Here is a 72,089-nt window from a genome sequence, read left to right as displayed (position 1 = left end):
AAACGATAAAAATGTATTGCTTTTTTCAGACGATTTAAAAATATTTTAAAAATTAAAAACCGTTGAAGATTGTATCGTTTATATATTGATGCACTCCTAATAAACTATATCTCAATATTAATTAGTGCCATTCAATACGGTTTTATAAAATAAGTCAACCAATTATTTATTCATATGAACTTAATAACTCAACCTTTATCTTTGTCGAAGAAATGAATGATCTGGAAATCATTTTCGACTCTAATTTAATCTTTATATCTCACATAACAATAAGGGAATGAAAATGCTTGGATTCATTCTCTGAAACTCCAGAGGCTTCAGAAATATTTCTACTTTGAAAATTTTGTACACATCTTTAGTTTGAAGTCAAGTCAAATATAACTCCTCGATCTGGTCCCCCCATTATAAAATACATTAAGATTCAATAGAAAAAATTCAACACAAATTCAAAAGACACATTTTTTTTTTTTTTTAATTATTTGGTACAATATTTTTTTACATTTCAAAGTTTTCCAATAATGTTGGCCTCACTGGGTTTCTTGCCCGTGCTGAGGCCTTCATTTTATAATATGAAAATATAATCTAAATACAATCTAAAATATAAGATAAAATAATACATTTAATATATAATCTTCTGTGTTTGTGAGTGATGTGTGTTTATATAGGTTTTGTGTGTTAAATGTAGGTTTTATTTTTATTTTATGCTATGAAATTTTGGTAATGTTGTCTTTTTTGTTCTTTAATCCATTTTGTAATTTTGTGTGTGAATTTAATTTTATTTTCCTCAATTTTAATTTCAAGTTTTACACTGTTGAAAGCTTTTATAACATGGTATTGGTAGTGTCTTTGTCCAAAGCTTGAATTTACTGTCGGAGTTTTTATGTTTTCTTTGTACGCTTGTGTAACTGGTCTGTTAGTGTTATTTTGTGTATGTTGAAATTTATTTTTTGTCAAAAATGTAGTTTAGTAGTGTTTTAACGTATAAATGGCGTATATCTAGTACATCACAGCTGTTGAATATTTGGTCTGTATCAGTCAGTATATGTTTTTTTAGTATTACCTTTAAGATCGTTTTCTGTGCGGTTTCTATGTTATTGATAGCCGAGTTTGTTGCTCCTCCCCAAGCAATAATTCCATATTCTATTATTGATTGGCAGAGTGCGAAATATATTTTTTGTTATTGGTGCCCTTTTTTACTCATTTAAAGTACGCTCTAGCCACTCTAGCGTGTTTAAATCGCACTTTATGGAACGCGCGTTTTTTAAAATTACCATGGCAACATCAACAAATCAACAAAATGTGAAGTCTAAATGTCAACTTTTAACTATAAATCCAACTATTAATCTTATGTGACAGATTGCAAATTAATGTTTGTGTTTTTCATTTCCATGACAACAAGATATTGTGATGTCACATCACGAATTCATTAAAAGTTCTTATTTCCAAATTTTTAATAATAATATCAATATTTATGTTTTCAAAGTGTACCAATAAAAAAAATAGCGTAAAGTATTCGTGGATAACTGGTCTTTAAAACACTTGCTTTATTTCGAGCACTCGGCTACGCCGTCGTGCACGAAAAATCGCGCGTGTTTTAAAGACCTGTTTATCCACTTATACTTTAATATACTAGTTTTCAATTGTTTTATTTTATATATGTTTCTTATGTTTAGGAAAATGTGTATTGTTTTGAGAAGTTTATTTGTGATTTCTTTGATGTGAGGTATCCATCTAAGGTTATGGTCAATTACGATTCCTAGATACTTTATTTGTTCTGTTTTTTCTAGAGGAGGGCAATCATTAAGACAATAATAATAATAATCATCAGACATTAACTTTAAACTCGGTATTCCCATTGAAAATATAAACTATAATTAATTAGTGAAAAAATTAAATTTATTAAAACTCTTAGATCGAAGAATTATATCCGACTTAATATTTATGTTCAAAATTTTAAATGGTAGTGTAGACAGTCTTTATTTAATTAACCTCATTGAATTTCATGTACCCTTAAGAGATACTCGTTCTAAAACCCTGTTTAATGGTAACAATTCTAAGACTGAGCATTTCAAACACTCTCTTGTACCTAGATAACATGAAGATAGTAATAGGTACGCAGATGTAGCGGATCTGTTTACCTGCAAAGAAGCTAGGTACAAAAAGACTTTAATATTATATCTTTTAAATCATTACCCATAAAATATAAGTCTACTCATACTTGTTGTAAAAAGTCAAATGAAAAATAAAATAAAATTACGTAGAAAGGTACTGCGAATACATTTTTAAGATTGAATTTTGTATTTTACACTATTATTTTGACTGGAATTACATTTCAAAGGGTAGGTATGGATATTATATTAGTATTTAGGGATATGAATTTGGAAGGCCTTTTTACTAATAAATTTTGAAAAAAGGTTTATATACATTTATAAAATTCTCATTAATAGATCTTTACTGACTGGTTTTCAACTATTTTATTGTTAATAATACTTCGCGCAGTATAAAAAACATGTCTACGATTGTCACTGAAAGCTATTTTCCATTGTCATATTTTTCTTCATCCGACACATCCGTGTCAAACGTATTCCCTCCTCAAAAGAGTTTTCCCTGATAATTTCAGTATAGCCAGTAAGCCACGGTTTTACTATAATAATCACATAGCCAGGTACCTGCGCACCGAATTAACAAGTTAAGTGCTTATCCGTTTCTTGTCTAATCTAGAACTTAAATGGCCTAATATATGGGACAATCAACACGCCTTTAATGGCACAAAAAGAGTGATAGAAAATGAAAATTTCACAACTGTAAACTTGATATTGAACTTTTTCAATGAATAGATAAATTTATCGAAGAATTTATTCTCCTGTTAATTATTTTCTTATTCATTGCTCATACTTAGCAGTACTCACTTTTTAAAACCTTTTTAAATAAATAATATTTTTTGTACATTTTATACTTTTAGATATTTTATTATTTTAACCTTTTATACTTGTATCTTTATACTTTTCTTTCAGTTGTTGTACTTTTACATTTTATATTTGTTACTTTATATCTTTCTTTGAGTTGTTGAACTTTTACATTTTATGCTTGTTACTTATTATTTTTGTTTGAGTTTTTGTACTTTCACTATTCTTACTTTTGTTGATGGCAACGTTGTGTCGTATATATGAAAAAAAATAAATATATATCACACAGCATAATAGGCAGAGTAAAGACAATATAAGCAGGTGAAATACTAATTAAATTAATATTTAAACAAATAAGTAATAACGGTAAGGTAGAATACTTATTATAATATTATATACCTATAAACTATACGCATATTAAAGGTAAATTTGTATGGTGCTATTTTGGTCATCCTTCACCTCGAGTGTGTCGCCTTACCACTTTATCAAAGGGCGTTCACCCTGATTAGTACTATTTCACAGTACCTTGTAAGTACCCACCCATCAACTTATTTCTAATTTTGATATATGTATAATATTATTATGATTACAACGATTATTCTCAAAACTTACAAGCTACCCATTTCAATCTGTCTGTGGAATTGTTCATCAATGAAAACTACGATAGCTCTGGAGCAAAGGGAGTTAAAACGGGGATCACGCGAGGGAAGAAAAACCAACACAAGAACTCCGTGTCACGCAGGTAATACATTAAATCTAAAGACATTGATATTCAAATCACAAGGATCTCCCTCCACTACTGAGAAGAATGAATGATAAAAAACTTACTTACGTAGGTCACCTGGGCGTCTAGCACGGTCTAATCCCGGAAAGTTGCGTTTTCGACAGCCAAATCGGTATTGGCACGAAACAAATAAGAAATCGTTTTACGATGAAAACACTGGCATGCATTATCTATGGTTAAACGTCAATCATCAAACGCTATGTCAGAATACGAATAAATTGCCGAATGAAAATATTAACTTTAATATGTATTGGTAGTCCGCAGATACTTTTACCATTAAAAAGGAAGTAAATTAGTTTCCAAGCCCGAAAGAATTCAATTGATCGCTTATACCACTTCTTTCAATTCTAAGAGCTTCGTTAGTTCACCCCCGTTCATCAATAAACCAATAATTTTGCAAAATGAACGATAATATTTAAAAAGGTGTGTATATTGACAGTGAATTTAAACATATTGGCCGTCGGAACTCGCAAATATGTTGACGGATGACGGATGACGGATTTAGTCAATGCAGTATTGATACAGATTTTCATTGATCGATATATGTCCCCTGGGTAGACCTTAGAAACTTTATGGTCTTAGGCCCGGTATATCGGTTTTTTAAAGCTAGGCTTAGTTGGAATGTCGAGCATAGCGCGGCCTGGTACATTATCCATAGGTCGTAAGCCTATGTATTAGCAATATAACACGTGGTATCTTTAATTTCAATAGAAAAATGTTCTTAACTACTGTTTACTTCTATACTACTGTTTACGTGAGTGGTACATCTGTGCTTTCCAATGTCATCATCCAATGCATCCAAAATGTAAAATATTTTAGACGGGATTAATTTGTCAGTTGATTGTTTGATAAAGTTCCCCACTGCAATTAGTACTGCTGATTGAATTTGAAGCAGTATTTGTTTGCTGAAGTTAATGTACTATTCATGAAAATATGACGAAAAAACCGCTGAAAACACCGCCAGAACGTTGAAAAATCCCACTTATAATACCTTACCAGAATATTTGTCTATTTTAGTTTGATTACCAATTAATAACATCAACTTCCTCGATTTGATGAATATAATAGTTTAATACTGAGAAAATTAAGCAAAGTATGTAGGTATATTTTGGTAAGATGGCAGTACGTTATTAATCACGATTGTCATTTTTGATATTTGCTACTTCTAGCACATCAGTGTCTAAAGTGGAAACTATTCTACGGCTTACTTGGGCTTAAGCGGATGATTTAGTCGACTGAAATTGGATCGAGGAATGTCGCACATAGCGAGGATACGGATTAACTGATATACTGGGCCTTAGATGGCGATGGTGGATTAAGATAGGGACTGGAAGATTTATTTTTATTTTTTTTAGTGGTTTATTTTAAATGGATGAAGACACATTACTGAAGGTGGCCTGTTCAACAAGCGAGTGGAAAAAACGACTTGTTCTCATAAAACGAGAACAAATTATGTTACGGTCTTTCCTCCAGAGAGTTTAAATTTTTTTGACGAAATGAGCATTCCGAATCAGGATCTCTCTTTTTAATATGTACCTAATATTAACGCAAGTATACATTTAACTGTATTACAGTTGTCCAATCCCAATTCAATGTATTAAGTCATAAATACTTTACATTACTAACATAATGAATTTAGGTGTGCCCTCTTATGATTTGAGATTTCCACCGAAAAAAATATTCACTTTCTCGTTCTTTGCCAACTTTTATTGTCTACTGTCTATTTTGCATACTTAGTATCTATCATCATGGCAAATGTGCATATTGCGTTGAATTAGTGTGTGTTTAAGTACACAGCGGTGATTTCAGTATAATAGATAAATTCGTATGGATTTTTTTAACTGTCAAGTACCTACCATATTCCAATAATTATCAAGCTTAGCCTCGTTGCGCGTAGCGCGTCGTCTTTATTAATGAAGACGTCCTTATTGAGTGTTTCTTCTGCAAATTAACATAAATAAACTTTATAAATGGTGCATCTTAAAAAAATATATATGCATAAATATAGACAAATGCTAAACGATCAGTTTCCGCAGATCGAAAACTTTAGAACAGTGTATAAAGTCAACGACCTTGGCGAATTTTTTCACTCCAAATTACGTTTCTTTAATTATATTACAACTGTTACCTGAAAGGTATAACAAATGTTTCGATTTATTCTCAGAATTACAAAAGACTTTAATAACCTAAAAACCATAAAATTATTATAAATATCTCTGTTAAAAAGTCAAGTTGAACATAATTCATGCATTTGGCCTCGTCATTTTAACTCTCTTTGGTTACTAATCGAAAAAATTCCAAATAAATTTATAGGCTTTGTTAATTTCAAAAATACCATATCCATATGGTATACCCAATTTATTTAAATTTTCTGGAAATCGAAACTTGATAATTCAAGATTTGACTGCCCTGACGCTATAAACATGCCTTTGTTTAACGCACGTTAAATTTTAATTTATTTATAACTCGTACATAAAATTCCAAGGTTCTTCAAGGTCTAAAAAGGGTTTTATTTAAAAAAAACCTTTTTTATTGACATTGCACTGTTGTTTTCAAATTAATTTATAATCGTTCGTATAAGTCCGAAAAGTTGGCTGGAGAAGGATAAAGCACAACACGGAGTAATAACCAAAAAATTAATCAAGATAAATTCTAACTTAAGTTTGATCAATCAATATGAATCATACCGTGCAATACAATACAAGAAACGTAGTTATATTACACAAAGAGGCCATAACAGATGAAAACCAAAAACTTTGAATCAAAATGTTGCATTTTGGCACATAATAAAAAAAAATGATAACAGGGAAGGCCACCCTTTTGTACCATATATCTGAGCCTATGAGTAAGGAAGGTCACAGCACAGAATCGGTACAAACGTGCGTATGTTGTTATATTATTTAAAAAATAATCCAACGAACCTTTGTTCTTACTCCACTGTAAATTCCCACGGGAAAGCCCAGAAAGTGAAATTAATGAAACATTATAAAGTTCTCCTTTTGACACTCGTTGTTTTTGGGTGAATATTGCGTCACACATTTATATTGTAACCACAAAACCAACCCTTACCTAACCTCAACCAAACATTATTGAAGTTATGTATGCATCGTACGGCTTTGTATTTGAAATGATGTAGGCACCTTATAAATGTTACAACATTTAGATGATCTCCATCGGTATCAGACGCGGCCCGTGACTGTAATTACCAGCAGTGCATTTCACTTTTAAAATGTACCTAGTCTGTAATTTAGGTGGAGCAAATTAATGAATGGGAACACCTACTGCAATTCATTCTATCTTCTAAGTTATATTTGTAAAATAACTGATTAAATAATACAAAATTATCTTGAAAATAAAAGACACTCAATTCATCGTTGAAAATATAGCGAAACCGTTTGATTTCACCGCGAACGAGTTCCAATGTGTTAATGTTGTTGCGTTAACATTGAACATTAGTATTTCTAAGCGAATCCATTCCAAACGCATTGGATTACGCATGATCAAAGTGATGCAAAATTCACTCGTCGTCAAAGCACTTCGATAATGCACGGATGGGTTATGTATCTGCACTGCTCTAACACGTAATTTGACGTTAAGAGTGTAATCTGTCTCGCTCATGTCACCGTTTCGGCTACTTCGGGCTGTCTCGATACCGCCCGACGCTGTTTTAGTAGTATGGTAAAAGTTGGTTCTGTGCATATCGGGGTATGCACGCCCGGTGCTCTTGCGTGGGATTTTTTACTAGAAGATAGCTCAAATAATGACCTGACGGGAATTACGAATTTTTTACATCGATCACTGGGGCACAGATGTCGTTGTAATTTGTTATGTGGAGATTGAAGACAAGCAGTGCAATGCACAAATGCACGTACCAAGGAACCGCCTCTGATCGGTATACTAATAGAACCTATTATATTAATGTTATCTTTTGAATATTTATTTGACATTATTGTCTTGGGTATAGTTTTAAATAATCATAATAATATATACGTTTTTGTATTCACTTCTACAATTTGTTATCTTTTTCTTCTTTCGTATGGTTGGGAGGTCAGCGATGAAAATATGAGTATGCGAGCCAGTCTAGAGCCTCAGGCTTCGCCCTGTGGACCACATTTCCATCATCCCTATATCCATTCCCGTGGGGAATGAATGTAGCGGGCCTTCGTTGACCACATCTTCGGTGGTCTGCACCGCACCGCATTCACACATCGCCGACTCTTTAAGGACCCGCCTACGTATCTTGGCACATTGGTAGGGGAGGACCTTATCCTATTGATGGCGGACCAGAGTTTACGAGGCAGTGATAAACAAGTCTGTCTCTCGGTTGGGCGTGCGCGAGATGAGCATTTCCCATGTCGGCTGATTGCCACCGAAGTTTCCACCTATCTTCTGGATAATGTATGAAAGGTAATCGTAAGAGCCTCTCTCCTTCGAACCAGAAGGGTTTTCGGGACTTTTTTTGTTATTAGATATTACTATTTATTTCCGTATATTTTTTAACCATTTCTCATTTACTGTGCGCCTTTCGTGCGTTCTCGGTTGTAATCTCTGTATTACACGGTATCCGGAAACACGCAGCACTTACAGTAGGATAAAAATAAAAAGTCCATATCAAACATAACACAATTATTATATTTGAATTTGTCCTCAAAATATTCTTTAAGATAATAATACTATCATAAAAACACATTAACACCTAAGTACAGGTTTTGTTAGTGAAGTATTCATGAAACACTATAGTAGTGTATGCATCATTTACAGTAGGTACATGTCATTCTTATTTGAAACAATACAAATAATAATTTACATCCCCATAGTTACACGGTGTCTGGAAGTTCGTAGTACAAGCGGGAAACTGGTCAATCAACATCACATTCGTTGTAAAACTTTTTTGATTCGTGCTTTCGTTTTCCAGTAAATGGAGTCCAAAGTTTAAATTTTTAAGACAAAAACATGTTTGTTAAAAATGTTGGTTACTAAGGGGTTAGCTTGTTATGTATTATATTATTTTAAACCTTTTCTTGCCGAAAAACGTAGAAAAAAATGTTAAAAAACATCACAAAAGCTTTGATCGAAAAAAACGTGTTCTTTTCCAAATAAATATTATGACGGAACTTGACAATATCAGTATTTATACAAACACGCTGTTCTCAGAAAGCATTTGCTTTTAACATATGCTTTGTTGTGAACTCAATTCAATGGCCTGCAGTCCTGATTTTAACAGGAAAACGAATGATTTGATATTTTTTATAGATTTTACATGTTTAATAAATAAAAAGATTTTACATCTGCGAGATTACGCACCCTATCAGAAAAGGAATTACATTCAGATTCACCCTGAACGACAACATCCAAATATAATCGAATTTTTGCTTGAAATTACTTCTCAGTGTTTTTGAATGGCTTTGTTTTGCCAGGTAGTATTCTTATTCTTTCTACCTCCTTCTTACCTTTCCATTTCCTTCCGTAAGATTCCCTAACGATCAAAAGGAATGGAAAAGAAAATCTAGTCTCCTTCAACGGATGTTATCTTACGAACACGCTTTCCGTTGACATACTCGGTGTAATCTAAGACCTCCAGACCTTGCCAGTAGGTACCTAGAAATTTAAAAAAACCTCTGCGTAGAAAGGAGCTCTCCGTTTCAGAGGACCGATCTAGCGGGCAGATCGTAATCGTTGAAAAACAGAAAGCTGGTGGATACCCTGTGTTTGGTCAACCGGTATATTAATTTAAGGTGCTCAGAACTTGTGGCAATGATTCATCTGGTAAATGCAAGCCCACATTCGTTCGTAGTTGTCATTTTTGTAAAGGGCTATTTTCTAGCATTTGTGCTCAAGAGATTGGCTTTTAAAATTCCTTTTGACTTTTATGTTTCCTCTTTCATTCAAAATGTAAGCAACTGAAAAAGTTCAGTCCTTCAACGACATCGAATAAAGAAGAACACAAGTAATGCCTTGTGGTCGTATTTGGTGATCCAAATTTTTTCCCAATCGGGTCTTTAATTTCCAATACAAAATTATGTTTTAAAAAATTCAAATGGGATGGAGATCTACGATGTCATGCGAGTGTAAGTGAGACAAAGCGCTAAGCTATTGAGATAAATTTAACATTTGTTTCCATTCAAATTTGTATGGACGGCACCTATAGCATCCTTCTTTATTATTATTGTGTTTAAACATCTAAAAATGTATTCCGAGCATTACCTTCAAAGATCACACTGGAGACAGATAGAACAAGAGACAATGGTTTGCTCTTTGGTTCTACAGTCTCCAAGCAGTGAGAATAATCTTTCCTGCAACAAGCGATTAGAAGAACTCCTTCAAATCCTCAAAAGATACCCCAAACAGTCCTCAAAGAATACTTTGCTTTCATTATATAGGGACAGTGGGAGGAACAACATTGAACACCTAAGCAAGAACTTGCTTTTTTCGTTAATGAAAGAAAAATTTTCTTAATAGAGTATAATGAAATGAGCAAAAACAAATAACAGGTCATTAAATATTAACTCAAAGATTTACAATATCTCACGTAGTTAACGGGAAATATAAGTAATAAATAATTATGAACATGGAAATATACAAAAATGAAATAATGTAATTGTATTTGAACCAATATATATTATTTATTTTATTTTTTGGAATAACTTAGTGAGTAAAACCTCAAATTGTAATGTTTCATTATTGAAGACAATATTAGCGATTCTTAAACGAAAATTTGAAACAGAAAAATCAGAAAAAGATACGGTGGTCACATCTATGACTCGAACCTAGGATCCTTGCCTTTCCGGGGCACTGATCTACCAACTGAGCTAATGGGACCCGGCAAGGCAAGGGTCCTGGGTTTATTTATAGGAACTATTGTTCCGAAACCGGTCGGCGTTTATTAAAAAATAAATATATAGTAGTTCAAACAAATTTATATTGATTAATTTATTTATAACGGAAAACTACAAAATTAAGTCTACTTTCAGAATATACAAATATACGCTTAATTAAAAGGCTTCTGCCTAAAATCAAAATAAAATATTAAAGAAAGTATTACAAGTGGGGGTTATAATGATTTTCCATTAACCGGTTCGAGGATTTGGATTAAGAACACAAAAAATAACCTACCTTGAAATACAATGTTGGCACTAGTAAAATGAAGAAAAAATCTTAAATGACTTGCTTACTGTAAAATATACACATTTAAGCTAGAAGAATTTCGTAATATACATGTATTTATGAATGTACGGTTGGGTGAATACATGGCATGTGGCATTCGTGTGATTGTTTGACTTAACACTCCATTCGAAGTTCCCCCAGTCTCCCCTAGTGATGGGTTGGGTATGCAATAGTCCCATTTTCTACGGCAGTAAAACTACTATTTACGCTTAAAACGACACGTACCGAGATTATAATCATTGTATCGGATACTGAAAAAATGTAATTATGTAGGGTGAAAATAATCGATTGCATATCGCGACGGGACGAATAAGATAGTCCGTGAAGTCCTGGCGATGATTTCATTGTTATTCCGGCGCCGTATCGATGGTGCGGGTCCGGCTGGAAAAGGTCGACCGACTAAGGTAGCAGGGTAATGGTAGCTAGGGCGATTGGATCTGGAATTATGCTAACACAGCCTTTTCGCTTCTGATCAAACTTAAACATTGGAAAACCAAAGGTAACAACGATTGAATAGCTGTTCGCTAATGTACAACTAATAATACTTCAAAATTTGCCCACAGAGAAAAAATAGACCAGAGTATCTTAATAACGGCCTCCGGGGTCGAGGAGTAAGGCTCTGGGGTAGCAATTCGGAGGTCGCAAGTTCAAATCCCGGCGTGCTCAAATAAATTTTATGTGATTAATTTTTGTTATTTCATTTTTAAATAAACCGGAGTGGAATTACGCCCTGGTGTAAGATGTATTCATCATTAAAACGTTGCAGTTGCTTCTAATGGCTTTCACCGTATTTGGGGACCAGATTTGAATAGCAGGTACTTTCTCACCTTCCTCTTCCCCACTACCTTCAGCCACATAACATACCTCCATTGAGGATGTCATAGTCTCACTGGCTTTAGGCCGTTGGGAGAATGTGCGGTATTCACATAAAACGCCAAAATTATTAGCCACATTTAAAGAAAATTAAATCAGTAAAAAAAAAGATTGGATGAAATCCACACAATAGGGATCAAGTCGATGTTCTCAAAGAAATACTCAACACTAATTAACGAGGAATAGCATTGTCTACATAACCATGCTGAAATAAATAAAAAAATACTTATTTTAATCAGTATGTATTGGGTGTGAAGGAAAAGGCTTTGCAAATTGAGCCCACTTGTGAGTGCCGCCGCGCCACCTCTAGCCCACGGGGAAATTCACTAATTAACGAACCCCACAGCGGTAGGTCTCCTCACTTAACTAAAACAGGCTTTAGTAATTGGACCGATTTGGCTCTGCACAAGCTGTCCAGAGATGTTTTGATAAGTTACTTGAAAACTGGATTAATGCATCTAGGATCTAGGCTTTGGTGCACAAACATGCAAAACTAAAAATAAATCATAATCCTCGGATAAAATGGTGGTTAAATTGAAGAAAAAATATGAAATACTATTTCTAAAGGTTTTTTACAATAAATTTTTTTAAGATGAATACAATATGACGATCAGTATAAATAGCATTGTTGTTCCGAGGCTTGAAGGGTTTAAGTGCATATGTCATTATACATAGAGAAAAATGAATAATGCTTATTTATTAGGAACCTCTTCATCTTATTGGTAATAATAATAATATTAAAAAATCTGTTAATGAAAAAATAAGAAAATACACAGATTTAAGAAATGAAATAAAAAGAATTTGGCATTCTCAGACTATAAAAATATTACCATTCGTTATTTCGGCTACTGGCATTATACCTAGCTCTCTCATTAAAAATTTAGGCGTATTAGATCTATCAAAAAATTTATATATAAAGATGCAAAAGTCGGTCATTTTAAATACATGTAGGATAACGAAAAATTTTTTGAATTTTTATGTTGAGGGATCAGTAGGATTTATAGGCCCTGTTAGAAGTTCTACCGAGCCGAACCCTCTGATATGAAAATATCTGGAATCGGTGAATTATTTTCCCATTTGATCTCTGGTGAGTTGACGTGTTGTTCTTGTATTGTTTTATATTTAGTTTGCTTATATAATGCACTTACATAATGTTGATTGACTAGATGATCATTTGTGGAAAAGTGTGTGGAAGGGTTTAGTTTTTCCTATATGGAAGATTTAACCCGGACAATAAAATCGGAAGTTTAAAAAAAAAATAATAATAAACCGGTTTCCCGATATTTTTTTGTAAATTTTGAACATGACTATTATCACGATGTCAGAGCACGTGTTCAAACCCCATTTTTAACTGGATTGCTGATAATTTTAAGAGATTCTTAATAAATTAGCAATACTCCTTTTTCTCCGTTTATGGGTATCATTGGGTATAGCTACTGTTAGTACAAAATGTCTAGAAAGTGACAATCGAGTATCGAGTAGATTATTTTTTGCATAATAAATTTCCCGTAAGGCGATGATTCACATTCCGAAATGTTGTATTTTCGAAAAAAAAATGTTAAAAAACTTGCAAAGTAAATACGTTATTTTCAACAAAATCTCTCACACAAAGTATTCTTTCTCCAATAATCTCTTTGAATTAACACAAAAAGCACAGCATTGATATTAACTACCTGAGATTCCCGTAGAACTATAGTTATATTTTTTATATCCAAAACATTTAGAAGAACTCGTATCAAACTGTTAAATTCTCTTTACAAAGTAAGGAATCCTAACTATTCAACTCCTCGCAAATACCCAGGCTAATGGATGAGTCGTCGTAAAATTCCGTAGCCCTGGAATAGTCATCCTTACGAACAATGGCTCTGCACTAAAAATTATTACTGTCCAGTCGTTACTACAAAAACAGTACAAAATTGCATCCGGGATCTTAATCAAAAGGTTGAATTGTGTCTATTAAAATTTCAACCATTATTTTTGATAATATAATTTTTCCAAGAATGTCTCGACGCAGATGAATCAATGGCTCTGAGGGCTTTACCCTAATGATCTGTTTTATATCTAAGTAGGTACAAATTTAGAAATTGAATTATATTTTTAACGCTTCTATCATTGTCATCATTTTAGAAAAAAATTGAGAAAACACAAAGGTTCTAAGAACAAGAGTGAAGTCTTTGAAATCAATTAATCGTTAGAAAAATTAAGAATAGAAGATGAAAAGGGATGAAAAAGGAAAATAAAAGAGAAAAACGAAATTTAAAAACAAACAAATAACCAAAAAAAGAGGAACATAAATTAAATTAGGGAAAGGAGAGGCAAGGAAGAAGTGAAATGAACAAGTGATTGCACATAATAAAACGTTTCAAAAGGAATAGAGAGGTACGAACTAAGAAAAAAGAAAAAGGAGGAAGAAGAATGAAAACAAAAATACACAAAAATATGTTTGATCTACCTACCGTTATGATTGATCATTTGATCGATCAATGCGTTTTATCCAATGATTCCTTTCCTACATCCCAATACTTTTTGAAGATAATTTGAAAATAAAGTGTTTTTAAAAGGCGATTACGTTATAACATCTTTTTTTAATCACCGTAGGAAATGGTTTATACTTCAGGGGATTAAAAATTACCTTATCGCATTTTTCTGTGCTGTAGGTAATTTAAACGCGTATAATTACAGTTGGCAAATAGTCGTGAGAATGAATTACCGCGGGCATAAACAATTTCTGAAAAGTGTTTTCATCATTTCAAATAGTTGTTTAAAGCTCGCCGAGTAATCCATTTATCTAATTAAATGAACACACCCCCTTTAAAGGTACGCAAATGAACTAATAAACTAGAGCGCTTTGGCGGCAAAACTTGCGTCTAAGTGAATAATAAACAAACCCTTTAATTCCTACAACTGAACCAACTATTGTTTATGAAGGTACTTGAAAAATGACGCTTTCGTTTTGTGAAATTTCTCGGTTTGTAATTATCACATGTACCGACAAGGAAAATAATTCCATCAAGTGCACTGAGTTTCTGGTACAATTCTTTCTGTAATGAATTCAAACATTTCATTATAGTAAGAAGTATTTATTGTTATCAAGTTTAGTTTGTAGAACTCCATTAAGATTAATAATTACATAGCAGGCCTTGTTTATAAATAAAGAAGTAAGTAGTTATTTTTTCATCAACTAGCTGAAGTCTCCGGCGTTTCCGGGCTTTACACAGAATGTATCGAAATCAGACGTGACCACTGTGACCTTCCTCTTGTTTTGAAGTTCAAGAGTGCAAAATTTCATCCATCTCGGAATAAAACTGTAGATTTGTATACAAATTTGATCGACGCCGCCCGCCCGTAGTCCCCTCTTGTGAGTGGGCGTCCGTCCATCCATCCATCCGTCCGTCCGTCACGTGGCCGCCCACCACATCTTCTTTATATAAATATATAAGATATTATGATGAGACAAAAGAACAATGTTTTTTCACAGATTGATTTTAGGCAATTTTAAATATTTTTTTCCCAGTACGGACTCGATGAGAAACCAACATTCTAAATCAAATTGCTATAAATGGCTTTTTATACGTATTCAACCATCGTATTTCTTTTTGTCTACCCCTCCCCCGCATCTTTCCACCTCGTAAAAGCTCTCAAATTATTTTGAACAGCTTAGTTCCGCTGACTCTGGGTAATAGGAATTTACAAATGGTAATGTTATCCAAATATTTACGCTTCGAATTTAATGAAAATAGTAACTTATTATTTATTTAATCTATTAAAGTTACTGTTCATCATTTATATGTGAAGGTTGTTTACGATTAGTATTCATCAAGTTTATGGCAAAGCATGTTACAAGGCGTAATTTTAGTAAACCTGGAAAAGATATCTAACTCTTTTCAATCTTAACCTCTGCAGAAAATTTGTTAGAGGAGCATATTGAGAAATAGATTCCGCTATCTCAATTATTCTTCTTATTTTTTTCCTTTAATTTAATACAAACTAACAATTTATACAGGTAGGCTTAACATAATTTGGCAAGCCTGTTTCTTGTTATAGGTGGCATTGAAGTTTACCAAAGTTATTATACGGTGGATAACATTCTGTAACAATGTTTAATTCAAAGTTTGAGAACTGTGAATAGAATTAAAATAGAAATACAAATATTATTGTGAATACCATAGCGTAGATAATTATTGAAGAAATTGAACATAATCTACGCATCGCACTTTAGATAGATATAAGTAACGAGAGTGGAGAGTGTGATATATACATGGGTGACCAGGTCAGACCCGGAGTTCCTTTGATTTCAGAATTATTATAGAACAGAGACGTACAGAGGGTGCTGCGTTTGTCCTACCAAGTAAATATATTATCATGGAAGGATGGCAGTTCCCGAAATGCAAAATTTGTTCTTGTACTCAATAACTCAACTGTGAAACGACTTGTTTTCTCCCTTTTACAACACAAGTCCTTGAAGACTCGAGTTCACTCATTCCTCTCCTTAAGGCTACCCAATCGATTGAATCGCCCATACAATATTGTATTTGTATGCCTTTCTAGGAAGAACTGATTTATATTTATATAATTGATATTTTCTCATGTTCATTTACCACACGGAGATAAATGATGTTAAAAAAATAATAATTTACAATATAAATTTTTACAATTTAACTTAATCTGATAGTATTATTGTCCCAGCGTCTGGACGGTGTAGGCCCTCTGATTGGTCAAATTTAAATTGTCTGTTTCGGGTAACTTGAATATTAAGACACAATTCCATACTAAAATAGGATCGCCTCATAATAATACGAGATTTCTTCATAAGCATCGTTTCTGCTCATATAATTTTTGGATAATATCGAAGAAAATATGTTTTAGAAAGTTCATAATCCATTGGATTAATTACATTACAATGAAAATTCTCCACAGTTACGTGATTATGTTTGACGTTTATAAAAATTTACGCGTTTCTTCAAGATGGCCGACAGAGCGCACCTCTGGCGGTTTAAAAACGAACCAAATGCCTGGCGCGAATATTTAAATATGCAGCTAACAATACTTGACTACTTACCATTAACAAGCGTTTTATAAGAAGATTTCTTCTGGAAGCTTATCACTTTGTAATGGCATTTATCATTATTTTTTATATTTTTTTTTCTTATTAATTATATCTGATTTTATATTGGCATGTTTTCTAATTTCTAAAATTGCAAAATTATTTATTTGCGATGCTTTATATCCTGAGTGAAGTGTTTTAAGACCTGAATTTTTATCGAAAGTGTGATCATTATTTAAAAGATTATTTGCAAACTCAGATTCACTATTTCCATTTATAGCCCTGCGATATTCTTTAGTTCTGACTTCAAAGTTTCTATTGGTTCTACCTTTGTAAAAGAAATTACAATCATCTCAATTGAGTTTTTAAACTCCTGTTTTTTTTGTTTGAATTTTGCTATCATTATTATTAAGAATATATTTCTTCATTGTTATTAGTGTAAAACGCCAGTTGAATGGTACCAGGATTGTTTATATATATATAATTTTAGAAGTATCGTTATCCACAAACAGAATTCTACGCCATTGTTTATTTCTATCTTTAGAAAGACCGTTTGAAGAGAATGTGTTTAATTTTTTTATTTAGTATTTCAACTATCAATTTATTAGAATAACCGTTATTAAATGCTATTTGTCTTATGAATATATTGTTTTATGGTTATATGCTATTTGTTTTTTTCAGGTCTTAAAATACTTCACTATAAATAATTTTGAAATTTTAGAAATGAGGAAACATATTAATATAAAAGCAGATATAATTAACAAGAATTTTTTTATAAACTCTCTTTTAAATATTTTCCCACTCAACTGGTCTTTCCCGTCTAACGATATTGTAATTCCTAATTATTATAAACCCAGCCTACTCTTACTCCTCCCCCCTCCTTCCACTTCTTCTTTCCCAATTGCAATCTATATTTAATTTTTGACTTCGGTGTATACACAATAAAATGTAAACATTATATTTATTTATTTATTGGACAATTTGCATAGCGCCGCTTTTGTGAGATATCACCTCAGGGGCGCTATATTGTAATAATCTACCTTTATATATAGATTTTTACTCTCCTGATGAAGGTGTATATATAATCTAGCTTTAAACTTTATTAGATACAGTAACAGTTGTAGGTAAAGAATTACCACCAGTTGGAGTAAAATTAACACCTTTTAATTAAACCGACTGCTAATGTCATCGCACAATTACCCTCTTTTTATTCATAAACACGGGTACAATTAATCAATATGTAATAATCTATTATTTAAGTCAACTTTGTTAAAACTATCTTTAATTGTGACAAACTAAACGATATTGATTCAACTTATAGACATTGACGGTTGTAACACATATTTAAGCACTGCAAGTCTCCTATGAGCTAATTATATTAGGTACCTAAGATAACAGTTAATATCAGTTATAGACATGTAGTCAATAATAGTGTTTCATTTGAAATAATCCATCACAAATACGTAAAATTTCATTTATTCAAACAACTGTCATTCTTATTATGCGTAAATTTAGAATGTTATTATTAATTAACTCCTTCCTGTTCCGTGTTTTAACAATATATATACTCACCCTCTCTCTGTGAATGTTCTAATATCTATCTATTAAATGTAACTGTTGTTAATATCACTTAAAATGGGCGAAGCCCAAGCAAGAGCCGCCCGCAGGGCCTAGCAGAAAAAAACCCGCGGAGCGGGTTTTTAACTGCTAGTTAATTAATTAATATCTTTGTGGAATCGGGTTTCTGGCCACCTCTGAAGGAACCATCCTTCAAAAAATTATGTACTATTTATTTGGAAATTACTAAATTCGCTTAAAACTATCGTATGGAACAATTATACGCTGGAAGTTACTGGCATTGTTTTATTACTTTTGTTAGAGGTACAATATATTTAAAAGCGCTTACTGCTGTGCACTGATGTGGGACGTTTGACGCTTAGTAATTAAATTACCACCATCTATGTAGGAGCTGTATACGAATTATTTTTAGTTTACCCATACGAGTAGAAACCACATTGGCCTACACTTTAAACAATCGTTTTGTTTTGTCTCATTCAATAATTATAAGCTGTAATATTAAATATGATATACAAATCCAGAAAAATCAATCCTATAATATTTGGAATTTTTAAATTTCATACTTTTCTTTCAAATATGGTTTTATTGTAAGTTTTTAATTTTTTTAAGCATTTATACCTGGTCTTCATAAAAATCGGTTTTGCGTTTTTAATTTTTTTGCATATATCAAAAAAGTCGGCCGGTGTTAAGTATTAATATGTATATTTTTTTAATTATACTGTTACAAGGGATTAGATCGATTACCATATATATATTTTGTATAGTAAATTTTGACCACGTAAATTGAATTTTCACGTAAAAAACATTAAGTTCGGAATATAAAGTGCTCCTGTTAATTCCAATCATAAAACTTACCCACATATATTGTGTAAGCCTACAAACAATGCATTTCCAAAAATCGAGTACCCATTCGATTATTTCCCGGAAATATTTTGTTTGTGCCAATTTGATCGCATTAAAATCGTCATCCAGAGCGTGCTCGGTGTTCTGTGGAGTTCTCTGGCGGGACATTAGCGCGGCCGATAAGGGTTCGGAGGCTTTTAGGAAAATGGCGGCATTTATCGCCCTCGTAAAATTAGTTATTATTTCCGGAAAACAATAGAGCCTTTCTTCCACTACCGGACCGGGGCCGTAAACCTGTTATCAGCACTAAAGCCGTGTTTGCAAAGATAGTGCCATCTCTGAGCAGGAAGCACTAGGGCTGGAAATTTGATTACTTGCATTTCGCATTTTCATTAAAACTTTGCGTAGTTTTCGTGTAGATTTTATGATATTATATCAGTCATAACACGGATATATATATATATTATATATGGTAATGGCCTCAAACGCCGAAATATATATATGGTTATGGCCTCAAACGCGGAAATATATATATATATATGGCAATGGCCTCAAACGCCGAAAGAGCTGTCACAACAATTCCTCCAGTTAATATGATGTATCATGATGACGAGCAAAGACGAGCTCTCAGCGTAAAAGAGAACATGCTCAGCAGAATGTTTCGTCTTAAATGTTATCGCTTTGAAGGGGACGTTCTTCCTTGCCTTCTGCGCAACGTTGCACATGTGCGAACTTTTGGAAAACTTCAAAACGACCAATATAAAAAGACTTCGTATCCAATACAATAATGCATTCAGCATAATTTTGTGTCTCCCCAGATACGCAGCGCTTCCAGCATGTTCACGCATGTTTTACAGTCCTTATAAGATTCATGTTGGCAGGAAAGAGTGAAAGGATAAACAGCTCCGGGAATATTCTCATTACAGAAGCCCGCCTTAGTCCAGCCTCCAGCATCGACGTATACTGGAGAAGGATAATCGCCTCTCACAATCTAAATGCCACAGCTCGCTAAAATTATCACTTTTCAAATTCAATAAATAACTTTGTAAGCTAAACTATCGATTTGAAAAAGGATGCCAAAGAGTGAATTATTAAAGAAGATTTTTACTCTTTGTTTTTTACATTGTTGTATTTTATTCAACTATACATTTTATAATTTAAAATACCGGTACCATATATGAAATGTGTGGCATTGCAAAAACCTCTCCACTTACCGGAATAAATACATATAATTATTACTATTAATTAAAATAGTTGCATAATTTTGTAGGTGACATTAATGTTCTTTCTTTCTGTTAAACATCTACCAAAAGTTTTGTAACCTTTGGTTTGATTTATTCTCAATCAGCTTTTGCTCGTAAATATTAAATATTTTTCTTGCTTCACAACTGATATTATTTCGTAGGTACTGTATGAAACATTAACAGTCTTACTAATAAAAAAAATACTTCCCAACCATCAAACGACGTTTTGGTTACACAATGAATAAAGACTAAATGAGATCAAATTAGATTTGTTAGTAACAAAAACATATTTTCAACTATGCTCCGAAAGAGCTGGCAACATTGCGTTTCAGCAGACTGACAGCTGAAATTCCGTCTTGAAAAAGTTGGGTTATTTTGAACATATTATTTTTGACTTCACTGTTAACGATTAAATTTAATGAGAATTACGTGAAAGTGATACTTTTTAATATTACAAATTTTTTATTAATGTTTGGTAAATATAAATCCTAAAAAATCAATTTTTATGTTGCGCAAACAACGAATCCAAAATGTAATTTTTTTGTTATTCTCTGGGAATTATTATAATCTTTTTTACTGCAAAAACTTAATAAAATAAGAAATGACAATTTTCTTGCAGATTCCCTAAATAAAATGAATATGTAATTTAAATTTTTGTTTTCCACAATTTTATTTATTTTTACGATATCTTCAAGAAGAAGAAATGTACTGTACATTTAAAATAATTGGAAATATTCCGAAATTCGATAAGAAATTTCAAGTTTGTAAAGCATATAAACTACACCCTTTGGCTTTAGAAACAATTGGTATGTCTTTCTATCAACTATTTTATGCCTGTCTCTATTTTACCTTTCTAAAAAAGGTTTTCAGATATATACTGTTGTTTATTAATTGTATAAAATCTTCACTTCGGTTAGTATGGCTGATAGTGATGGAATATATTTATTTATTGATATTTTTAATTCGTAGAATTCTATTTAATTTATTTATTTAACGTAAATCAAATTTAATAATTTTATTATCAGTTCTACGAGTATGTTTTTTTCATATTACGTCACCTATTTGTGGCCAAGGCCACTATCAACCTGTGGTTGTCCCACATTAGGGCGACTTAGTATTCTGATTTTATTTATTTTATTTATCCCATAGCTTAAAATAAATTAGAAAATCATTTGTGTGAGGCACTTACTTAACTTATTTATTTGCTTCAATTACTGAGGCATTTGCTTTATTGACTAAACTTCGCAAAAAATTAGTATATGTCTCATTCACGTCATAATATGGAACTCCGGTGAAAATGTTTATGCGTTAAAAATATATATTCAAATAGATCAATAAACGCTTATTTTGAATATGTTAGTTTTATTATACGTAGAATTTATAAATTGTCATTTAAAAATAAATAAAACCATCACATTAAAACACAGCGTTTGGGTGGTACGATCTGACATCACATCCAGTTTACTTCAGTCGTACGTATATGGTATACAATGACCTTTTCTTTCGTAGCAATATAGGTTTTTAAATACCGGGAAATTGGGGAAATTGTTTATCAATACAATAACATTAATGCCGAGATGCTAACAATTTACCAAGTGTTCTTTAACGTTAAAAGCGAGTAATCATAAGAGTAAAAAACGTCTCTATCCCATACGAAGTAGGTACAGTGCCAGTCGAAAAAAAAGTAGGCTTTTGAGAGTGAGGTCCATGGTTTTGGTGCATTTTCGGGAGATCCGAAGAATTTTAACTTTGAAAATTATTTTGACTATTAAACTATAACAATTAAAAAACATACTAGTGGTTAACATAGAAGGTCCGACGGAGGTCCTTATTGGAATAATGTTCAATAAAGGAAAGTTTATAGAAAATAAATGTTACATAATCGCACTGTCTCGTGAACAATTATTTAATCAATGTTATGGCAACGGTAGAGTATAAAATGTTCCAATGATTAAATTTTCCCTAGCCATCGATACTCATTGATTAAAGTTTCCATAGCCATCGATACTCAATGATTAAAGTTTCCCTAGCCATCGATACTCAATGATTAAAGTTTCCCTAGCCACCGATACTCATTGATTAAAGTTTCCATAGCTATCGATACTTTATTTTATTTATTTAATTCAAAAAACAGTTTTTACATAAAAAGCATACTCTGCACATCTCACTAGGGCATTCCTGTGTCAAGATGTGCAGCTCTACAATAATATCATTTAAAAAAATACATATATGTAAATTTAAAATAATAACAACATTAAATTAAATTTAAACAAAAAAAGAAAAGTTTATGACACGGACGTTTCGAGACCGGTAGACAAAAATAAACAAAATTTTAGTAACAAATGTATGAAAAAAATAAAAACAAAAAACAAAAAAGTCAACAAAAGAAGCATTATTAAGTAAGTTGGCAACAATAATATTCTTCTGTTAACTAAAGTACAAGGTACCTGTGCTGGCTTATCAGACACAAGCATAGGGAAACCATACTGACAATTACAACATGGATAGTATGAATAATAGATTATAAGAAAAAATAACTAAATAAAAAAAGGTAAATAATAACCGATAGGTAAGTAGATAATATTATAATAAAAAGTAAGTAAGTAAATATTTTAGCTAGACAATAATTAAAGTAAATATTAATACGATAATTAAGTAGATAATAATAATAATAATAAGTAACATAATAATAAATAACCAAAAGTTATTTTAGAAGTAAATAAGTGCATGCGCAGTAAGTAAATAAGGATTGTATCGAAACAGAGCTTCCACAAGGAATTATGATATAAGCGACAACATGGGTGATCCAAAATCATCATTCTCAGCTAGTACGGAGATTTTGACCATTTTCTTGAATGAATTTAACGTACCTATAGTTTTTATATTTTCTCCAAGCATATTATATAGCAACGGAGCTTTATATGAAAAACTCCTTTGTCCGAAGGATGTTCTGGTATACACCGGCTGATACATTAAAGAAGAACCCATTCTAGTGCTGCGCACTTGTTGAGATCTTTTGGCAGTAATAGTGTTGTTGAAAAATTTACAGAGAGCCTGTATTATGTACAACTGCCTTATTGTCATAATTTTGCTTTCTCTATATAATAACTTTGATGGATACATAAAATTTCTCTTATACATTATTTTTAAAATTAATTTTTGCGCAACATTCAAAGGCTCTAAGGTAGTCTTGTTACAAGAACCCCAACAGACAACATTATATGAAAGCATTGATTGAACTAGAGCATAAAATACAGTGTTTAATGTAACTTTGTCCAATATGTTTCTTAGATTTTTGAAAATGTAGGCTAGCCTTCTTATTTTGTTTCTTAATGTAGTAATGTGATTGTTCCATTTTAAATTTTTATCAATAATTAAACCCAGGTATTTGATGTTGTCTACTCTTTCCAAAGATTGACAGTTACACTCCTGCACACAACAATGTATTTTTAATGAACGTTCCAAAGATGGTTGATTTACAGAGAAAATGCTAAAAGTAATATATTTAGTTTTGTTCATGTTTAAGGTTAACAAGTTTTGATCAAGCCAATTTTTGACTGCCCTTAATCCTGCCTCGCACTTAGCATACGTTTCGTTCCACGTGTCAGCAGCAAACACCAAGACAGTGTCATCTGCAAATACAATTGAAGATCCAGAAAATTTCAGTTTACAGAGGTCGTTAATATATAACAAAAATAGAATTGGACCCAGAACACTACCTTGAGGAACACCATATACAATTGATTTATTTGAGCTAATGTGATCATTAATTATTACTCTCTGTGTTCTATTTTCAAGATATGATCTGAACCAATCTAAAGATTTATTAACAATACCCATTGAACTGAGTTTTTTTAAGAGTAAACCGTGGGATACGGTATCAAATGCCTTAGACAAGTCTAAAAAGACGGCCATTGCTTTATTGCCAGTATCAAGAGCTTCTACGACTGTGGTGATCATTTTTAATGCAGCATCACTTGTTCCCATGTTCTCTCGGAAGCCAAATTGATTATCTGAGAGAATTTCATATCTTTTTACATAAGACATCAACCTAATTTTAGCTAATTTCTCTATTATTTTTGATAACGTATTTAGCAAGGAGATAGGTCGATAGTTATTTACATCTTTGTTATCTCCTCCTTTAAATAAAGGAATAACTTTGGAATTTTTGCAATGATTAGGGAACAAGCCATTCTCAAAACTAACATTTACAATGTGTGTAATAGGTATTACTAGTTCAGAAGCATTTTGTTTGTAGACCATTGCACTTATATTGTCATTTCCACTCGAAAAACCTGATTTTAGCTCATTAATCACATTTAAAACTTCATTACAATTCGTTGGTTTGAATTCAAAGCAGGCATTTTGCATAGATTGTGTTGGATTATAATTTTTTACTAAAGATTCTTCACTGGTGTTATTTGCACTACACAAAAGATTAGCAAAATTTTGACCTATATCACTAAAAAAATTATTCACATGGTTAGTAATGACTGTTGGATTATCATTTATGGATACAATGTTATTATTTACTTTCAGTTTATTTATGGGCACTGATTCCTTTTGCAAATCCAATGCTTGTTTTATTATTTTCCATTCTTGCTTTATGTTTCCTTTTACCTCGTGAAGCTTCCCTTTATAATATGTCTGTTTGGTCGTTTTTATAATTTTAGAACACCAATTTCTGTATCTTTTATAATGTGCAAACAGTTCGATATTATTTGGTTCTTTACGACAACTCTTGTGTAATTTGTCACGTTTAATGAGGCAGTTAACAATTCCAGAAGTTATCCATGGTTTCAAGTGCTTTTTATTACAATGGATTCTCTTAGTATATGAGCAATTTCCAATATGTAATTTTAGACGTCTTATGAAATTATCAGCTGCAGTATTGACATCACTGGTGGATAAGACTGTATCCCATGTTTCCTCTTTCAGTGTCGAATTTAGTAGGTTATTATCCACAGTTAGTCTAAGCTTTACGTCTATTTTTTTTTTATTTTGTTACTCTGGATTTAGGATATTTCAATAATGTAGCAAAATGGTCTGTAATACTGGTCCTGAATACAGCACTCTGAGGATCGTCTTTTGACTTAACCATAATGTGATCAATACAACTCTCAGTACTTGATGTTACTCTAGTCGGTGAAATAATTAATGGTTTTAGACCGTGGTAAATCAAAAGTGAAAGATATTGTTCACTTTTTATGCTGTTCATATCCAGAATATTTATATTAATATCACCACATAAAATCACTTCATGGTTATGTGTTGATACAGAACGTAGTAAGTCATTTAGGTGGTCAAGAAAGGTATCAATGTGTGCTTGAGAAGGAGATTTATAAACTGCTAAAACACATACATTATAAGGTAGTTGTAATTTAAGACAGTTGGCATGTGGAATAGTTATTTCTTCAACAGAAACTATGACATCATTCCGAGTGTAAACGACAACTCCATCATTTTGTAAATAATTTTTTTTGGTGCTATGTGATGAATATCCAGTAATACTTGGGATATAGATTGAATCTTTCAACCAAGCCTCACTAAAAACGATAATGCCAAATCTATGTTGTATTGCGTCGAGAACAGCTATAGTATCATCGAAATTTTTTTTTATGCATCTTATATTCATACAATATATAGAGAGAGCAGAATGGTTAAGAAATTCATTACATACTGATGGGTCATCTATGTTGATATTGATTTCCTTGTCGTCATTTAGTTCTTCATCCAATATAGAATCCATATTAATACTTTTTTATACATGTTACTGTTGGTGGTGTGACTCATAAAACAAAAGCAAATAATATGCGATGTAATTAATAATAATAATAAGAATAATAATGTGTGTATATTAATTTGAGCCCGTGAAAACTTGTCGAAAATGTAGGTATATCCCGTGAAGGTACAAACGAAGGAAATTATGTTTACATAATTATCAATCTTAAAGTAAATATTTATAATAAAGTGAATAATAGCAATAAAAGTGGTTATAGAGTGGTAGTAGATCTTTTGGTGGTAATAGACTGGTAAGATAAATAAGTTAGCATCAAGAACGCAACTAAAATGACAAATACATTCAATAACATTAGAAATACACAGAATGTGACTAAAATAGTGCGCAGGTATTTGCAATGATTTTATGATATTAACAAAACAACAATTATTAAATGATATTAACAAAAAATATAGCTCAGAGCATGGAGCGTACTTAAGTTGTAAAGATGTTGCAAAGAATATGTTGACATAAAATAAATACATACAAAAACATTTGAAATACACAGCGATGTGGCCAAAATAGTGCGTAGGTATTTGCAATGAAATTTTTTTTTTCAGGTATATGCAGAGTTGTTATTTGTATGTTATTACCTAATGACGAATTATATGTGATAACAACAGCTAAGGGTGGTAGGTAAATATAGAATACATCACATTGCTTATTCATTATCCTATTGAAAATTATGAAATGAGTCTTAAATGAACAAGTAATGAATTTCATAATTACCGACTTATTATTCTTAATCAGAGCACGGTGAGTACTCAATCTGTAAATATGTAGGTGCGACGGGTGTGTTGCAATAGAAAAAGAAGTTACAATTACCTGCGAACTATTCCAGAATCTGACCATAAAAGGAATATAGATATATTCATTTATTTTTTTCCCAGATTTATATAGATTTACTAGAAGTATGAGGTTGCATGAGATCTTACTGATTGTGATAAAAATAAATGAGTATATAAATATTCTATAACAATATATTACAATATGAGAACATGAAATGATATCTTCATTAACAGCCATAATGACAGAGTGAAATAGAAGTCAGATAGATTGACTTTTTAAACGTTGCAGGTCATTGGCATTATTTATTGTTATGATTTTTGAGCTGTCAATTTTCTTCAGTAAGATACGTCCTGAAGATGTCCATGCATATTTAAAATTGTTTTCTCTGGCGAATCGTTTAGTTTGTCCTAGGAGGAATTTTGCTTTTTGTGTTAAGTGATCCGATATATATATTCGTTGGGCATCTTGCGATACTCCTAGATCGTATGTATTTAATTTATTTGTGCTGGGAGTTGTGGCCTTTGTGTATGTTTTTATTTTGCATAAGAAATTATCTCGATCTAGTGTGTTATTAAAGGTCGCAATGATTGATCTGGGATTTTTTTCAGCAATTTTAGGCCCCATTCTATAGATTTTTTTTATTACCGAGTTCACATTTCCTGAAGAGTCCTCAAAGTTGATAATTTTTGTTATTTTATTGAGAATTTCTAAATAGTTATTAGAGATGGATTCTGGAATGCCTCTTATTTCAATATTACATATTTGAGACATATATTCTAGTCTGTCGATTTTGACGTCTTGTTGTGAGATTGTATTAATTAAAATGTTGTTTTGGTTTTTTAATTCGATTAGATCAGCATTATCTTTAACCTGTAATTTTTCCATAGAAGTCACACGCTTTTTTAGATCTTCCTGTTGATCCGCCATGAATTGGAATGACTTTAGTAGATCATTGTTTTGTTTTAATATTTCTTCATATTTGTGATCATAGATGCTTAGTTTATTGTCTACAAAAGAAATCATTGTTGTTTTAAATTTTTCAAGTTCCTTCAAGAATATTTCCAATGTTAACGGCTGATTAGAGCCATCTGTGAATGATGAAGCTAGATTTTCACTGGTTATTGTAGGTGTGGTTGTAAGCTTCGCTGTTTGTGCAATTCGTTTTTGATTTTTGGCAACAGGTGTCAGGTCTTGATTGAGTTCATTCATGTTATTATCGATAAGTTTCTGTTTAGTTGATTTTGGAATTTTAATGCACTTCTTATTTTGTTTATATTTATTACTTTCCAATTCCATTGTTGCGATTGAGATTGATTTTTTGCACCTCGGCGAGAAGTTTCCACTATATCCGCACACAAAATGTGATATCCATCTTCACATACAGAACATGCTATAAAGTCGGCCGGAACTTCAGTGTTTTTTTCGCATGCAGTACATTGAGTATTCATTCTAAATTCGCTGAGCGTGAAATTCACACTAAAAGAGCACTATTGAATAATTGTTTCCTTTAAGGATGGATAACTTTGCTACACTTGAGATCTTCACTCTTTGATATTCAAGAACTATGGCACCGATTTTTGAGTTTATGACACAAGCTCTCGAGGAAAAACAAAAAACTCTTTTTGGTGCAAAAAACACACTTTTTGTGAAAAGAAATACACTGGACAGTGCACAATCTTCGATTTAGATGAATTGACCACTTTTTAGCTATTTTCTATTGTTGATTTTGTTAATTTTTTGATAATTTGAAGGAGATACAGAAAAACGTCAATACTAGACTTGACAGTGTTGCCATACTGTTGCCATACTCAATGATTAAAGTTTCCCTAGCCATCGATACTCAATGATTAAAGTTTCCCTAGCCATCGATACTCATTGATTAAAGTTTCCCTAGCCATCGATACTCAATGATTAAAGTTTCCCTAGCCATCGATACTCAATGATTAAAGTTTCCCTAGCCATCAATACTCATTGATAAAAACATCAATGTTCAATTCAGCTCACTCCTGAATCATATCAAAATTTTAAACACCTTTGATAAATTTTCTAAGAAAAAATTGCCTCACATCGATGTCATTTCTAATATTCAAAGCTCCTTCAACTGAACTACGTTTCATATTATTTAATATAATGCTCAGTACACGCTATAAGTTACAAGGTTTACTCAGTATTTGATTAGCGGTTTCCGCAGCCCTGTTACCTAAGCAAACTAATAAACGAAAACCCCAACGCCTTTAATGGTGTACAGGTACCGCCTAAGAATCTCGGCTCTACAAGATAGCAGTGAAACAAGTGTGTCATTTCAGATTGCCCGGATTAATTATATCTGGAGTAAATTGCGCTGGTTATGTAGTTGTGTTAGTAGATACTTATGGCGAATAAAACTGCTAAGGTGTGAGTTATTATATTTAAATGGGGTGCGGGAACAAAGCATGGTACGCTAAATATAAGACAAAATGTAATTTAGTTTCACATTTACTTTCCTAACTTTTTACAAAAGTATGTTCAATACTAGTTGAGATTAATACAGTGTGATTTTTTCCTGTCATGGACAATAATTTCGAAATAAAGTTTATGATTTTACTCGATATATACCGATTTGCGTACTTTAAAAAATATTTTTTTTATTAATGTTCAAAAACCGGTCTGCGGTTGGAGCCTCAAAAGATGGATTTTTAAATTAACTCTACACGGGAACCCTGAGATTTTTTTCATAACCTATGTCACCTCGCGGAGTTTGTTGTGTGGAGGTCATTTCGAAAAATAAGAAGTTATAATGGGGTTTCAAGATATCCGCTTTGTAAGGCTGAGGTATAAAAAATAATTCCACAGAAGAGTTGTTGAGCATAAAAACGAGTGGTAAAAGCGATATGTTCTCGGGAGACAATTGTGAGGGAACGACTGACATACAAAGACAATGATAATTATGAGAGAACGACTGACAAATAGAAAGACAAAGCCGAAAACCAAAATAATCCACAAAAATGACTAGGTCAATTATTGTAGACAAAATATAGATTAGCTATTTTATTTCACCTTGAAAGGGGTACGTTTACTATTTATTTACGTTAAGGACCCAAGTTAGCTCAAAGTCAGGCAGTTGAGATTATTTGAAACACGAAAACACCCTTTGCAAATCATTGCTTGCGGTTAATCTTTCTTTTAACAGAATGCGAATTATAATTGAGTTTTACTAATAATCCACAGTGTATTATAATTGTGTTTGCACCCCACGTGTCCTTAAAATTATATTCAAAAGTTTAATTTGAGTGATTTAAGGGTTTTAACGAATGGAATAAATTACCATAGTTTCTTGATATTTCATCTGGGAGTAGGTAGTTAACTGCGAAATATTCAGTCAAGTCAAATTTATCTTAGTAACTATTTATCTCCGGAGAGTTTTCATTAATCAGGTCTTTCGGGGAATATCATCTTCTAAGAGGTTACTGGAACCAGGAATAAAACAACCTCTCTAATATTATCTCAAGTCTTAGAAGCAAAAATAGCACAGCCTACCCACATAGTCGTACAAAGTTGATGTAACGGAAGCCAACCATATATAGTATACTCAGGTTAATATTTAATAAACGACATGCATAAGACGAACCTCCTTTGACATGAATATATAAAAGCCATAAAAATATGAAATTGGATCACGGAAAACAGTCTTGGGAAAACAGGCGAGAAGTGGAAATGCTCTGTTTGTAGTACTGCTACTACAAAAGAAGGTGCTTAGAAGATCGATAGTGCAAAAATGTATACCTTGTACAAGTACCCTACAGCAAAGTTGAGATGCCGATAAATTCCAATAAAATCCGATGTACCCATGGAACAGTGAACAGAGTGCAATTTTTAGAACACCGAAGGAGTATTTGTTTGTTACCGGGTACAACAGTCTGGAGAGAGGCGTAAACACGTGTGCAACAATAATAGACCGTTCATATTTTCCACTTGAGATCGGGTCATTTTTACGACTTGTTCTTGTGCTCAGTTATGGAACAGCTTACCGGCTATCGTGTTTTCCCCATTTCTTAGCTGATGTTCGCTTCACTCTCTCATTAAAAAGTTCTTCGTTTTGTTGCTAGGACCCTAGCATAAAAAAAGATTATCTGCTCTGTTTTAATAGTGAGCGGACAGTTTATTTTTCTGGTACTTTTGAGTTATTCAAATAATTATATTACGTTAATCTACTTTGGTCCTGAGGTTGAAAATCAAATGTCTGCTTTTAGAATTGCATGAAATGAAGTTGAGCATAAAATAAGGCAGTATTTCGGGATCGTCATAATATATTCTCGCGTGGGGACATAATGCGTGGTGTTCCGCAAGAGCCTTATAACTGCTTGAAAGCTCGTTCGAGGGTAGGTAAGGAGTATAGAAGGGATGTTTTAGGCGTGGAGCAGGTAAAATAAAGGATGCTTCGGAGAATCGAGGAGGGTTAAAGTTCAAGGGTGGAGATTAAATAGCCAGGTTTAGTGTAATTTCACGGTTTAATTGATGAATTAACTTGTAAGAATGGTTAATTTTATACCTACATATACCTACTGGTTCAATTCAAGGAATTGAATTCAACATTGTTTTAGGTTTATTTTCTTGCTGGAAAAATACACAAGCTACTAAATACCGTTTTATCCTATTTTTGACACGTGTTTTAAATGTATACTTCAGTATTATATCCACCAAGATATTCTAAACAGAAAAAGCTGGGCGTCATTTTTTACAGCGTCAGAGCTTTTCCGAATGTTTTGTATCTCCGAAATACAGAATTTCGCTTATTATTTGACCGAGCGACTCTTGGGCCCAGAGTTAAAAAACTCACTACTCTAGCATTGAGGTCATCGAATTAACCACAGATTATATACTTCTGTAGTAATTTAAAAACTTGTAACTCAATATTTTTTTTTTAATCACTGTTTTATGATGTGGTTTCCGTGTTTCCTCCCTCCTACATTTATTGAGTCTTCGAAACCCAAGTTCACTCCTTGATTTCCCCACAAAAACTCTTCACACAGCATTCCCAAAGATGACCCAGGAACCGAGGGAAATTATTTTCTTTACGGTCTCTTGTGTAAAGTTTATGTAAAAAAAATATTATCTAATTATTATTGTTAGGTCACAAACGCCCGTTTTCAGTCTTTCAAGGTAAAAGCAATATTGCTGCTTTAGCGGATAAAACTCAGATAGTATGTCTGGTTTTGAGCCTCGTCTATGGTTTTTGAATTGAAACCAATGGGATTTCCCTAAAATTCTATCTGCGCCCTATTTACTCACGTATAGAGAATGCGGGGCGCAACACTATGGAAATTTTAATCTTTTTAATCATAAATCCACAAACGTCGGCCGCCAGCGAGCAAGATGAAAATAGCATCTGCTCATTAACCTTTGTGTACCTAAAGGTAAAATATATGTATCAACCGAAGGGGAGTCACTAGGGAATATTATTATTAATATTCCTATTAGTATTAACATTCATAAATTATTATAGGCTGTCGGCGGCATTTATTTTTACTCGCTAGATAAGCACAAGCTTCGGGCAAAAATAAAGTGGAAATCTTAACGACATAAGTGATGAAGGCGTGTAAAACAATATTCGGCACGCGGGCAGGCGTAATGGACGGACCTACGGTCGACTATGCTCTAGCAGGGCAAAGTCTACCTTAATCATTATTCATATTGTATTGTTGCCCCTGTATGAAGGTTTTTTCGGACATACTTGTGTTGTCTTCGGTGAATAAAACCGGTAATTACATGTTTACTTACCTATTTACAAGCTTTTAAGTGAAAGGTGAAATAGGTGAATCATCTATAAAATTTTTATGTTCGTGGCCGCCCAGAAAAACTCAGTCTTAGCTGGATTCAGCCTCAGCTTGTTTGAAGACATCCAACGAGTTATTGATTCTAAATATTCAGCTGTACAGATATACAATATGGACAAACATTCGCACATTTCAGAACACCTTCGTAATCTTCACTGGCTCAAGTGACCTGAAAGAATCCAGTGCAAATTGTGCTGGATGGTGCTTAAATCCATCAATGAAATGTCCCCACCCTACATCTCTGAACTATGCGTCCTGGAAAACACTGGTCTCGGGCAGTCAACTCTTAAACACGCTCATTAAAGAGCATAAATACATATTATTAATTATTATTTTCTAATTATGTCCTGTGCATTCGAACTTTATCTAGATTTCTCTAATAAACAATACGCAGTGTTTATCTCCAGTCACCTATTCGGTAAGTATGGTACTATATATTATCTGCCTGTACAAAATATGTAAATAAATAATAATAACAACATATGTACATTATTCTAGTATCACCTTCATTAATCAAATGCATTGTACATAATATACTACCACACCACGGGCATTAGCCTAGTATGGTAGTTAAAAATATGTCTAAAAATGTAACATATAAACATTTATTAAATAATAAAAAAATAAATATGGCTTTGTATTAGTGATCGATGAACCGGTGGATGCAATTTGTTAGCCATAAATTGATAATATTTTAGTTAGTAATAAGATAGATAATTGTTGAAATGTATCATATACCTATTTGTACAGCGCCCTTAAGGTGATTTTGATACAAATCATCCAAATATTTTTATTATTACACAGCCAACACATTTGGGTCAGAGGGCTAAAATAGGCGAGATATTGAACTAATATAATATTACCCGGAAGACTAAACTTGAGAATATCTTATTTTTATTTTTGTTTAGATTCAACATTTTTAAGTCGATTAATGAAATACACCCTCGTCGCAATATTTTCGATTTGTTCAGATATATAATGTTCGAGACACAGCAGAGTTACTTATATGCAAGGGCCGGTATTCCCAAGTGGTTGTTGGCTGTTTGGCTGGTCAAGTTGCCGTTTTGCAAGCGTAAACAAGGTGAAATGTTTTCAAGGCGCTCGCCGCGGGCTTTGGCAAGTTTCAAGCTGCAGTGGGTAGAAGTTGGGCGTTCCGGCAGAGTTTGGCGATGTCGCAACCATCTGCTGAGATACCGAACCGCTACTATCTGTACCACTAGGTAAACTGCTACACCCACTATACTGATATGAACGCGAGACTAGTAGAAATGGTGTTATGTTATTGATAAACTTATGCAAGTATTCAATGTAGCATTTCACGTACGGGTTTTATTCACCTTTTTATGATTTCGATTTTTATTTTTAAATACATTTATTTGAATTTCGAAGTGGAAATTAACCCACTTCCCGACATCCGATAGAGCTGAAAATCGACAGATAGAGTCGTTGTCGATGAAAATACATCGATGACTCTTTTCTCTGAAGTCGGATGACATTAATTGTCAGTTCTACCCGATCGGCATTTGGCGAGGCAGGTAGAGTTGTCAACTCCAGTTCATGGGTAGGAAGGTTCATTCGTCGTCAGACATTTTTATTACAGATATTATATTTACAAAGAAAAAAACAATTTTCAGGTTGATTTTAAAAATTTTAATTTATGTGTTATGTCAGTAATTTTTTTTATTTATCATAACGTGAAGTATACGGAAACACAAATGTGAAACTCACAAGAAAAACGTGGCACAACGCTTCAGTGAAATTAATTCTCAAGCTAGAGTCGAGATTATCACAAAAGATTATTAATGTTTCACACTGAAATTGCGGTCAGTTCTGGCATCATGAAATTCCTACCGATCTTTTTTTTTTAATTGCCGGCAACCCGGGCGTTTATTGCAATAACATGATCAAAATTACAAACATGAAAGTAACCCGTCTAACTAGAAGATTTCTGTTCTGGGGCGGGGTAACATGAGTTATTTTGTCTCTTTTACTTTTCTATTAGTAATAATATATCATATGTAGACATGTATAAAAAAAGTTTGAATCATCTGAAATGGAGATAACCGAAAGCATATAGCACAGCACGCCATCAAATCATTAACAATCAATTAAACACGTACCGCCCGTACTTAACATGCAGCCCATAAGTCCTCATGGGGTAGGTACAAACCCCCTTCCCTCAACTACCAGCGGCTTTGCTGTTGCAAGTGGGTTGTAGATTCAATAAAATATATATGACAAGTGACAAGTTGTGCATTTTCTTCGGTAAATAATGTAATTTTAATTACTTGAATTTTATGTATTTTTTTATGGGAATGCAGAAGAAACTCATCTAAAAAATTATATTATAAACAAATTTCAGTGTGATGGGAAGAAGCAGAAAGTGAACGAAAAGTGCAAATCGGGATTTCTTGCTCGTTCAACTGGATAGGTAGGTACGTATTTCATTTTGCTAAACCATTTTCGATTCCTACCAGCGCGATATTGAGAGCATTTTCCACTCGGAAACAATGCAGATGCGCTTGTAATATAATTTAATTTACTTATGTAAGTCAAATACTTTTTATCAATTCAATTAATATATTCATCGGGTATTGAACTCTCAACCGATGTTAGAAATAAGCTAATGCTTCTCTACAACAGAGCTAGTCAATTATTGATTTAAATTGAATGAATGGTCAATCTAGTCGACCAGTGAATTCATTTTATTGCCGGAGAGTAGGCATCTTCTTGAATAATTAAATTTAAAAAATATTTAACCTGTTTGCGCGCTTTGTATAATTTTCTTCCCTTATTCGATTTCAGCGTGAAGATAAAATCATAACCCTTCAAGATTCACTCTGAATATATTTAACTACGTAGAAATTTCTCAATCCCCGTACAATATTTATTGATATTTCCTCAACAAACTCTTCACTTAATAGTACGCAACTGCTGACCCTGTACAAATCGCAAGTGTGCCCCATTGTTGAATTTGACGGTCACCTCTGATCTGGAGCCCCAAGGTACTCGAAAAAACCCCTTGAATCAGTGCAAAAACCAGTCCGTTTGATAGATTCCTCTACCAAGAAACGGATTGTTATCTTTGTCAGGAGGAAAGGGTTCCATGTTTTACCGGTATTTCAATGGAAGATGCTCCGAGGATTAAGAACAATTCCTTGACACCATAACACCATCCTACCCGGAGCCCCAGTTCTTGACCCTGGGGAAAACGGTTGTCAGAACTGAAGTACCATATTGTAGCTTCATGGTAGCTGAACGTTTTACCAAAAGGTATTTTTTTAGGAAAAGAAATCAATCCTAACAGTCCTTACAATATTCCTTTATATGCAGCTGATATTGGCAAGGGAACTAAATAAGTAGTTGCAGAGAAAGTGGATATAGGCAAGTGTACAAAGTTGACTACTTTGGCAGTTGATCAATTTACTGGCGATATAATATTGGCCACTCCAGAACCTGTCACAATTCAATCTTTGCACAAAATACCTTACTCATCAGAGATGTTGGCATTTACAAAAGTTTGCAATTCGAAACAAGTCCAGAAATACAAATTTTAAAAATTACAACATATTTGCATTTTTCATGTAATTTCAACATGTATGTAATTTTTTAAACTTACCCATTAAAATTCCTTACTGTGCGAAGTATTTTGTAATAATCTATTCAAAGAGAATCTATTTTATATCATAGAAAAAGGAACGGAAATAACTTGGATATCAAGACAACGCATTGATGCCTTCGCCACCGGTACATAGCTGGGAAACACGCCAAATGCGGGCTCAATATTTATACAAGGTTGACATTTGTCACATAAGAATGGCTCTTGAGTTCAACATCTCAGATGTGGAACGATTTGTGTTTCCTCCCTCCTATAACTCCTTCGTCTCCCCAAAAATAACACCCACACAGCATGGCATAGACCCTGAGGGAAATTATTTTCCTCGAGGGCTCCCGCGTGAAAATAAAGTAAACATTTTTTTTTTTTTTTAGAAAGGCAATTAGCCAGCCGAGGATCAAACTCACAAAAATGAAATGTATTCTAACAAACTACAATAAGACTTGTTCCTTGGATATAAAAATACGTGTGCATCCTTTTGTTTTCAGATTTACAAAGTTTCAGCATCTTATATCGAACGTTTGAAACGTATTCATGTGGCCAACTGCATACCAGCCAAAAATCATACTGACCGGATTATTGAACACCTAGGTCCAATAAAAGTTATATGTGATGTGTATTGCACCTTCAAAGAATAAAGTTTCAAAGCGCAATTGCACCATGCGCTTTAGAAAAAAATGCGAAATATTCACAAAGGAGCTTCCACATATGTTGGTGCTTCAAAGAATAATAATTTATTCTAGGAAACTTTTATTCGGAATAATGCAGACTACCGCACGACTGTTAGACATTTCAACGTTCAGAACTTTGTTATTGAGAATTTGACATAAATAGTCGGAGAGATGTGAATAAAATCCAACTTTCAAAAGGTAGGTGAAAAGGAGATTCATGAATTTAATATAAAAATCAAAGGCAAAGCGAAGTTTGAGTTTCGTGAATCTTCCTACATTTTCTACGCCCGACCAAACTTCGTCCGCGGAGTGAACGTATCTATTGTATTTTTTATATTGGATTGTTTTATTTTGAATAATTTTTTTTGTTATGTTATTACAGGTAAAAAATTGTATACAATATACATGTAATTATTATAAAATCATTGTAACTAGGTTCCTAACTGGTTTAGTTAACTTCTTCATGGCAAGCAAAGGTACAAAATTATAGTATGCATATTAATGATTTTTTTTTCAAAATAAAGTTTTTTAGTTTCATTCGTTTCATTGTAAATGATATTTATAATATTATTTGTAATTATTAGCGCTACAATCGACTCTTTGTTTATTTGTTATCAGCTCAAGTCTGTTTTCCGGGATTCACGCAGAGTTGTTACTAGCTGAAGTCCTCGCGTTATCCGCTTCACGCAGAGTTGTTACTAGCTGAAGTCCTCGCGTTATTCGCTTCACGCGGAGTTGTTATTAACTGAAATACTTGCGTTGTCCGGGCTTCACACAGAGTTGTTATTAGCTGAAGTCGTCGCATTGTCCGAACTTTACGCAGAGTATTTCGGAATTAGATGTATACAGTGATTTTCTTCTTACTTTGAACGCCAAGTGTGAAAAATTTCATCAAGAAATATCGGAAATTCTTCGGAGAGGGAAAAGGGGATGGCAGTTGTTTTTCGAAATCAGTATGTAAACAGTAAAATTTCTCTGTTTTGAAGGTCAAGTACATAAAATTTCATCAATCTACCAATAAAACTGTAGATTTGAATCAAAATCAAATACACACCGCCCGTCACAGACACTCTTCTTTACAATAAATATATATAGATAAATAGATAGATAGATATTGCTTCGCTGTTATACCTCCTGTCACCCACTACTAGATTCTTCAGTTTCATTTTGTAGTTGTCAAACTCGGATTGTTTATTTCCCATTGACTACCTACTTGTTTTGTGAAGTGAGAATCCAAGAAAAACTGGACTAGTTTTGTATTTTAACCGATCAGAGTTAACACTTTTTCTATGTTTAAATGATAATATTTTTTATAAATTAATTTGGTGTCGTATTAACTAAGCATCAAAAAACCAGGTATGATTTGAAATTTTCACGGCCTATACTATTATCGTTACATTTTGTGATTTCTCTCCGTTATTAGGGTAGATATCACACGCCGCATGTCAGACATCTGCCCTTATGATAAACAATAACGGTAACGTAGGATAAATAAAGATGAAGAGCAACACGGCGTAGTAACCCAAATTTTTAATATACTTTATTTTATTTATTTATTTCCGACAGGACCAGTTTTGGACAATAACGTCCATCTTCAGACTGAGACATGTTTATATTAAATACCTCATTATGAAATATAATATAATAATACTTTTTTCAATCAAGTAAAGAATAAGTCGTGGACCCCCAAGTGGAGAAAGAGATGACAAGAGTCAAAATAATAGAAGTATTTAAGGATCGATGTATGAAAGTGAAGGTGGCAAAGAGTGTACACCAAGACAGACTAGTTTGTTAGTTAAGAAATTAATATATGATAATGGTAGCGTTTTTACTTTTGTGATACTGCAGTCAAGCACAGCCTTTGTTGAAAATTGTTTTTTGTTATTTATTAAATATCAACTCTCTAATAGGCATTCAAATTATATAAAGACGCATTTATAAATGGAAAAAAAACAGAAACCATAATGGCAGACGGTAATTTAAAAAAAAATAATTCAGTGTATGTTATTACTAAATAATTTACATTACGAAATAACAACGCATGATATAGAAAAAAAGAGATGCACCAGTTTTTACACTGTAGATACTGGATGGAAGAAAATTGATATTGGTTTGTCAATAGTTCTAATATATTTTATATGTTTATCTTTGTTATATCTGCCTTTAATTTAGCAAATTTCGGGTGTTGGGAACTCTTATAATCAGTAAAATGTTATTTTTTATTTTATTTTTTCATATATACGTCATAAGGTTGCCATCAACAAAAGTAAGAATAGTGAAAATACAATAACTCAAACAAAAGTATTAAGTAACAAGCATAAAATGTAAAAGTTCAACAACTGAAAGAAAGGTGTGAAGTAACAAGTATAAAATGGAAAAGTACAACAACTCAAATAAAAGTAACAAGTATAAAATGTAAAAGTACAACAACTGAAAGAAAAGTTTTAAATGTTATAGTACAACAGCTAGAAGAAAAGTATAAAATGTAAAAGTACAACAACCCAAAGATAAGTATAAAATAACAAGTACAAAATATCTAAAAGTATAAAATGTACAAAAAATATTATTTATTTAAAAATGTTTTAAAAAGTGAGTACTGCTAAGTATGAGCAATGAAGAAGAAAATAATTAACAGGAGAAGAAAATCTTCGATAAATCTAACTGTTCATTGAAAAAGTTCCATATCAAGTTTCCAGTTGTGAAATTTTCATTTTCTATCGCTCATTTTGTATCATTAAAGGCGTGTTGATTGTCCCATATATTACTGGCAATACTGATTTTACCAGAATACGTTTGACACGGAGCTGTCAGATGTAGAAAAATATGACAGTGGAAAATAGCTTTCAGTGACAATCGTAGACATGTTTTTAATACTGAGCGAAGCATTATTAATAATAACTTAGTTGAAAACCAGTTAGTAAAGATCGAACAATGAGAATTTTATAAATGTACATACACCTTTTTTCTCAATTTATTAGTAAATGTGAAAACATAAATCTGTTATACCGACAATTTATTGTGCTGCAAACTACAACACCCATTACGCAGCATAAATCACGCAACATTTCCCGCATCCTTACAGCACTTGATATTTGTTGATTTTATTTTATGACCGACCCGTCGTATTACGGCCTTAACCTGCAACTATCGTGGAACAAGCCAACAGAATGTTTGCTTGATCTCACTATTTTGGTCCGAAGGGTTTTGTAGAAATAAGATGACAGACCAGGTGGATTTCGATGTCTTCCGACTATTTACAGCTTTTATGTAAAATATATTCCATGATCGTAGAGAAGTTCAGAGAAATGATCCACTCGCCTTTTATATAGCTAAGTTTACTTGATCAGCGTTTATGTTTGCGCTCGTATAACTTAACACTGGGAATTTACCAAGGAAATTGTGCCTTTTTTGTTATTTGTTTTTGGGGTGTTATGCCGTGTTTCTAACTCTTTCTTTAGCCGGCTAAAGAAGGAGTTAGCGCAACACGGCATAACACCCCAAAAACAAATAACAAAAATACTTTTGGCCGCGAAAATCTCAAATCATATTTAAATTGTGCCTTGTTTGATAATGGCTGCCTTGTATTCTAAGCTAGTTTCACTTTACTTTCTTATAAAGGGCATCTATAATTAAATACTGTTTTGGTTAAGCTCAAATACGAAAAAAACAGGTACTAAACACAAATTAATAAACAAAAGGTATTGCTTAATTTTAAAACATCTAAAATTTGTTAATACCTTTTGACCAGCGATAAATATTCAAAGCCTTACTAAAGAAAAACCACTTCACATTCGTTAAAGGGTTTATTTGTTACACATTGTATAAGGACTGTTAAAGTTTAGATTTGAGTTGCTACAAATAAAAAATATCTTTAACGGGGCTCCGAAAGAACTGGCAACGTTGGATTTTTCCAACGTGAAATTTCGTTCTCGAAAAAGTTTGTTTATTTCGGACACATTATATTTTATGTATTTAGACGTAAATATAAATCATAAAAATCAACGTTTGTATTGGGCTAACAATGAATTAAAAGTCTATTTTTTGTTGTTATTACTCTCTGGGAATTATTTTAATATTTTTATTATATAAACGAGATTAAAAGTAAGGTGAACGTTTTCTTGCAGATTCCCTAAATAATAGCAACGCGTTTTCGTTTGAAGTAAAAAAAAAGATTTATTTTCAACTTTTTTCATGTTTGAAAATAAAATATACCAATTTATAAATATCAAAATCTATTTCAAATACAAAAATTTTAAAGGAAATTGTATCTAGTTTCTTAAAATGGTATTTGTTTATACGACATCTTCACAAATGAGAAATATGTAGCATATTTTAAATACCTTGGAAATATTTAGAAATTAAATGAAAAACTTCAAGTTTATGCTACAGATATACAACTCTGGCTTTGGCTGTGTAAACAATGCATATATCTTTATATGAAGTATTTTATGTCAGTTTCTATTTGTAGTAGTTAGTAGTAATTAGTAATCTTTTAACATACACGGTCATTTATCAATTTTTCCCACGTTTTTTTAGTAAAAGCGTTAATGTTTTGAAGAAATCCATAAAAGATACATTATTTAATCAAACTTTTAAATAAATTAAAAACCTTAGCGAGAAGACATAAAATGAATTTAATATTATCTGCAAGAAAGGACGCCGACGCTTTCAATGATAAGAGGGTGTCGTTCGTCAAAATCCCTTTCCTGTTCCGGTGGCGCTCGCCGTGAAATTGAAAAAGGAATACGATACCATCGCCCTCTACGACTTGAGGTTGAACTAAAAAATACAAAATTCAAATCTCTATGAGACACCTTATATTTAAATTATTATTTGGCTGGATTTTAGGAGGAGTTCGTTGGAATGGTATTCTATAACTGAAGAACTTTCAACTTCTATTTTCAGTGTAGAGAGATTATAGATATTATTTTTCCTAACGTTAAGTATGTAGTTCTTATTCAGTAGTAAGTAGGGGCTCGTTTAAAAATGTTGGCGATACAAAATATGTAATAAAATAGTTACGACCAACTAGGAGACCCTAAAGGAAATAATTTCCCTCAAGGCCTGTCATGGGATGGGTCTTTGGGGATACTGTGTGGAGGGGTCTTTTTAAGGAAAGGAAGTTCTGGGAATGAAAAAGGAATGAGGGATGGGTAGGAATCTAGGGATAAGTGTGTCCAGGAGCGATGTATAAATATATCCCTCCCGCGTCGAGAAACCAGTTGGAGAGGTCAAAGGGTCTTCCCGAACCAGCATCTCTGAATCCGGCACGCCGCACAGTGGTATATTCATAAATAATAATACAGAATTGTAGGAAAAGTGAATTTTTAGAATGTTGTAATATTTCAGCTAGCATTTTGATTTTAACTAAAACAGATTGGCTTCACAAATGCAGTTCATGCAAATATCTATTCTACTTTTCAGTGCGATGCTTACAAAAAGTCTATCAAATTTGAAATATTTTAAAAATATCTCCCGCGGCCCCCGTTGTACTATTTTAAATGCTGTCTATAATTCACATAATTTACTGTGGTTACCTATCAAGGTGATATTGGAACAATTATTAATTTACTGTGGTTACCTATCAAGGTGATATTGGAACGATTATTAATTTACTGTGGTTACCTATCAAGGTGATATTGGAACGATTATTAATTTACTGTGGTTACCTATCAAGGTGATATTGGAACAATTATTAATTTACTGTGGTTACCTATCAAGGTGATATTGGAACGATTATTAATTTACTGTGGTTACCTATCAAGGTGATATTGGAACGATTATTAATTTACTGTGGTTACCTATCAAGGTGATATTGGAACAATTATTAATTTACTGTGGTTACCTATCAAGGTGATATTGGAACGATTATTAATTTACTGTGGTTACCTATCAAGGTGATATTGGAACAATTATTAATTTACTGTGGTTACCTATCAAGGTGATATTGGAACGATTATTAATTTACTGTGGTTACCTATCAAGGTGATATTGGAACAATTATTAATTTACTGTGGTTACCTATCAAGGTGATATTGGAACGATTATTAATTTACTGTGGTTACCTATCAAGGTGATATTGGAACGATTATTAATTTACTGTGGTTACCTATCAAGGTGATATTGGAACGATTATTAATTTACTGTGGTTACCTATCAAAGTGATATTGGCACGATTATTTCGCAACATTATTAATGAGTTAACCAAGAATTTATATATGTATTTTATTAGGTGGCCAAGAAGAAAACTTTACTTCTCTTCGAATGGGTTTCAAAAGTAATTTAACTACTGTCATAAAGTTCTTTGCATAATTGCTATCTATATTTCCATTTCTGTATCGATGATGAAGGATTATTATTATTTGATACGAGTTGTTGGCTTCCATAGCACACTCTTCCATCATCTGATTTCGTGTTCATTACGAATCCACCATAACACCTTAGGTTACAGTTCCAGACAAAAGAAAGTACGGCGTAGAATTACGTTGGTTGTTGTACCTAAAAAGCTCCCCCTGTCGCATCTCACTACGTCCAAGAGAAGAAGAAAACTGCAAAGTTGCACGAAACGTTCACTAAAAAGGTGAAAATATGGGACCATGAAAATAATCTAATTTTAATACGCTATGAAAATGCTAATATAACGTTAGTTTTTCAAAACATAAATAATAATTTTTACCAGTCTTAGATAGCCAACTAAACGTAAACTTCCTCTAGAACTAAAATGCTGAAAAACCAAAGAGCTTAACTTAAATCTCGTCATAGATAAATAATAAAATAGAATCTGCTTCTGTTGAATATAATATAATGGTATTATTTCAACAATCTACTTACTATGGGTAGATATTTATTTGCCATTTTATCCCCCAAATAAGAACCTTTTCACAGCGTGACATTTTGACGATATTCTAAGTTATGTAAATACCAGATTACGTTATTATTTTCTTTGTGTATCTAAGTAGCTTTTTAAGTAGAAAACAATTTAGCTTTGTATAAAAGGCTTTTGAAATGTTGCGATACAAAAATGGCACTAGAAATTGTGCAAATTGTTCAACGAATCCAATAGTTTTAAAATGCCTTCCTATGTAAGATCATATGCAAAAATAACAAATTGTTATAAGCAATAATTATTCGCCTGAAATACCCTTACAAATTGAAAATATCTCTCTAGTAAAAATAAATGCTGCCGACGGGAATTGAACCCCCACCCTTCTGATTGCTGATCAGGTAGTCTAAACCGCTAAGCTACGACGGCTCATTAGTCGCTATTAACCTCAACAACCTACCGATTTCTAAATTAAGCACACAACTACTACAAACGTAGTATGAACCTCAACAACCTACTGATTTCTAACATCATAAATCTTTCGATCACCCAAATCATAGAGAAGTTTTATAATACTGTCATATTATTATGCAAAAGTCATCGTAGGGCGCACAAAAATAACGACGGACGTGTCAATAAAAAACTCATCCAAATGTATTGTCTATGACAAGCCTTGGCTGCTGGGGCTTGTTGACAGCCGTCACAAAAGTGTCTCGGGAATGGCGTTTTTTCCTACATTAATAAGGTGGGAGGAATTTTTTCTCTCGCAGAATATGATTGTAAGCTCAAATGGATAATTTTTAAATTCATTTTTTTTGTCATTATAAAGTTGTTATTGTTTATGAAGGTTCAAATATTTCAATTTTGTTTAATTTTGGAATAATACAATTTGAGAAGTATGCAAAAAGCTTGATTTTCATTCCTGCGCACCAGAGGTGTTCAATAAATTATTTAGTTTACATTTTGACAACTTGCTTTTACATTTACACCACACATTAGGACCTTAAGAAAATAATTTCCCTAATGTCCTATGTCATATTTGGTGATGCTGTGTGGAGGGTCTTTTTAAGGAATGGAAGTTCTGGGAAGGAACAACGAATGCCGGATGGGTAGGAATCTACGGATCAGTGTGTCCAGGAGCAATGCATAAATATTACCCTCCGGCTATGGTGCAAGGCGATGGTTCGAGAAACTAGTTGTGGGTAGTGATGTAGACCCGGGAATATTCCCCGGGGAATATTCCCGGGAACAGGAATATTCCCGGGAATATTCCCCGACCTCTAATAAATTCCCGAAAACGGGGAATTTATTTTATTTTTAATAAAATGGTTTCAACACTTCTCTTGGATGCTTTATTGAGTGTTAGCAGTTATATAAGACGACATCCCCTGATCTAGGGACTTCCCTACCACTTATGCCCCCCCCCCCCCTTTGAGGATATTGAGAGCAGTCTAAGTAAAACTCTTCCAGCGTCTCTACTGTCACATGCCGAAGAGACGCAAATACTGGAAAAGGCGACACAGCGCAAAGAATTTGCTATTGCTCCAATACATCTGGCTGCTGCCCTACTAGATCCAGGTTCCCAAGGACATCTGCAAGCCACGCACAGCAACTTGAAGCACTTGAATTCATTGACCAAGTAGCAAGTCATATGGAGACTGTTGATAGTGCAAATGTTCTTGTTGATTTAGCCAATTATAGGGCTAAAGTAGAATCATGGAGCAAGGCTTTCCTGTGGAAGTGTCGATAAAATCACGCCAGTGACCTGGTGGAAGGGGATGTGCGGATGTTCTGATTTGTCACAGGTTGCCATAAGAATATTGCCTACTCCCATTACTTCAGCAGCCACTGAGAGATCTTTTAGCACGTTTAGTCGCATTCATACAACACGGAGGAATCGTCTAACAACTCAAAGAGCAGGGAAAATAACATTTGTGGCACACAATTGGAAACTTCTTTCCTCTGAAAGAGGCTCTCAAGTTGCTCCCAAGAAAACCCTTTCTTCCACGGATGAGCAGATTGCTTCGCATCATAACGTTTCAAACCTATCTGGTACTCGCAAACGCAAACATCCAATTGACTGTGCTGAGGAAGAAGAAAACGTAGATAATCCTGAGTCGGCAACAATTTCGTCCGGGTCGGATGAAGAAGAAGAAGAAGAAGAATATGAAGGTGAAAGTGGAAGCGAAGTTGATAGTGTCCGTGTCTAATCGGTATCATCAGATGAACAGTAACGATCTGTGAAGTTGTGTCATTTTTACAGTTTTACGATTGATTTTTTATATGTACCGTTTACTAGCATAAAGTGTATATAGGCTACTAATACTGTATAGTATACAATTATATAGAGATACTACTCACTTTAAAATAATTTTGATCAGTGTTTTTTTGTTATTTTTCTCTTGTATCCTATTTCTATATATATGGGAATAGTTTTTATGGATTTATCCTGCTCTATATATACCATATGTGTGTATATTTTATTTTTTATTTAATAAATATTATTCTTTTTGAGGTATTATGTTGTGAAAATCAAAATTCCCAAAATTCCCCGTCCAGGGGAATATTTCCGGGAATATTCCCGGGAATATTCCCCAGAAATAAATTCCCGGGAATTTATACATCACTAGTTGTGGGAGTCAAAGAGTCTCCCAAACCAGCCTTTTTAGATATGGGACGTCACGCAGTGGTGCATCCTGAACAAACCTCACCCGATGAACCCGGGCACCCCTGCTAAATCACCAAACGTATCGAACCGGCTGCGGTGACCTATGGCAAACGTTTTGGTTATCCAATAAATGGTTTCCGAGGCGGCGGTACCCAAACCCGCCTCCGAAATCGAATTGATATAAAAAAACAAATCTTAGTGTTCTCGTGAAACGTATTTTTAAAATTGCGATTTTTGTTGTTGCTTATTTATCTATATTTATTATGTCCATATTTTAGTCTAATAATTCATTCATATACACTATCGTTAAAAAGTATCGAAATTTCATGGTTTCACTTAAATATTTTTTATTTTTATTTATCGCCCTCGTGGGCTTTTACTTGAAATTAATTTAACACAGTTATGTACACCTCGGAGCGGTAGACTCCGTCTATAATTCGTTACTTCTAACGCTGCTCATTCCGTTATAACTGTATTCCCACCTATTTTCTTATTTAAAAAAAAAATTAGCACCCTCCTTATACAGGAAACATACTAAATTAATTATTGAAAATGTATTCATGTATAATTGGTAAACGTGTAATAAATATTGGCTACAAATGTAATACTAATTATAAAACAAACGGATATCGTAAATTTTATTTTACCTATGTATTTATACATACGGTTTAAATTGAAGTACATCATTAGTGCAAGTAATAAAAAAATGTTCACAATATAAAAATAGTGCTAGAGTGTAAAATAATCAGTCTGTATGTAATGTATGTTTTATGAACACCTCACTGGGAGAACCTGTGCTGAGGTGTTCGCAAGTTTTAGATAAAGACTTTACTAATTTAGTGTCATTGTATATTAGGTTAACAGCAGTTAACGTACATTACAATAGTATGAAGGCATAGTATTATTAGTAACAATATAGTAAAAAGAAAAGAAAAGGATACTTATTTCGGCGAGTTCAAACATTCTTCTGAGATCGATGAGAATACTGACATAAATTTAAGGAATGTTACTTACGGTAACATTCCTTTACTCTTACTCGTTTACTCTTGACTCTAGGTTGAGAGCTGTTACCGAGGACACAAGAGTTTTCAGAGGGGCTGAGATCGAAACTGACCACTTTCTTGTAGTGTCAAGAGTAAACCTCTTTCGCGGTTGGCGCTCTAAAGTGAAAACGGTACTAACTCCAACAAGAGTCAAAATAGAAAAACTACAAAATGATAATGTGAGAAGTAAGTATATGAATTGTGCAGAGATAAGATTGAATGCGAAGGAAATGGATGGTCTAAGCATAGACGAAACATGGAACCACATAAAAGTGTGTCTTTGTGAATCTGCTAGGGAGGTTTGTGGAATAAGTACGCAAGGTAGGAAGAAAGGTGATGCATGGTGGGATGATGAGATTAAAGCACTGGTCTCAGAGAAGAAGAAAGCATGGTTATGTCTGATTGCGGCTGGCAGTGCTTCCAGCGAAGAGAAGTATCGAGCGAAAGAAGTATATAAGGAATGTAAGAAAAAAGTAAGAGTTGGAGTGAAAGAACGAAAGAAACGCCTGGAAGAGGAAGAAGGAATGAAAATGACAAACCATTTCCAAGAAAACATTAAGTTGTTTTGGAAAGAAGTCAAAAGGTCCCGGAGTGGCCCAGAAAACGGAAGCATGAAAGTGATAAAATCAAAAGATGGAAAAATGTTGACGAATGAGGAAAAAATAAAAGAGAGATGGATGAATTATTTCGAGGAAGTCTTCGAAAGCGAAGTGAGTGACAGTGATTCCAGCGGTGAATCAGATATTAATGACGATGGAGTGAATGTTACCGAAATTAGCATGGATGAGATAGAAAGTTCGATTAAATGTATGAAGAATGGTAAAGCTGTCGGGTTTGACAATATTGCTGCTGAATATTTTAAAGGAGGTAGCCGTATAATTCTCACATGGTTGTGCAATCTTTTTAACCAATGTTTAAAGGAAGGTTATACGCCTTTAGACTGGAGAAGGGCTGTGATAATGCCATTATACAAAGGTAAAGGGTCACGTATGGAATGTGGGAATCATAGGGCTATTAGCCTGCTAAGTTCAGTTGGCAAGCTGTATGGTAGAATTTTGATTGAAAGAGTAAGAAAGGAAACAAAAGATAAAATATGGGATGTGCAAGGTGCTTTTATGAGTGGAAGGGGGTGCATGGACCAGATCTTCTCATTGCGTATGCTCACTGAGAAGTTTCTGGCAAAAAACCAGAAACTTTTCTGTGCCTTTGTAGATCTACAAAAAGCATACGACCGAGTCGACAGGAAAAAGCTATGGAAGGTGTTGTCCAAGTATGGAGTGAATACATATCTGACTCAGGCAATCGCGTCTCTGTATGAGGGAAGCGTTGCATGTGTTAGGGTAAACGGTGGTTTTACGGGGTGGTTTGATATCACAAAAGGTGTTAAACAAGGCTGCGTAATGTCACCGTGGTTATTCAATCTATACATGGATAATTGTATGCAAGAATTGAAAGAGGTGGGATTGGGCGCGAATTTGAATAATTTGAAAGTATGTTGCCTGTTGTATGCTGATGATGCGGTGCTGATTGCTAATAGTATAGAAGATCTACAGTCTCTCGTGTCTAGGATGAACGAAGTATGCATGAAGAATGAGTTAATGATGAATGTAAGTAAGTCTAAAGTAATGGTGTTTGAAAGAGAAAGTACGAAAACAGTGTGCAATATAATTGTGAATGAGGAATACTTGGAGCAGGTGGATGAGTTTGTGTATTTAGGAAGTATGTTTACGAGAGATGGGAAGGCTGACAGAGATATTGAAAGAAGGGTAAATGCAGGTAATTCCGTTAATGGAGGACTGAACGCCGTTGGCGCTAACAAAAAACTGTCCAAAGAAGCGAAATTAGCAGTCCACAACGGAGTGCTGGTACCTACCTTGATGAATGGAAGTGAGGCATGGAACTGGCAAAGAAAGGATGAAAGTAGATTGAATGCTGTTGAAATGAGATCCCTGAGGCGTATGTGTGGTAAAACCATGTTTGATCGTGTGAGGAATGTGGAGATCCGCAAAGAGTGCAAGGCTGATGTAAGCGTAATGAGTAAGATTAAGAAAGGGACGCTTAGATGGTTTGGGCATGTAGAGCGAATGAGCGAAGATAGGAGTGTAAGGAGGATATATGATGCAAATGCGAATGGTAGCAGAAGTCGGGGACGCCCGAGGAAGACATGGCACGATCAAGTGAATCAGATACTAGAGTCGGGCCATGTCAAGAGTCAGAATAATAGAAGAGTATGTATGAGACGATGTATGAATGTGAATGAGGCAAGAAGTGTGTGCCAAGACCGAGTTGTTTGGCGGTCTGTCCTCTCTGCCTACCCCTGCGGGGAAACGGCGTGATGGTTAGTTAGTTAGTTAGTTAGTTACTTACGGTAGATAAAGGTGGCAGGGAATCTCTCCGGTATTGTTCAAATTGTTTATTAAGATGTAAATACGTAAATAATATTTAATTCCGTAACAGTGCGACGTACCCATATGCGGTTTTGCGCACTGCTTAAGCCGACTTCAAATGGCAATTCGACAGGTTAGCACCTCTATCCGCGAAAACAGATAAAACATGAAGGGAATATAACGAAGCGATCAAGACGAAAAGATAACAAAACAAATAATTTAGATGATAATTATTATTGTTAGTATGTACTCGTTTTTAGTAGATCTAATTTTATAATTTAAATGCTCATGAGTTTAGTTTGAGGTAAATAGGTTTTGCAAAAAATGTGTACCTTTAATTTTTATCTAATTTGAGATCTATTTAAAAAAAAATACTATTTTGTATACTTGCATGAGACCTTTAGACGTCTAGGCATCAAACAAGCCAATGAAGTTGATAGTCTGTCCACGAAATAATTTCTATATTTGTACACAGTCACGCCCCCAACATTTCTATTGGTTTATCTCGTCAGTGTACGCAAATGACTGAACAAAGCAATAGGCTAAATGCTGAATGTATAGACAACACGAAAACAGCCGTGTTGGGGTTGGGTATTGGGACTGTTAGGGGTAGGTAACTACCAACACTAACAATGGCGGCCATGTGCCCTAACATCTGTTAGGAGCGGGAAAGTATTTGAACACGTTCCCAGCCGTTGCGCGTTGCTTGGTCGGCAGAGCCCTAACGACGGAGAGTTTCCTGAATTTTAAGCGATGTACTCAAAGCCGCCGTGTTATGGAACGAAATAACAAGAAAACTCGCTCTGACTATTGTGTTTCGATATTGTGGCATTTATTGCGGTGCTTGAGTCCTCGCAAACTGAGACCCAACTAAAATATTCCATTTTAATGTATTTTTGTACCATAGTTATATATTTTTTACCAAAAATACATACCTTAATCAAGTTGTTTAAAATGACATAACTAAGTGGATAAATTCAGTTTAATTATTAAAAATACAAATTTGCGAATCTGTCTGCAATTTTCAAATGTGTCTAAGTCACCGGTAAGTGTTACAAATGTATGGCACTGGCAAGTATTCAAATAATTATCCCAGATTCTTTAATTAATCACTGCAGGATGTTCCCGTCTTGGCCGTAAATTCTGATGTTGGGATTTTTACACCTTCGTAACATTTTTAGAAAACTATTCTTTCATTCAAGTATGTAAAACTGCTAGAAAACATTTGTGTATGGGTGATCGACACAATGAAGCAATTACACCATATCTTTACGAATCAAGGGCATGTCATAATATTTGAATTAAGTTTCCTATACGAACTATACATACCAAATCGAACAATACATTGATGCAAAAATAGCTTGGTTTGAGGATGACTGAATCGCTAAAACTCGCGTTTTACTGAAGGTTTCAGTAACGCGAATGTGGTAAGAGGACTAAGTTAACTCTTCATAAATGTATAAATACGATCGCATTTCGTCAATATATTTCCCAGGAAAAGAACAGTAGCATGTTCCCGTATATTCTGAATGGACCAATATATTATAAGGAAATGGATTGCCATCCCGTTTCTAACACGATTTCAATAAATCAGCCATACTCATTTTCCTCCGTGCAGTTTAATGAACTCTTTAAATTTTGCTTGAATTTAAAATTGGAAGTGCTGGTTTGGAGAATTCCGACAGGCGATAAAGTACTTACCGACCTATTTAATATACATTTTTTTATCAAAAAACATTTTAATAATAGCATAAACACTTATTTCAGTTGTGACTCCGTCTGTAACTCTGATGCAATTTGATTTGAATTTAAGTGGCAATAAACACAATTTCAATTTAGGAGTAGGTAAATATGTTTAAATATAATGTGTACCAGACAGTTATAAAGTTTTTACAGATACTGTGTACGATAGGGAGCTGGACACAAGTAATCAGCCTCGGAGAGCGTGGCGAAAAATGAAGTGAAGCTACATCAAAGTACAGAGAAGAATTGATTTCTAAATCTGTATTGACACGTGAATCTACTACTAGGCAAAACTGATTTTAAGCAACATCGTATCTGAAGATTTCAGAGTCAGAGTGTTCTTTCAATTTAACGTAAATATGAATTTTATTGAAAATGCTGGCATAATTCTGGTCATATATGTATACATAATGTTTAATGGTTTTTACAAAATCTTACAATTGTTTCAGAAAACGAATTCGTAAGGGGATTCAAAACGATTGACATAGTTATTTGCCTATTTTTTTCAGTGTTGAGGTACCGATGTTAAAATCGACTAGAACTGTAGTCACTAGAATTTCTGAGCAGCCCCAAGTCGTGAAACGTCTGAATTGGATTGGGTTGGAGTTTGAAGTGTATGGCTTAATGTAGTTCTTTGAAAAAGGAAACTGGGAAATGTCGGTGACATTTTTTTATGCTTGTATGTAGATTTTATTATACTCCTCTTGCCGTTTGATGATCAAAAATGGTTTTTATTCCACATAAGGTCATTTCATCCCAACGGTTCATTGGGGCGATAATGCGAGAGTGTCTTTACGGATAACCAAATTGTTTTTTTTCTTCTTTTTGTGGGAGCGTCCTCGCCAATAATCTAAAAATACAAACAAGTGAAGAAAAAGTGACCAAAGAACTTTACCGGTGATCACATATTTTATTAAATTTATCGGAATAATTCTTGAATATTATACACACTTGTTATAATCATTGTAGAAGAAGATAATATTGATAAATATTAACGAAAAATTAAACACTATAAGAAAGATGAGACATTGAGGCTAATATTAGTGATTCAATAATCTGGTCTCATTGGCCCAATAATGGTATTGTGTTATCACGGAAAGACAGAGGTCCTGGGTTCGATCCTAAGTTGCCTTTATCTTATTTTTTTTTCTATTTTAGTTAAGATTGAAATTGATTGAACAAGAACACTAGAATCGCCTACCATACAAATTAGGGCAGAAAAAAATGTTCCGTTTGGCCCAATAGCCCAGAGCTCCTTCTCAACTCGTCTGACATTGTAGATCTCCATCTCGTTTGAATTTCGAAAACAGGGTTTTGTATTGAAAATTAAGGCCTCAATTAGGCAAATATTTAGATCACGGAACACGCTTCAATCATTTCAATTCTTGTGTTATTATTTATTCTACGATTAATATTCTATTCTTCTTCAGTATTACATATTTTAATCACTACCAATTTTTAAAGAAAATCAACCAGTTTGAATAAATCTACATACCAATATAACCTAACGACCTTTGTGGCAGAGCAGTTTTTCTGGCTGTTTAATTTATAATGGGATTTTTCAACAATTGTAATTTTAATGTATTTGCATGTATGTAAGTGGTCGTACTCTCTTAGAGATCTCTATTCGGTATCGAAACGTTGTATTTCTTGAAATGGTTTTTATCTTGTTTAAAATGATTAGATTTAAATAGCCAGATAGTACTTGACAATTTCTTCCGTTCTCTTTCTTCCGTTTTTCTTCTTTTCATTTCCTCTTCGGTTCCCCTTTTGTGCGGCTAGCTACAATTTTCATCTTAAATTTAGCTTGAAGATTTTTTCTAAATTTAAAGTTATGCTTATTAATTTTATTTTTTTATATTTTCGAGAAGTAAAGCCTTAAATTTGTGAAACCACTGTTGCTCGAGCTCCAGTGCGATAATCGCATTAAAACAACAGCAACAAACATTCTGAGCTTAGATCACTAGTTACACTGATCCAAGGTGACCCGAACAATATTTTGTATTCGGTAATTTAGAGGAACGGCTGCGCGGCCTTTTTCTTACAAAACATAAATTTGAATTTGAGGCCAAATTACCCAACCAAACTAAATAATAATATTGTTCGACTTTGTTCTATTTTTTTAATTTTTGTCTAAAATTTAACTATAGGGGCAATTGTTCGGTCGGTGGCCGAGTTGACATCGTGCTTGGGTCTCACTCGGGCGTGGTGTGTTCATTTCCTCGGATGGCTAAGTCCACCATCACAACACAAGCAACATTTTGAGCTTACTGTGGTGGTAGTAGGAGATTTTCAAATATTGTCAGGTTATTCGTAACCCGGGAATGTTTGTCTTTCTTTTAAAAAAATTAAACCATTAAATTTTTCTTCATTTTAAAGGCAACTTTGGAAATTATTTGTGAGATAATGATATTTATTTAAGAAAATTATTTTACTGTATTTATCATACAATTTTGATGGAATATAAAATAAAATAAATAAAAAGTATCTTGATGGGTGTAAATTACAATTACAAATGACCGATTTACATAGTAACGAAAAATTCGTCCTGCATAAATTAAAATTTCTAATAAAAAAATAATTTTAACGATTTTTGATTTATTCATTATTTAAAAGAAGTAGGTAAAGCATGATAATATTATTCATTATTACAGTTTAAAGCTAAAATTTCCTCTAAAATCATGAAAACTTTTTTAATTGCCTTTAATATTCTCTTTTTAAAAATATGACGTTTGGTTGAGTATTTTGGCCTCAAATCCAAATTATTGTTTTGTTTGAAAAAGTCAGCGCAGCCGTTCTTCAAACAGAATTCAACAAATAATAATATCTGCTATTTATTGGAAGCTACGATACAATATTAAATTCAAACGCGTGGCCCTGTCACTAAATATGTCACTGCAATATTGTCCCAGAGCCAATGAATGCATAAAGTAGGAATATTCTCAAATGCATTTCAATAAAACAGGTCATAATTTTTGATACGTATTTTACGATTTCAGGTTTGTTTGTACAGGGTGGCGCAAAACTACCGTTATGTTTTGAATGTTTAATAGCTTTTTTAATTTATTTATATATATTTTTTTATTTCAGAATTTTGTGAAGAAAACTTGGGGAATTTCAAATGGAACATTACAAAACAGAACAACGATCAACAATTGTTGAATTTTATTTTGAAAATCAACGGTTAATTGTTTTGACGCAACGTGCTTATCGTCGTTTTTTTAATGTGCGTACTGGACCTTCAACACCAACAATAAACCGAAGGGTTGCAAATTTTCGACAACATGGTACAGTAAGACACCTTCAATGTACCAAAAGACCACGTACGGTCCACGCGGAAGAAAATATCCCACGTGTTGTGGATAGTGTGCAGGACAGTCCAGAAACATCATCAAGAAGATGTTCGGCACAACTGGGGCTATCGCGGAGGTCCGTTCAGAGGATTTTGGCCACATTGCACTTGTTCCCATATAAAGTTCAGCTTGTGCAAGAATTGAAACCGATAGACTACCAACAACGGCTTGATTATGACATTTCATTCCAACAAAAAGCAGAAGAAAATCGCGGATTTTATTAACAATTTGATAATGAGCGATGTAGCCCATTTCCAATTGAATGGTTTCGTAAACAAGAAAAATTGCATGATACGGACTACGGAAAATCCAAGAACAGTTCATCAGCAACAATTACACCAACTTAAGTGTACTTTTTGGTGCGGTGTATCGTCTGGAAGGATCATTGGTCAATATTTCTTTGAAAATGCGCCTCAGTTACGGTTAATGGTGCTGAATATCGAACGATGCTGGATAATTTTTTGAGGCCATCTGTAGAAAAACATCCACAGTTGTGGTTCCAATAAGATGGAGTCACAGTCCATACTGCAAGAGACACAATGGCTCTGCTACGGGACCTCTTTGGCGAACGTATTATTTCGCGCAGAAGCGATTTCAATTGGCCCCCACATTCACCGGATGTAACAGCGCCAGACTGTTTACTTTGGAATTATTTAAAAGAAACGGTATACGTAAATAAGCTCGCAACTATACCACAGCTAGAACAAAATATTCGCAATGAAATTCAAGCCATAACACCGAAAATTTTACGAAAAGTTATGCAAAATGTATTGGAATGAGCACAAATGTGCGAAGCTAATTTTTCGCACTTAAGCCAAAAATATTCCCCATTAATATAATGTATAACAAAATAATAATAATAATAAATAATTAACCATTAAATAAAAAAAAGTTATTACACATTCAAACCATATCGGTAGTTTTGCGCCACCCGATTTATTTGTAATTTCCATAAATACGAGTCCGGGGGTAAAACAAACTAATTTAGAGATGTAATTTGAAATTTGAATAGATATAGATACAAAAATTACTTTTTCGAAATTACAACATTTTCACGTACTTTTCTGGTAAAAAGGTTATGTTGTTCGTATGGAAAAAAACTACTTATGTTACTTTTTTGCATATGCAATAACCATTGAAGTGATAATGATAATTTTTTTTCAATAGAAACAGACACAATGTGACTTGACATTTTAAATAAATGAAACGAAAATACTTGGTTTTAAGTCACTTTATTGATATATTTTACTGTCTTCCAGTTTCGATATCTCTTTACCATCATCAGGACTGTTATAAAAATAATAAAATATTATAATAATTTTTATAACAGTCCTAATGATAGTAATGAGGTACCAAAATCGGTTGAAAATAAAATTTATCAATAAAGTGACTTAAAACCAAGTACTTTCGTTTCATTTATTTAAGAATAATAACATTAAAAATAATACATCGTAATTAAAATTATATAATATATTAGCGGACCCCGAAATTGCTAATATCTTTCTCGAGCGTCTCGGACGTCTCCGACTTCTTTCACCATTCACTACTACCTATATACCACTCTTAAAAAACTACATTACAGCAACTTTAATTCGTCTCCGTACCTCATTCCGGTGCAGAGATATTGCGTTAAGTTTTCCTCGGGCATCCCCGACTTCTTATACCATTCAAACCACACTCTAAATACTTTTGGCACTAATAAGAACTAACTTTGAAATTTTCAGCGATATCGTTGACTACTTTTCGAGATTTACGAGCGCAAAAATAATAATAATAATACTGTTTATTTCAGCTGGACAGAGCGGTGTGTGCAATGCTCTGCCTGCCATAAAAGTTTACATTTAAGTTAATACATAAAAATAAAAAGAATAAACAAATAAATAAAAATAATCAATACATTGATGAGCACATTAGGACTTTATGGTGGCTTGAGTGAAATTCTCCATCTCTGGTGTAGAGGCGCTCCCTGCCACTGGGCAACGGTAACTTTAAAATAGGCAGACCGAATTTTTATATATTATATAAGAAAGATGTTTTTATAGTACATAACCAATAGCATGACTTGATTCGACAATACGGATACAAAAATAAATTAGACTAGCTGAAGGCCCCAGCGTTACCCGGGCATCATACAGACATTTTCGAGACCAGATGTCGACAGCAATTTTCTCTTATTTTGAACGTCAAGTGCACCAAATTTCGCCAAGAAATATCGTTATATCTTTAAGAGGCGGAAAAGAGGGAGGGGGTTGTGTTCAGAAAAGTTATTCATCTTTATTAGTAATACAATTTTGTAGAATTAACTTTTGTTAATATACGATTATCTACGCGCTTACTTAATAATACATAAAATAAAGATTCAACCATAAGAACACCCCTAAGTAGCGATGATCATTGTTTTTTTTATTTCTTGTGGAGAGTCTCTTTTATTTAATCTGCAGGTGAACAAGATGAATAGAACGAGTTACATGTTAGCGTCTTAGTTATTATTTATGAGAATAGCTGCGCTCACGACTGCATAGATTAGCATGTCAATCTATAAATACGGGTATTTAATATTGATATGCGGTGCAACACTCGCGATATGAACATTATTCCATCTCGCCCTTTTGTCGAATTCATCAAGCGAAAATTAATTGCGCGTGCTTCCTCGCCAACAAAGCTTTACACGATTGTGGATTTGAATTACAGGATAGGTCATGTCTGGATGATCCAGATTTGCCCGCAGGCGTAATTAATGTTGGAACGTTCTGCTTTTAAGATGTAATCAAGATAACATACAAGATACATGATGCAGAGTCGGGCTACCTTTCGAACTAAGAGAGTATTTACTGTTATTATATTTGATTCGTAGAACTTCATTTATTTTACCTAACAATATTTAAAAAATTAAATAAATAATTTAGGGATTTACCAAACAATTTCAAATTCAGTATCATAACCGAGTGGCAATTGTCTTTAAGTATTCAAATAATTATAATACAATAAAGAAAAATCCTCGATCATTAGATATTCATTAGCGGTAAGTGCCTAAACTCAATGATATACATAGCTCATACCATGGCTCTTAACTCGATGATATACATAACTCATTACATGGCTTTAAACTCGATGATATACATAGCTCATACCATGGCTCTAAGCTCGATGATATACATAGCTCATACCATGGCTCTAAGCTCGATGATATACATAGCTCATAAAATGGCTTTAAACTAGATGATATACATAGCTCATAGCATGGCTCTAAACTCAATGATATACATTGCTTTAAACTCGTGATATACATAGCTCATGGCATGGCTCTAAACTCAATGATATACATAGCTCATAGCATGGCTCTAAGCTCTATGAAATAAATATCTCATAGCATGGCTCTAAACTGGATGATATACATAGCTCATAGCATGGCTCTAAGCTCGATGATATACATAGCTCATAGCATGGCTCTAAGCTCGATGAAATACTTATCTCATAGCATGGCTCTAAACTGGATGAAATACATAGCTCATATCATGGCTCTAAGCTCGATGATTGGAATAACCGAAGTCCCCAGCGTTGCCCGGGATTTATACATAGATTTTCGAATTCAGATGTAGAAAGAAATTTACCTCTTATTTTGAATGCCTAGTGAGCAAAATTTCCTCAAGAAATATCGAAATTCTGGTTTATGGGGTTGGAAAAAAAGATCGTGTGTTTTTTTTTTAAATTTCATGTATACAGTTAACTTCCTCTTGTTTTTAAGTACGCATATCTCATCAATGTTGGAATAAAATTAAAGATATGTATACAAATCGAATCCACATCGCATTCCACAGACACTCACTTTTATATAAATAAAAAGACAGATTGATTGACAAGGGTTTATGCATTTATGTAAATAATATAAATTATATTTTTTGTTGCAGCAGTGAAGTCCTTAAATATAAAAGTTATATTAAAACAGTATAGTATAACAGTATGTATTACATTTTATTTGCTTTATGTAGTTACGTATCGTATTATTAAAATCGTAGTCGAATTTATGAAGTTGTGAGTTGTGAGCTGTAAACTTTCATATTTTTTTACAATATCATAACTGTTGGATTGTCTTTTTCAATAATTCACTACTCGTTCGTACGAAGGGTATTTATTTAAAAAAATCTTTGGTAATGGATAATTAAATATATCATTTCTTCAAATAAGTACGGTTTTAAGTTGCAGATTCAACCCTGCTTCTGTAATAATCCCGAATGCCACACACCAGTGAAGTCGGTGCAGCTAATTTAGGAGTGATCCCAAGTAACAGACATCTGCACTGGAAGCTATCAGGATCACGGCAGAACTGCATTCTAATAATGTAACTCCAGTCGGGCTACGTCTTAGTATAAATTCTAAATATCTAACGTCTAAATATTATTATATGCCAATTATGGTCTGCTGAGTTGGAAATCGGTGATATGTGCGATTGGTAACGTTTAATTTTCTATGTAATGATTATGATTTGTAATATCCGTTTCCGAATGTTTTAATAACAAATTGATTTGTATATGATTGCTGGACGAGGCGAAAACTAACAAGCTTTGATGTCATGCTTCATTGGAAGCGTTACTTCCGTCCATAAGATATTCATAATTAATCATTATTATTATTGGACACATTGAGAGTTCTGGCATCTGATGCCGTTCTTCCTGTTTGATTAGGCTAGGATTGGAAAATAAATCATAACTCTTTATAGATTCCCATATGTTGTATGCAAATCAGTTTGTGGTTTTCTTGTGAACTGTATTCAATATTTGACATAACTATTGAGGTAGCTGTGATTAACAGTTAGAATTGGAATGGAATTCTGACTCACAATTGGTCTTTTCGATCGATATTATGGCCTTGAATAGACTCAAATTAAACGCACGGAGGGAATACTTAACGTGTACGTTGCATAGGTTGTCTTAAGAGACTGGTGATGTATGTTAAATTGTTGCAATTTCACTGGCGTAGGTATGTAGGTACTCCGCACTGTCAGACAGAGAGAGGTGGTTGGGTGGAGGAATGCAAGAACATACGATAAAGGAAGTTGCATTTAATTGCGTAAAAATTTCATTTCATTACTGATTTTTTTGTTAAGCAAAGAAAATTTTTGTAACTTGAATGTTATGTCATATTTCACAAGCATATCACTAAAATCCGTGTTTGTGGGAAAATTGAGACTTAAGAGTGTTGCTTAGATGCGGCTCATGGTATGGTGTCTCTAGTTACGATATTTAAAAAAAGTGTTTTGTTTTATATACTAAAATAATATCGTGGCGAAGCTGTGATTATGTGTTTATGCAAAAGACTTCAGTCCTAATTTTCCAACGGATTTAGACTTGACCAATTTTCGTTCTCTGCTCAGTCTGTATATGCTATGCTATATGACCGGTTGGTAGCTGAGTTAACATCGCATTTGGGTCCCACCCAGGGGTAGTGTGTTTAATTCCTCGGTTGGATAAGTCCTCCGTGACGACTCAAGCAACATTTTCCGTTTCCGGTAGTAGGATATTTTTAAATATTGTCAGGATATTCGTAACCTGGGAATGTTACGAAAAACATTCTTTCTTAAAACGAATCAAAGTTTTTTTTGTAATGAAAATTTGTTTCATTTAATTTTCTCCATAAAATAAATCATTGCTGTTAGAAGATCTTCATTCGCAATTATTTTGAACCATAAACTGAAATTTTGAAAATACGTGATTTTAGCTACAATATTTTTTACATGTATTTATTTGTAATTTCACGCCCAGCTGGGGTTTTAAATGTTTTATTTATATTTTCACAAATAATATCTAAATGAGCATCACATCATAAAAAGGAAATTCTTAAAATACAAGACTAGGAATATTACAATAAATACATGAAATAAGTTGAAGCAGTGCTATACTAGGGCAGTTTGTTTAATTAGATTTCTTGTTTATTGGTATAAATTCTGCTAAGCGCTGTTTATAATTAATGATGAATGCATTAAATATGTCAACAACTTCCTTATAATCAGTACCCATATTTTGGTACTGATTATACGGCGAACGGGAGTATACAATTGTGATTTCGTAGTGGAGTTTTCGCAATAATACGGTAGGTATTCCCTCGATTTTGGCATGCGAGAAATATGGAAAAAATAAGTATCAATTATATAATTAATGATAAATAAAATATTTTGCAGTTAATTCAAGATTGCGCCATTTTTACCCTGAGATAGACAGAGATAGTGGTACTGGATTTCTACTGACGCAAACCCTTTTTGCTCTTTATAAAATTTAATAAATAGTACTATGCATTTCCTCTGATAATTTAATTTCGGACTCATGATAAAAATATACCTGGGTCTTTCTCGATTTAACTCTTATTAACTCTTCCATCTTCAAGTAGGTCCCCTCGTTCCAAATTACATAAATCACACTATCCGTACTCTTCAAAGATTCTTAAGGTAAGGACACATTAGCCCAACGTACGCAACGTGTGCATTTCTACGTTCTCAGGCCAATGTGCACATTTTGCACGTAACGCAAATTAAATTTTAATCGTAGTATAGCAATATTCAATTTATGTTACGTTATGTAACTTCGCAACGTTTTATTAAATCTATTTTCTATTATTTTTGACACCAAAACTAGCAACAAAAAATTTCTGTGAACGCCAAACACCAAAACAAACACATCCTTAAAGGTCAAATCAACTCGTTGGAAGGGCTTCCACCACCCCAATCTTTCTTTCAGACGCCCCATGCCGATATGCCGAGATGCCCAGTGATAGATCAGCGTTGGTGGGAAATGTAGGATTACGTCGCCTGTGATAAGTGTGTTGATTTTATTATTAATTTATTGATTTTACCAGATATATACGTTGCGCACATTGTGTACGTGAGCCCAGTGTGTTCTTATCTTTAGTTCTCTCTTAACACCGAAGAAACACAATACTCTTACACCCATTGTTGACAAATTTATTTTAAAGCAAGTAATAAAAATAAATGACCCTTTCATTAATTTGAAACTAAGCGATAAAATCCATTTAAACGTTGGCTTATCGTGTTCCAATTCAGCTAAACTGTAATTACGTGATTATTCTTTCAAACAGAAAGGAGATCCGCAAAAACCCGAATTATCCGCTTAACCGTTTTTTCTCCGTCTCTTGTGGAATAACATAAGGAGAAAACCCCCCACTGAATTGGACAGAGAAATTGCATTGTCTGGAGTATATAGACTCTAAAGAGGCTAATGTCTAGACTAGACTCACGTGATCTCCGACTGCCATATTGAGGTCTTCCAGGAGATGTTTTCGTAACCGAAATGAATTTCTCAATTTTGACGGACCAATTTATTCAACAGCTTCAGAGAGGTGTTCTTATAATAGAAGAGTGGTATTAGCACAGTCAATACGTGGAAAGCACTTCATCAATTTCGCAACCTAATATTTCATCTTTCATCGCTACAAACATAATCTAAAGGGAAACTGATGTCATACATTTTATAAATTGTGTATTCTTAAATGAAGCAAACACTTTACAATTGTATTCATTTAATACTTTTCTCACAATGGCGATTAGAGAAGATTATTCACAGAATCTTATTTCCTGTCAACTTTCTTAGATAAAAGATAAAATACTATTTATATATATTGTTTTTACTTGCAGTGTACTTACCTCTTTTTTGGAATTTTCCTGAACAAAATAAAAATAATACAAGTATGTACTTAAGTACATAGGTTGTCTTAAGCTGGGTCCAGACATGTTCTTTTGTCCGTACCGTACCTCCGTTTCGTACCAGCGTCGCGATCCAAAAACTCTGGACGCATCATCTTTTGTCCGTACCGTACCTCCGTTTCGTATCCGCGTCGCGATCAAGAGCCCGTATCTCCGTAACGTCGCTGCGATCATCGCGTGTCCATTTCCTCCCACCATGTCGTCGACTGCGGAAGTGTTTGAGAATTTGACGATTGCTTGCGCGTCCTTCATTGTTATTCACAATAATATAACGAAAAAAAAACAAAAAAGGCGACGTTGGTGGGAGTTAGAATTGTTCAAAAACAGAGAAAGATGTAAGACGCCGCGAACACGTCCAGACTGGCGCAGACCCGTACCGTATCGCCTTTGAACGGGCCGAAAAACCGACTCGCGATGGATCGGAGCGTACCTCTATCCGTATCGAGATGCCGTACCACCGTACCGTACCGAACGGGCGTCCAAACTAGCGTTCTTGATCGCGACGCTGGTACGAAACGGAGGTACGGTACGGACAAAAGAACATGTCTGGACCGAGCTTTAAGAGACTGGTGATGTATGTTAAATTGTTGCAATTTCACTGGCGTAGGTATGTAGGTACTCCGCACTGTCAGACAGAGAGAGGTGATTGGGTGGAGGAATGAAAGAACATACGATAAAGGAAGTTGCATTTAATTTCGTAAAAATTTCATTTTGTTACTGATTTTTTTGTTAAGCAAAGAAAATTTTTGTAACGTGAATGTTATGTCATATTTCACAAGCATATCACTAAAATCCTTGTTTGTGGGAAAATTGAGACTTAGGATTATTAGGATCAAGTTTAAACTTGTGTCTTGGCTCCGGGTAGGGACTTCGAAGAACACATTCGAATCGCCGTAATAGCGCGGGAGCGCAATTCATTTTCTAAGCGCATTATTAATGTACATTTGTAATTGGGTACATGTATACAGCCTGTTTATATCAATTGATGATAATAGTTTACACGCAGATATATCTAATCAAATTAAATTGCAAAATTGTATTGATTTTCATTGAAATCGATGGAATTAATTATTTTCAATGTGCTTGAAAAATTAAAATTTATTCTTAAATCGAACAACTAAATTTGACTTAAGGTATATTACATTTTATTTTATTTTTTCAGAAAATTTTTATTTAATTTAATTTTATTTTATTTTGTTACAATATTTTTTACATTTCAAAATTATCAAGTAATGTTGGCATCACTGGGTGGCTTGCCCGTGCTGAGGCCTTCATTTTATAATATAAAGATATAATCGACATCAATAAATCTTTTGTTTGTGAGTGGTGTGTGTTTTATATTGGTTTTGTGTGTTGCGTGTAGGTTTTTTTTTTTATTTTATGCTATGAAATTTTGGTAATATTGTCTTTTTTGTTCTTAAAACCATTTTGTAATTTTGTGTGTGAATTTATTTTTGCCGTCCTCAATTTTAATTTCAAGTTTTACACTGTTGAATGCTTTTATAGCATGGTATTGGCAGTGTCTTTGTCCAAAGCTTGAATTTACTGTCGGAGTTTTTATTTTTTCTTTGTACGCTTGTCTAACTGGTTTGTTAGTGATATTTTGTGTATGTTGAAATTTTTTGTTGTTGTCAAAAATGTAGTTTAGTAGTGTTTTAACGTATAATTGGCATATATCTAGTACGTCACAACTGTTGAATATTTGGTCTGTATCAGTCAGTCTATGTTATTTAGCTTTAACATTAAGATCGTTTTCTGTGCGATTTCTATGTAATTGATAGCCGAGTTTGTTGCTCCTCCCCAAGCAATAAATCCATATTCTATTATTATTGGTTCATTCATTGGTCATTCTTAGTCATTCTTTAATTTTGTACCATAAATCTGTATACTTTTCTCAGCATGACGTAAAAACCGACATTTGATTATTATTTCATTGTTTTAAAGCAATTATATTTTTTTATTTTTTCTTTATTTATTATCTTTAATTTTGTGGGACACGAAAGTACTTGGATATTGAAGGAAATTAAAATTACTTTAATTTTAGGTTTTCTTCGCTTCGTAAAGCTCATTTGAGATAATATTTATTTAAAGTGTCATTGTTGAAAGTCTTTAAAGACATTATTACCAACAGAATATTTATTATGTTGATTAAGAAAGATTTTAAAAAATCCTCTTATACATCTGACATAACATTGTTAAAGAAATTAACATTTAATATTTTAACAAGTACATACCCACTCCCACATCCACACATTGCGTAGATTTGAATTATTGTGGGAATTCCCCAAACGCTTTATTTCAAAAATTGATTTTCAATACACAATAAATATTTTGACATTTCGACGCGCCAATTTTGTAGTTCACAATACAGCAAAATGTTAGGTCGTGAAGCTTTTTGGGTAGATACGAAACACAATGGGGTTCCTGAAAAAAATAGGTTTCCACTCAATATTTGAGGGAAAAACAACATCACGACTAGTGGATGATGAAATTTGGGGGGTGAAATTTCATTATATTATAATAATAATAACAATCATAATTTTTGAATGATAAATACATTTTAATTTAATTTTAAACGTCCAGAGGGCTTTAACATAACACACTATATAACTGTTGTAATACTTCTTTGAGAAATTATATTAACACATTGTAATAAAACTGCGTAAGAGATTACAAAATACAAGAAAAATAAAATATAAGAAAAATCAAACCTTACTATACTTGTATTTGCAGTTATTACCGTAGTCAGTAACATAAATAACAAATTGTCAATGATAAATTCTAGGATTATGTTGATGATTTCGTGTAGATACTTAGGATGTATGTAAGGGAGAGACAGGAAGGCTGACGTTGACACAACGTTATATGCAGGCAACACAATTAATGGAGAACTGAATGCAGTAGTCACTCATCTCAATGTAGACAAAGGAAAGGACACTAACGGTCCTGACATACACAGTTATGATACCAATCCAGGTATCTACCAGACATTGATGCCTAGGACTGACAGAGAAATGACGTATGGCAACTGAATTTTGAATATAATGCTTGATAAAACTGGCAGCCATATTCTAATAAACACTCAAAACCAGAAGGTTTTGACAAGTAGATCAAGAACTCGGTAACTTCAATTTATAGATCCGACTGAATTGATTTTTCTGTTTCACGTCTTTCGTATGTGTTGTTAATATTGTCTTCAATTGTAAAATATTATATTTGAGGTTTTACTAATTAAATTATTCCTAAAAGAAAAATATTCATTCTAGACTTGTAGAAAAGTCAATAGATGTCGCACAATAAAATAAAAAAATTATATTTTTTTCCAATAAACTATCTAGATTGCATTCATTTCTGGTGGAATCTTATTTTATAAAGATATCCAAGAAAATTATGCAGTAGCCCTTTATCGAAGTATGATATGACCTTCGGTCATATTTAACTAAATCATTGTTGGGTAAGATATTTAATTATCTCAGTGGTAAAGCAAAGCCCCGGCAAGACTGAGGTACTGGGTTCAATTCCTAGAAGCGACCGAATCTTTTTTATGATTTTTTTGTTTCACGTATTTCGGTTGAGAGTGGTTAATATTGTCTTCAATGGTCGAAATGAGTGATAACAACAAACAAATATATTAACACAGTTGTATTATGTTAGACGTTAAAGTTTTTGTCGTCTTGGTTCAACCCGAATGAGCTGGAAAACTCATCCCTCGATGTTGAAAATTGTTGGGTAAACATATTTATGAAAAAATGACGTGTGTAGTCAGATAGGTACGTAAATTTCATAAGAAAAATATTATTAGAAGTTTGTGGGAACAACATAATATTTTCGTAAAAAAATATTTGTTTCTGGGTTAGTATAAATACGATTCACAAAAACTGGTGGTACAAGTAGAAAACTAGTGAATATATATCACATTTGCAAAGTCGATTTTGTAGCATAAGTAACTTTATTATTTGTATTTTCGTTTCAGAGTAAATTTTGTTCGAAGTTGGATTTCTTGAGGCTAAAATATCAGCTACTTCTTCAAAATGCATCGAAGTGGAGAACCGGCTCCAAGAGTTTTGTTTAACCTTTTAGATAATGAAAAATATGATGTAGATTTACCAGTTCCTGTTTGTACTACAAAATTCCGGAAACCGCGTAGGTGTATTTTGTAGGTTACGTGTTTTTAACTACAATTCAACCATATATCTCTTTCGAAGTCACACGTAGTCAGTTTTTTTTACCATGCCATGAAAATATTTCGCTGGCACTGCCGTTTAAAGCTCCACTGTTAACATTCTGTTACACGTGACACATCGTAACAAATAGGGAAGAAGAAAGAGATTCTGTTACACATGTCACGTCGTAACAAATAGGGAAGAAGAAAAAGATTCTGTTACACGTGTCACGTCATAACAACTAGGGAAGAAGAAACATATTCCGTTACGCGTGTCATGTCATAACAAATGGGGGAGAAGAAACATATTCTGTTACACGTTTCACGTCGTAACAAATAGAGAAGAAAAAACAGATTTATCAGCAATTCAAATATTTTAACTAAAAAAATTGGGTGTCGGCTCATCACAGACATTACGATTTACCTTAAACGGCCCACCGTAACGATAAACTCAATATTTTGTCTATATAATGTATAGTTATTTTGGCTTAAAGTCTCTTTATCGTAGGTACAATTTTATTACGGAGCAGATCCTAAAAAATTTCCACACTAAAAATATTTTAAAGCTTCCACTGCAAAAAAATGTTACTTGTTACCGCTAAAAATATTATTCGTTCGCAATTCACAGAAATATAACCATCCTATTGGGATTCTATGGAAAGAGAGTTTACATTGAAATATTGGTGAAATTTCCTGACTTGTTTTACTGAAGTACGACAACTAAAATCCGAGGCTTCGTGATAAATACGTAGAATTTATGTTTATTTAGTATTTTTTACAAAAAAGTATTATTTTTAAGCGCTGAACAGAACTAAATACTTATCTTGCTTGCGCCTCGCTTACAATTCAATAAAAAGTAATATTCGTACCTATTTCCAACGCCATTAAACATTATATTTTGTTCTCGACGATTGAATATATCTGGGTTATACATGAGAACTTTTTACAACATTCAGCAATATTAGAGAAGTGAATATTCTAATGCTGTTCGAGGTAAAAGAATATTGTACTCTCGCCATGACGACACACAAATAACATACAAGATCTATTCTTGTGCAATATCTATGATTGAAACGTAACGACTTTGATTCATAGGTCGCCTGTTCAAAACTCAGTACAGTAAGTTATTTATATTCATTTCTTTTAAATTTTAACTGATTCCAACCATCTGGAGCCAGTGAGAAAATTACTTCCCCAATTGGGATATGTTTTGAGGACGAAGATAAGGGATAAGGGAAAGAGATAGGGAAGATGACGGTGGGGAAGTACCTGACTCTTCATATCTGGTCATAAAACACGGTCAAAGCCATATCAAACCACTTTTAGATTCTGACTGGTGGTTTTACACCAGGGTGATACTGAAAGTATCTTCCAGTCTTATTCACATTAATTAAATTGCCCGTAGATATGCAGCGCCAATGTGGATTCTCATTACACACAATTAGATATAAAACTATTTTTCATAGAGATATGTAAAAAATACTTATTTGATGATATGTAAAGGAACTTAAAAACTATTGTTATGTTTACAGTATGTATCACATATATTAAGCTGAAAATTTCCGAGACTGGGATAGGACAAGAAAGGATTCCCTTTAAAGTGGATCAATGGAAAGGTAAGTATGTATAGAAACAGGTCAAAAGATATCTGGGCCATAACTTTAGATTAGCTAGACGAAATGACGGCGATACCGAGCGGCAGGAAAATGCTTTACGTTCGCGTAAACATGCTCCTCGTTATTCTTAGCGATATACAATGGATGTACATTGCATCTTATTTCTATTCGATGCATCAGGAAGTATATGGTGTACCCTGTATACAAAGCCATGGTGTCTAGACAACGACATACAACATTCACAAGTGCATTATAATAATATAAAAAATGTGTACAGGGTTCAAAATAAATAAGTTAAATGAAAGATTTAGATTTGAACTTGACTTGAATAAGACTTCTGAACAAGCGCAACATTTTCATGGTTTCACCTCAATTTTTTTAAATTTTTTTAAAAATTATTTATTTACGAATATTTCAAGGACAGTTTATACAGTAACATAATAATACAATGTTTCAGAATATAAATAAAACATATTTACCACTACGATAAGTTTAGTGTGTCTAAATTAATTACTTAATTCTTTCAATGAGGTTTATTACTCTCGTCTATTAATCTACTAATAATTATTATTTTATTTTATTATTTTTTTTTTTTAATATTTACTCCACACAGGAGGCCCTGAAGAGAATAATTTCCCTCAGGGCCTATGTCATCTTTAAATATTCACATTAAAATTTTTTTAAATGTGAATACCGCATTATTCCCTACTGCTCCCACCCGTCTGTAGCCAGTGAGACTTGTGATGAAAGGCTTTAAATCACAGTGAAAGAAAAAACAGATAAACCATAGCTGCAAGAAAATATGCAAATTATTTATGAAAACGGACATGCTAACGACATCTGGCGGAGAAAGAATTGATCCAGCTTGCTTGCAGTAGACTCCTGTAATAGTTGAAATTAAATCAAGGTTCCGGGACGAGAGCAGAGATGTCGTAAAATCGTCTAGGACGACTGGTACATCCCCTTTTAACCAATAGATCTGAACAAAGAGCTATAAAATTTTGAGTAACCAATCAGTGAGCGGAGGGAGGTGTGTCTACGACGGACAAAGGAATAAACTTTGGATCGGGCAATAAAAAAAGATAATTAATGGCTTCTTCTTTCCCACAGAAATTAGAGGTGAACGCACTTTAGGGTCAACGTCGACTTTCAAGGTGACAAACTCCTGGAAATGTTTACAATAACTGAGGCATTTAGGTGATGGCGAACCATTGAAATCGAGTGCTTTGAAGATTTTACAAGTTGAAAAACACACACACGAAAATGCAATGGAAAAACTATAAACGTGATAGTATAAAAAAGGACGGGAAAAGCGAAGGAAAATCACTGACAGAATTTTCAACTGTAGTACAATTATTTATGATAGAAGGAGGGTGTCATGTTCGATAAAAATCGTACTAAAGAGAGGTGAGAGTTTTGGAAACAATGGAAATTAATCGTTATCAATTTAAGATGAAACGGACATATTGGTAAATCAATCTTGGATGAAAATCTCGCAAAAAAAATACACATTTTAGAAAAGTGCGGCGATCGAATGGAAGGTTAATACAGATATTTTGGACTGCTACGAAGGTTCTAGGAAAATGAAAATTGAGTATTAGAAGAAGACAGTAAAATTAAACATATATCGATAGATTAGATTCAGGAAAAGTAGACATTTTCATGATTATTAGGTTAGATATATATTAGAGTTACCCAATATTACGAAGGGATCGAAACAAGATAAAAGGTTGGCGGTCTCATGTATATTTTGAAGGGTAAACAATCGAAATCCGAACATGATTTTTATTTACGTTAAGGTAATAAACGATTAGAAAAGCGATTAACTTTAACGTGGACCTTATGGAAGTATTTAGATTAGTCAAAAGAGATTAAAACTAATAGGTTTGAAATTAAACTAAATTTACGAGTCTAGTACCAAAATTTTAAACATAAACAGATGTCAATGCATATGTTTTATGTGAATCCTGGTATGAGAAAGATAGAAAATTGGGCGGAGATTGGGTCAGGCAATAAAAATGACAGATATCCCAGAGTCTAATTAGGTATATCTCCCATAGAAGTGTGGAAAACTATATATTAATTAATAATAAATGAAGTATGAAATTTCCCAGGAGACCACACACATCGGGAAAAGTGAAGAAAAGATAAAAGGAAGGGTAAAGAACGGAGATAGGAAATGATCCATGTGGAGAAAAGCGATACAATTCGAATTTATCCGTGAAATTAATAAATACGACTTGGAAAATGAGTAATTATAAGAGTTATGAGAAATAACATAAGAAAAAAAGAAGAAATTGTGCAAGAAAACGTCGCGGATAAAAGAAAATCCAAGAAGATAAGGAAAAATTCAAATCTGCGGCATTAAGAGAGAAAGTACTGGTGAAAATGGAAAAGCCCATATAAGGGACAATAAAATTGAGTAGAATTTAGACGAATCGAAATTCAAAAATGCGTAGTAAAGATTTCAGCATGGATTTAAACAATTTCGCACGAGATGCATAAAATTGAGATTTATATATATGTTATTGAGGATGGACCTATCGCGAATTGAGAAAAAAAAGGAACACAAAATCATGAGATCTTAACTACATTTTTGTATGAACAGAGGACAAAGGGAGCTTGGGCGATTAACGCAGACTTACCCGATTCGGACCCTATCGACTTAGATTTGTGAGATAAAAACTAACTACCGCCCAGAGCCGGAAAGCAGAACATCTTATGGAAGCAGAATCGATATTGATGAGAGGGATGTTCGGATTTACGAGTTGATAGGAGATAGAATTAAGCATCAAGAGAAATTCAGATACGTCTTTTGGAACCTGAGAGGGGTATAAAAGATGGAACTCATCAGTCAGGAGGGAGTCGCGCCGAGGGTTTGAAAAGTTGTTACATGGCAGTACTACGTCTATTGGTAAAATTCTAGTGAAATAATCTAAGTGTTAAATTCTGAACAAGTCCCTGGACTTAGCAAGTTTTGTAATAAGTCTTAAATTCAGTTTCTAAATTCTGAAAACCCCACCAGTGAAGTTTTGTTAAATCAGTTTAATTTGGTTAAACAGTGAAAATAAATATAATTTAAACTCAGTGCTTAAAAGTGTTAAGTGAAGTGCAAAAAGTGAATTGTGAATTAATTAAAAATTTAAAAATAATTATTTCATTCAAAGTGAAAACATTCAAATTAAATTTAAGAGTTTGTTATCGTTAATCTAAAGTGAACGTGATCGCGTATTGATATTTAAAAATAGATTATAATTTTGTGTAAAAATAATAATAGTAATAAATATTTACGTCTTAGTTTAAAATAAACACAATCTAGACAGTTCGAAAAGAAATAATAACAAATGCTCAAACCTTTGTTCTAAAATTAACAGTTCGGAAAAGAAATTAATTTTAAGAATCGAGATAATTAAAAGTCTGCGCAATTCGAAAAAATTTTCTTTTAAAAATATATAAAAAGAAATTTAGAATTAATAAAT

The sequence above is a fragment of the Hesperophylax consimilis genome, chromosome 6, assembly GCF_061612785.1.
Source record: "Hesperophylax consimilis isolate HC1 chromosome 6, BYU_Hcon_1.0, whole genome shotgun sequence".
Lineage (NCBI taxonomy): Eukaryota > Metazoa > Arthropoda > Insecta > Trichoptera > Limnephilidae > Hesperophylax > Hesperophylax consimilis.
Note: the sequence above shows the minus strand (reverse complement) of the source record.